The sequence below is a fragment of the Bos grunniens genome, chromosome 2 (assembly GCF_055505025.1).
Source record: "Bos grunniens cultivar Pamir isolate PY7600 chromosome 2, Bosgru_T2T1.0, whole genome shotgun sequence".
NCBI lineage: Eukaryota > Metazoa > Chordata > Mammalia > Artiodactyla > Bovidae > Bos > Bos grunniens.
Genome location: NC_141166.1, coordinates 8,061,402 through 8,133,137, shown reverse-complemented (window position 1 = coordinate 8,133,137; position 71,736 = coordinate 8,061,402). Strand labels below are relative to the sequence as shown.

The 71,736-nt window shown below is 41.7% G+C and overlaps 2 protein-coding genes and 2 long non-coding RNA genes across 7 annotated transcripts in view; 2 read left to right on the top strand and 2 right to left on the bottom strand.

Annotated features, from left to right (window-relative positions):
* The window catches only part of LOC147377391 (uncharacterized), a 17,017-nt gene extending 13,621 nt beyond the window's left edge, over positions 1-3,396 (bottom strand). The window contains exon 1 of the long non-coding RNA XR_015137553.1: positions 3,202-3,396. This is a non-coding gene — a long non-coding RNA (uncharacterized LOC147377391). The remainder of the gene's footprint in view (positions 1-3,201) is intronic.
* A 25,479-nt stretch (positions 3,397-28,875) lies between these two features.
* SRSF10 (serine and arginine rich splicing factor 10) lies at positions 28,876-40,954 on the top strand. Of its 4 annotated transcripts, none has more exons than XM_086328401.1 (7): positions 28,876-29,021; positions 30,450-30,554; positions 34,137-34,240; positions 35,740-35,902; positions 36,122-36,175; positions 36,307-36,408; positions 39,644-40,954. In XM_086328401.1, exons 1-7 carry the CDS (start codon positions 28,957-28,959, stop codon positions 39,702-39,704), a joined length of 654 nt encoding a protein of 217 aa, XP_086184527.1. In that variant the 5' UTR covers positions 28,876-28,956; the 3' UTR covers positions 39,705-40,954. The 4 variants fall into 4 exon arrangements, with proteins under 4 accessions (XP_086184527.1, XP_086184525.1, XP_086184526.1 ...); XM_086328399.1 differs by adding an exon at positions 31,022-31,385 and having other exon boundaries at positions 30,450-30,621; positions 34,144-34,240; positions 36,125-36,175; positions 36,307-40,954; XM_086328400.1 differs by lacking the exon at positions 36,307-36,408 and adding an exon at positions 31,022-31,385 and having other exon boundaries at positions 30,450-30,621; positions 34,144-34,240; positions 39,414-40,954.
* Positions 40,955-43,143: 2,189 nt separating this feature from the next.
* Positions 43,144-47,200, bottom strand: PNRC2 (proline rich nuclear receptor coactivator 2). The gene is made up of 3 exons (XM_086328402.1): positions 47,031-47,200; positions 46,076-46,281; positions 43,144-45,206 (listed from the first exon to the last, which is right to left on the bottom strand). The coding sequence occupies exon 3, from the start codon at positions 45,186-45,188 to the stop codon at positions 44,769-44,771; it is 420 nt and encodes a 139-aa protein (XP_086184528.1). The 5' UTR covers positions 45,189-45,206; positions 46,076-46,281; positions 47,031-47,200; the 3' UTR covers positions 43,144-44,768.
* An 8,069-nt stretch (positions 47,201-55,269) lies between these two features.
* Positions 55,270-56,870, top strand: LOC147377388 (uncharacterized). Its single transcript, XR_015137505.1, has 2 exons — positions 55,270-55,977; positions 56,723-56,870. It is a non-coding gene; the product is annotated as an uncharacterized LOC147377388 (long non-coding RNA).
* The last annotated feature ends 14,866 nt before the right edge of the window (positions 56,871-71,736 follow it).

Sequence of the window (71,736 nt, the reverse complement as noted above, 5' to 3'; positions counted from 1 at the left end):
ATTGGAAAAGACTCTGATGCTGGGAAAGATTGAAGGCGGGAGGAGAAGGGGACGACAGAGGATGAGATGGCTGGATGGCATCACTGACTCAGTGGACATGAGTTTGAGCAAGCTCTGAGAGTTGGTGATGGACAGGGAGGCCTGGCATGCTGCAGTTCATGGGGTTGCAAAGAGTCAGACACAACTGAGCAACTAAAATGAACTGAACAGGAACTGAAGAACCAACAAAGAGAGATGGATAATACACTAACGGGAATCCATAGCAGAATAACTGAGGCAGAAGCATGGGTAAATGACATGGAGGACAGAATGGTGGAAATCACTGCCTTGGAACAGAATATAGGATAAAGAATGAAAAGAAATGAAGACAACTGAAGAGACCTCTGGGACAACATTAAAAGCATGAACATTCACATTATAGGGATAAAAGAGAGAGAGAAAGGACCTGAGGAAATATTTGAAGAGATAATAGTTGAAAACTTCCCTAACATGGGAAAGGGAATAGTCAGCCAAGTCCAACAAGCACAGAAAGTCCCAGGCAGGATAAACCCAAGGAGGAACACACCAAGACACATAGTAACGAAACAAACAAAAATTAAAGACAGAGATAAAATATTAAAAGCAACAAGGGAAAAACAGCAAAGGACATATAAGGGACCTCGCATCAGGTTATCTGCTGATTTCTCAACAGAAACTCTACAAGCCAGAAGGGAATGGTATGACATATTTAAAGTGATGAAAGGGAAGAATCTGCAGCCAAGAATACTCTACCCAGCAAGACTCTCCTGCAGATTTGGTGAAGAAATTAAAAGCTTTCCAGACAAGCAAAAGTTAAGAGAATTTAGCACTGCCAAACCAGCTTTACAACAAATGCTAAAGGAACTTCTCTGGGGAGAAAACAAGAGAAGGAAAAGCCCTACCTACAGAAAATAAACCCAAGACATTTAAGAAAATAGCAATAGGATCATACATATTAACAATTATCTTAAATGTAAATGGATTAAATGTACCAGCCAAAATGCATAGACTGGCTGAGCAGATGAAACCATGTGCGTGTACGCACTTCCACTTAACCACATCACTCTGCTTGACCCCCCAAATTGTATGTAATTATTTTATATTGTTAACCATGTTCTCATTATGGCTTGTCATTGTAATTATCTTTTGTTTTTTGTCTAGCTATTGATTGTGAAAATTGACAAACATCTTTCGCTATTGTGATTATTTAAATATTACTCACTTAATACCGTTGGATCATGATTGGTCAACAGAAAAATTATAAAATTATATATCACCAAAACTACCTTTTAATAGAAAAATCTGTAATAATTTTTTAAAATCCAGATACATATCAGAATTACTTAGAATTTTTTGAAAAATACAAATGCCCAGGTATTGCTTGGTTGTTTTTTTTTTTTTTTTTCCTGCCAGAGGTCCGGATACATTTCTAATGAGCAGCCATGTTTAAAAACGACTGGACTATATGAGGATGTTTTACTTTTATCTAGTTTGTTTCACTTTTTCTATTTCATATTCAGTGCTCCCATTTCATTTGGTTTACATTTTCCAATTCCTCCATCTCTTTTTCTTCTTGCTGTTCTTTCTCAAGCCTTTATCACGCACAGTAGAAAAGCTTTTGTAAACATACATATAAATAATATGTATAATATATATTAGAAAATTTATGAATTTTTGCCTAACTAAAAAATCTATGACATTTTGATTCTACTTGTTTGACTTAGTATGAATAGAATGCTAGATTTCTAATTTTAAAAAATAGATATACAACTAGCAAAAAAGATTTACTATAAACACAGGTAACTACAGGGAATACCTTGTAATAACCTGTAATGGAAAATAATGTCAAAAATAACATATGTGTATATGTAACTGAATCTCATAAACAAAAAAGAATTCTGCTTTTTGAAATTTAGTAGTGTGTAACTTTTTAGCAGTTTTTCTAAATGTCCTATGGTCCTATGGACATCTAATAACAATGTGTGAGATATAACATTTTAAATATATTTGTGTAGGATATAATTAATATAAATTAATTAAATATAAATCTATTATATTTAAACTATTAATGACATCATTCAAGACACTCCTATTATTTTTTTCTGCACTTTGATAAAATACTCTCAAAAAAATGTTTATATGTCTCATATGATCATATATTATTTCTTTTCCCTTATGTTTCTTCTGATTTTTGCTTTATGTATCTTTATTCTTTGTTGTTAAGGTGTCTAATGGTTTATGATGTCTAACTTCTTTGTTTCATTTAAAATAAATAAATAAATTCAAAAGGTAAAAAAATAGGTAAGGGAGGGCTGCAGTGGGCAAGAAAATGTCCAGTGCCCTCTTTGCTAATAGACTTTCTCCCTTGAACTGGCAGATAATTCTTATGGAAAACCTGTTTGGCGGACTTTGCCAAAGGGGCAGGAAATCACCAGTACAACAACATCAACATTCTAAATTTTTTCCACCACTTCCTCTAGCCCTGATTGGCATGACTATGACTCCGTCCCATTGTGTAGCGAAAACACAGTTTGACTGCATGCCACCCCATAACAAAGCGCACCAGCTTTCCAGCCTGAAGCGGCTGGGGCCTCATTAACCCCTATTCTCCTCCTCACAGTTAATTCTACAGCTTAGGGCCTGTGACTTCTAGAAACCACCTTAAAATACTAAATTCTACAGGCATCAGCGTTCCTAATTGTAGGCAACAGAAGCTGATCCTGGCTGGTTACACAGAAAATAAGAGTATTAAAATTATCTCAATAGCCCACAGAGTCTGTGGAACTGAAGAAACTGGCTCGAGATTAAGCTTCCAAGTAAAGTAACTAAAACCAAAAGTCTGGCCTGATGAAGAAACTACTGCTTCTGCTCCTGTGGCCGCCACCAGGATGCACCAAGGCCACCATTTGCAATTCAATCAGACTCTCTGTTTGTCTCCAACCACTGCTGACCAGAAATGGGCTTCCCAGATGGTGCAGTGGTAAGGAATCTGCCTGCCAATGCAGCTGATGCAAGAGATTCGGTCCAATCCCTGGGTCAGGAAAATCTCCTGAAGCAGGAAATGGCAACCCCCTCTAGTATTCTTGCCTGGAAAATTCCATGGACAGAGGAGCCTGGCGGGCTACAGCCCACGGAGTGACAAGGAGTTGGACATGACTGAGCACGCACATGCACGAATATTACTTGGGAATCCAGAGCTCCACTTGACTTGCAACTGCCGTATCCCTGAAAGCCTCTGCCACTGCTGGGGAAACCGTCTCCACTCCAAGCCTCCTCCTTTCTCAAACTGCTCCTTCTGAATCAGCGTTTCATAGGGCAAGTCCTCTTGGTGGAGAATAGCTCGCAGGCCTGAGCCTGACCACAAAAGAGGCTGGAAAACACCTGTGGGGTGGAAACGAGATTCAAGTGGCTGGAAACTCCCCAAACAGAGCAAAAAGTGCGTAGAAGCCAGAAAACATGAAGGGTTACGTGGGGCATTCAAGTGGAGCAATCTGGCCAATGATGACGAGGCATCTCTATAGTTTAGGAGAGTTACATGGGCTCAGAAGCACAGAGGTGGTGCTATGGGCTGAACTGTGTCTCCCCCCAATTTACATCCTCACCTCCCAGGTGAGGCTTCCCAGGTGGTGGCAGTGGTAAAGAACCCACCTGCTGATGCGGCAGACACAAGAGAATCGCGTGTTCCTGGCTGGAGAATCCCATGGACAGAGGAACCTGTCACAAGAGAGTTGGACAGGACTCAGCACGCTCGCCCACGTGCTCACCTCCAGTATCTCAGGACGTGTCCTCAATTTGGAGACAGGGTCTTTGCAGAGGTGATTGAGTTAAAATGAGATGAGAATTGGCCCTAATCCAACATGACTGGGAAATTTGAATGCACAGATTGCCATGGAAAGATAAAGGCAGCAAGCCAACAGACATCAGAAATTACCAGCAAAATGCTAGAAGCTAGGAGAGAGGGGATGGAACAGATTCTTCGTTGCTCACAGACCTCAGAAGGAACCAACGCCACCACACCTTGATCTTGGACTTCTAGTCTCCAGAGCTGTGAGACCATAAATTTCTGTTGCTTAAGCCACCCAGTCTGCAGTGTTTTCTCACAGAAGCCTTAGGAAACTAACACAGATGATAAATTCAGCCAGGGAATTAGGTAAATTTGCCTAGGAAGGATGTGTTGGTGCAAAGGGAAGTGATCTCAGAGAGACAGGAGCGAGCAGTCCAAAGACAGACCTTAGTTCCCTGCCCAGGAACTCACCCTGGGCAGCCTGGATGAAACTAAGATCATGGCATCTGATCCCATCACTCCATGGCAAATAGAAGCGGGGAAAGTGGAAGCAGTGACAGATTTTATTTTCTTGGACTCCAAAATCACTGCAGATGGTGAAATTAAAAGACCCTTGCTCCTTGGAAGGAAAGCTATGACAAACCTAGGCAGCATATTCAAAAGCAGAGGCATCACTCTGCCAACAAATATCAGTATAAAAAAAGCTATGGTTTTTCCAGTAGTCATGTATGGATGTGAGAGATGGACCATAAAGAAGGCTGAGAGACAAAGAATTGATGCTTTCAAATTGTGGTGCTGAGAGTCCCTTGGAGAGTCCCAAGGAGATCAAACCAGTCCATCCTAAATGAAATTAACACTGAATATTCATTGGAAGGACTGATGCTGAAACTGAAGCTCCAATACTTTGGCTACCTGCTGTGAAGAGCCAACTCATTAGAAAAGACCCTAATGCTGGGAAAGATTGAAGGCAAAAGGAGAAGGGAGCAGCCGAGGATAAGATGGTTAAATAGCATCACCAACTCAATGGGCATGAGATCAGAGATCAGATGAGTCGCTCAGTTGTGTCCGACTCTTTACGACCCCATGAATCGCAGCACGCCAGGCCTCCCTGTCCATCACCAACTCCCGGAGTTCACTGAGACTCATGTCCATCGAGTCAGTGATGCCATCCAACCATCTCATCCTCTGTCGTCCCCTTCTCCTCCTGTCCCCAATCCCTCCCAGCATCAGAGTCTTTTCCAATGAGTCAACTCTTCACATGAGGTGGCCGAAGTACTGGAGTTTCAGCTTTAGCATCATTCCTTCCAAAGAAATCCCAGGGCTGATCTCCTTCAGAATGGACTGGTTGGATCTCCTTGCAGTCCAAGGGACTCTCAAGAGTCTTGTCCAACACCACAGTTCAAAAGCATCAAATCTTCGGCGCTCAGCCTTCTTCACAGTCCAACTCTCACATCCATACATGACCACAGGAAAAACCATAGCCTTGACCAGCTGGACCTTTGTTGGCAAAGTAATGTCTCTGCTTTTGAATATGCTATCTAGGTTGGTCATAACTTTCCTTCCAAGGAGTAAGTGTCTTTTAATTTCATGGCTGCATTCACCATCTGCAGTGATTTTGGAGCCCAGAAAAATAGTCTGACACTGTTTCCACTGTTTCCCCATCTATTTCCCATGAAGTGGTGGGACCAGATGCCATGATCTTCGTTTTCTGAATGTTGAGCTTTAAGCCAACTTTTTCACTCTCCCCTTTCACTTTCATCAAGAGGCTTTTGAGTTCCTCTTCACTTTCTGCCATAAGGGTGGCATCATCTGCATATCTGAGGTTATTGATATTTCTCCCGGCAATCTTGATTCCAGTTTGTGTTTCTTCCAGTCCAGCAGGGAGATAGAGGAGGACAGAGGAGACTGGTATACTACAATTACTTTGCCAACAAAGGTTCATCTAGTCAAGGCTATGGTTTTTCCTGTGGTCATGTATGGATGTGAGAGTTGGACTGTGAAGAAGGCTGAGCACCGAAGATTTGATGCTTTTGAACTGTGGTGTTGGACAAGACTCTTGAGAGTCCCTTGGACTGCAAGGAGATCCAACCAGTCCATTCTGAAGGAGATCAGCCCTGGGATTTCCTTGGAATGAATGATGCTAAAGCTGAAACTCCAGTACTTTGGCCACCTCATGTGAAGAGTTGACTCATTGGAAAAGACTCTGATGCTGGGAGGGATTGGGGGCAGGAGGAGAAGCAGACGACAGAGGATGAGATGGCTGGATGGCATCACTGACTCGATGGACGTGAGTCTGGGTGAACTCTGGGAGTTGGTGATGGACAGGGAGGCCTGTTGTGCTGCGATTCATGGGGTCGCAAAGAGTTGGACACGACTGAGCGACTGATCTGATCTGATCTGATCTGATGGGGTTGCAAAGAGTCTGATACGACTTAGAGACTGAGCAACAACAGCCTGGATGAAAAACAGGGAAACCTAACTGCTAGACCACCCAGGGTTAGAGATCAGAACTAAAGTGGCCCTGGCTCTTGCCGCCTTCCCACCCCATTTGAAAGCAAGAATGTTTTAGGAAGGCACCAACTGTAACAACAGGTGCCAAGTTTATTATCAGAGATGCAGCACAAGTGGGAGAGCACACAAGGAAACAAATTGTTTAAGACTGAAGCTAGGCAGAGATCCACACCCAGAGAGATATGCTGTGAGCACCGTTCCTGAGGAGGAGGAGCACAGTGCAGAGGTGAGGTAAGTCGCTCATGCAGGGCGGTCCTTCCAGGTCTTGGTTTCCCTGTGGTCAATTACTTCTTTTTCCACATCTGACCCATCCTAGGACCCTCCCCAACACGTGTGGCGCAGAGTTTTACCAAGACGGATTCCACCATACAGGCCCGTGGGGTGTTGCCCCCTCCTACATGACCCCCAGGAAGCCTTCCTGTGCATGTGCAGATGGGAAAGTTTTCCTTGACCTCAGGAGCGGGCACTGTATCTCTGCCATTAGCTTTGTCCTTGGTGCGTCTGGGGAAAAACAGAGCTTCAGTTTTATTCCACTTGACAAATACCAGCTGTCCAGCCCGGAGGCCCATCCACCTCCTACCCGCCTCAGGGAAGAAGAAGAAGGGTGAATACTTGGGGTTATATTAAGGAAGGAGGCACTTTTTCTCCATGAGAGAAAGAAGGCAAAACCAGATGCAGGTGAGATGAGGATTCCTGGGCAGTGACCTTTCAGGAAGCAGGACTATTCTCAGGAATAACCTGAAGGGAGGAAGGAAGAGAGAGCAGGAGAGGAAGATGGCCATGATAGCAAGGTACCACGAAGGGCACCCTGACTTGGGCTGTCCGCCTGCCCAGGAAGCTCTCCCACCTCAGAGTCACTCCAGTCATGGGGCAAGGTTGCTGGGCTGCTGGGCTATTTGTACTCCCAAACCCATCAGTCAGAGGTTAAGAGCCGCCCTTGGTGAGTGGAGGTGGGGAGGGCGGAAATTCCTGGCCACCTGCGCTTCTCCGTGCAGGGAGAGGGACTCAGGCAGTCTGAGGGCAAAGCTCAGACCAGGGTCAGAGGGGCTGGCTGTGGGCAGTGAAGGCACATGGCGGGGGTGGGGGTGGGGGGGCTGGTGTGCCCCCAGACAATGAAAAGAATCAAGATGACATGGGCAGAGCTCCAGCAGCCTCTGCAATACAGCTGTGGGTTGGCAGGCATCTCTTAATGTCTGTGAACAGGAAAGCGGGTAGAAAGGGAGACAGCGGAGAGGCCAGGATCTTGGCAGTTTTAACCAGTTTGAAGAACGGATGTCGTGGGAGCAACTGCGTAAAAATAAAGAAAGAAAGAAATAATTGTGAAGGATGAGAGGGTGTGGTGATGATGCAAGGTCCAGGGTATGCCCGTGGCAGTGGGTACTTAGGTGGAACAGAAGTAAGGTCATGGGAGTTGCGAAGCCAAAGAGCCACCAGGCTGCTCTCACCATGTTGCTGGTGCCTGCATCACCCAGTCCTCCTCTCCTCTCCCGTCCTGGCCGAAGCCTGGGGGGCCAGGACCACTGCAACTCTGCCAGCTACAGTGCAAAGATGAAATAGAATTAGAAACCATGGTTTGGCTTGAAGACCAGAAAATCAGATACCAGCAGATAAGACTGAAGACAGAAAGACTTTATGAAACATTCACAGCAGTGACTCGATAAGTTCTTGAGAGATATCTCACAGACAGGAACTGTTTTTTCCAGATTCAAGATCTCCAGGTAACAATTGCCTGGCTTCTTGGTTCAGCTATGAGACTTGATTATGCAGATAATGCTGAAAACGATAAGGACTTGGGACCTGATAATGCAAAACATGTAGAAAGAAAGAAAGTGAAGTCACTCAGTCTCGTCTGACTCTTTGCGACCTCATGGACTGTAGCCTACCAGGCTCCTCTGTCCATGGGATTCTCCAGGCAAGAATACCGGAGTGGGTTGCCATTGCCTTCTCCAGTGAATCTTCCCGACCGAGGGATCGAACCCAGGTCTCCGGCATTGCAGGCAGACACTTTACCCTCTGAGCCACCAGGGAAACCCAAACATGTAGACAGTGCAACTAAAACTGCAGAGCCTGGATCAGTTTGGATGTAAATAACCCTGCTTGGAAGGCTGGGGTAGAGGCTTGCTACCCTTCTTCAGATTCAGTGTCATGGTGACTACCTGATAATGATTAAAGTTCAGGTGATGGTTAAGGCAATTCTCACCGTGGTCCAGGAGCTCCTGACACAGGATGTACTTGCTGGGGCAAACCAAACAGAAGGAGGCTTGCCTGATGCTTCAGACGAGCATATTCTTGGTTTTGACACAGGAAATGCAGTTCTCTGTGAAGCTGCTCAAGTTCTGCTGCAAATAGAAGAACTCAAAGAGCTGCAGACAAAAATGAAGGCAGCCCGAGTGGCTGTTCAGGCAATTCTTGCTGATCCAAGACAGACCCTGAAACCAGAGGATTGTGGGGAATACCAGGTTCAACTGGTCACATATTTGGAAAGAATCATTCTTAACAGACTTATATGATGGATATAGGAGGAACTCAGAACATTCTAGAAGAAGTCAGTCTTGTCCTAAATTTGTGGGGCTTTAGAAGACAGTGTCACCCAGGTACACCGACCGGTGAAAGTTCTATTTAGCCCCCAGGACTCTATCAGCAGTTGAACACAGCAGAGGGAGTGGACATGATTCAGGTCTCCAGGAATGTGTCAGCGATGGCCTGTGCCGATTTGCTTCTAACAGAATCAGCCAGCACCACAGGGTAAGCCTGCAAGTTCCTGGACAAAATTGTTTACTCAGCTCTGTAACTCCCGAACCTAACAGATGCCCACCATGCATACCAGAAAGAAGCCCTCTAAACCCTTGTTGATTGAGGGCAGGAGGAGAAGGGAACAACAGAGGATGAGATGGTTGGAGGGCATCACCGACTCAATGGACGTGAGTTTGAGTAAACTCTGGGAGCTGGTGATGGACAGGGAGGCCTGGCGTGCTGCAGTTCATGAGGTCCCAACATGACTGAGCGACTGAACTGAACTGAAACCCTTGTTGATTGAATGATTACTGGTTTATACTATTTGTGATGGAATTTAGCACGGCCATCTAATAACAGGAAGTATTATCAAGACATTTAAGTTCAAGATTACATTTGAGTAAAGATTGAATTAGTGACTCCCCCACAAAATCCTTGAAATAGAGTAAAATGGAGGCTACTTTTTTGTGTGCAGTAAAAAAACCTAACAGAAGATTTTCTAAGTGTACAGTTTAGTCATGTTAAGTATGTTCACATTGCTGTGAAACAGATTTCCAGAACTTTTTCAGCTTGTAAATCTGTAACCCTATACTCATTTAACAAAGCTCTCACCTTTTGCCCTGCTCACCAGCCCCTGGTACCCCATGAAGCTACTTCACATGTGAAATCATACAGTATTTATCTTTTTGTGATTGGTTTATTTGATTTAGCATAACATCCTCAACTTTCACCCATGTTGTAGCATGTGACAAGATTTCTTTTTAAAGCTAAATAATATTCCATTGTATGTATATACTATATTTTCTTTATCCTTTATTTCTTCCTGCTATATCTTACTCATCTGTTGACAGACATTTGGGGTGCTTTACCTCTTGGCAATTGTGAATAATGCTGCTATAAATATGGTTGTATGCATGTATTTCTTTGAGACTCTGCTTGCAATTATCTAAGATATACACACTCAGTTCCATTTTTAATTTTTTTAGGATCTTCCATACTGTTTTCCATAGTGGCTGCACCATTGCGTAATCTTGACAACAGTACCCAAGGGTTCCTATTTCACCATATCCTCACCAAACTGTCTTATTTTCTGGGTTTTAGTAGCCTTCCTAATGAACGTGAGGTGATATGTCATTGTGGTTTTGATTTGCATTTCTCTGCAACAATTATAGGATTCCCTGTTTTCATTTGGGTGATCATATTTCCAAGCCTTCTATTCTCAAAATCTAACTGATTAATCAATAATCACATAATTTCTATTCAACAATGACTAATCCAACTTATATCAAAACAAATAATATCCATAATTATAAAGGACAAACCTGGTGATTAGTGATGTTGAGTGTCTTTTCATGTGCTTGCTGGTCACCTTCAGTGAAATGTTTAGTGAAGTTTTTTGTCTATTTATTATCAGGTATTTAGGGGCTTTGTTTGTTTTAAGAATTATTTATTTATTCTAGATATTAATCTTTTATCAGACATATGATTTTTAAATAATTTCTCCCATTCCATAGGTTGTTTTTTCTCTTTGTTCACGGTGTTATTTGATGCACAAAATTTTTAAGTTTGAGGTGATCAAAATATAGACAAAATTTTAACCACAATGAAGTAGCTAAGAGATTGTGAACCTAATATACCTAATGTTAGCAAGACAATCTTGCTTATATGATTAGGAAGGTATTCAAGGTAAACTGAAATTTTCACTAAGATCTCTCTCTATTTGGAGTGGGCTTTGCAACTGACCCTGCAGTTACTCTAAGCTATATTCCTCAAAGGACTCTGTGCAACCCTGGACCTGCTTAAGACAATAACACAATAAAGCTGATGTTATAAGACATGGTTCAGTAAGACCAAACAAACAAACAAAGAAAAACAAAAAATAAAACATGGTATAGAAATTATCACTAAGGAAATGTTTTGAGCTGTGTAGTGTCCTAGAAGCCAAGTAAATAAAGTATGCTGCTGCTGCTAAGTCGCTTCAGTCGTGTCTGACTCTGTGCGACCCCATAGATGGCAGCCCACCAGGCTCCCCCGTCCCTGGGATTCTCTAGGCAAGAACACTGGAGTGGGTTGCCATTTCCTTCTCCAATGCAGGAAAGTGAAAAGTGAAAGTGAAGTCGCTCAGTCATGTCCAACTCTTAGCGACCCCATGGACTGCAGCCCACCAGGCTCCTCCGCCCATGGGATTTTCCAGGCAAGAGGACTGGAGTGGGGTGCCATTGCCTTCTCCAAATAAAGTATACTAGGTGCTATATGTTGTTGTTCAGTCTCTCAATCATGTCCAACTCTTTGCAACCCCATGGACTGCAGCACACCAGACCTCCCTATCCATCAGTATCTCCCAGAGCTTGCTCAAACTCATGTCCATTGAGTCGGTGATGCCATCCAACCATCTTGTCCTCTGTCATCCCCTTCTCTTCCTGCCTTCAATCTTTCCCAGAATCAGGGTCTTTTCTAATGAATCAGTTCTTCACATCAGGTGGCCAAAGTATTGGAGTTTCAGCTTCAGCATCAGTTCTTCTGATGAATATTCAGGACTGATTTCCTTTAGGATGGACTGGTTGGATCTCCTTGCAGTCCAAGGGACTCTCAAGAATCTTCTCCAACACCACAGTTCAAAAGCACCAATTCTTCGGCACTCAGCTTTCTTCACAGTCCAACTCTCACATCCATACATGACCACTGGAAAAACCATAGCCTTGACTAGACAGACATTTGTTGACAAAGTAATGTCTCTGTTTTTTAATATGTTGTCTCAGTTGGTCATAACTTTTCTTCCAAGGAGTAAGCGTCTTTTAATTTCATGGCTGCAGTCACCATCTGCAGTGATATTGGAGCCCAAGAAAATAAAATCTGCTTCCACTTTTTCCCCTTCCATTTGCCATGAAGTGAAGGGACCATATGCCATGATCTTAGTTTTCTGAATGTTGAGTTTTAAGCCAGATTTTTCAATCTCCTCTTTCACCTTCAAGAGGCTCTTTAGTTCCTCTTTGCTTTCTGCCATAAGGGTGGTGTCATCTGCATATCTGAGGTTATTGATATTTCCCCTGGCAATCTTGATTCCAGCTTGTGCTTCATTCAGCCTGGCATTTTACATGATATACTCTGCATTGAAGTTAAATACGCAAGGTGACAATACAGAGTGTCATTACAGCCTTCACGTACTGCTTTCCCAATTTTGAACCAGTCTGTTGTTTCATGTCCATTTCTAACTGTTGCTTCCTGACCTGCATAACGTTTCTCTGCATATAGGTTTCTCCATACAGGAGGCAGGTAAGGTGGTCTGGTATTGCCATCTCTTTAAGAATTTTCCAGTTTGTTGTGATCCACACGGTCAAAGGTTTTAGCATAGTCAATGAAACAGAAGTAAATGTTTTTCTGGAATTCTCTTACTTTTTCTATGATCCGACGGATGTTGGCAATATGATCTCTGGATCCTCTGCCTTTTCTAAATCCAGCTTGAACATCAGGAAGTTCTTGGTTCCAGATCTAATTAAAGGAAAGAAAACCAGTTTTAAGCATTTCAAACAGAAGTAATTAATAAAGGAAATGGCTACAAGAGTATTAGAAGAGATGGAGGGGCAGAAGAGGAAAAGGGTGATTTCTCAAAGATTATTAACTTCACCACTCTGGGCTACAGGAGCAAAAGTGTTACCTAAAACCCAGGGACACAGTATCCCTACGGCGCCTGTTGGCTGTTGGAGCCCAGTGGTCTGAGCAGGAGTCCGGGAGCCTACCCTTCCAGCCTGTTGGAGCCCAGTGGGCTGAGCAGGAGTCCGGGAGCCTACACTTCCAGCATGTTGGAGCCCAGTGGGCTGAGCAGGAGTCCGGGAGCCTACACTTTCCAGCCTGTTGGAGCCCAGTGGGCTGAGCAGGAGTCCGGGAGCCTACACTTCCAGCCTGTTGTTGCTTTCTTGTCCGCAGCCACCACCTGATTCACTGCTGCCGCTGTCACCAGAGCCAACGCTGTCGCCACCACCAACACTGTCTCCTCAGCTGTTCTGCTCTCGCTGATGCCACAAGAAACCAGAGTCAGAAAGGTAGTCAGTTCTCTCTTCCTTTCATCTTGCAGTGCCTTACGTTTGACAAAACCTAAACAGAAACCAGCTAGCTTGCGAATCTGGAAAATATAATTTCTCTCTCACTGATATATAGCAGAGCACAGAAGGGCAGATAAGGACGGAAAGCAGTAGGCAAATGACCAGCACAGGCTACCCTCTTGGTCACTGAGCATCCCTTCTCATTCTTCTACCTCTATTTAGGCAAAAGACTCAATACTTACCAGTGCTGCCTACATCTCAGAAACCTTTCACATGTGCTGTGTGCTCAGTCATGTCTGACTCTTTGTGACCTCATGGACTGTAGCCTGGCAGGCTCCTCTGCCCATGGGATTTCCCAGGCAAGAATAATGGAGTGGGTTGTCATGCCCTCCTCCAGGAGATCTTCCCAAAACAGTGATCAAAACTGTGTCTCCTGTGTCCTCTGCAATGCACACAGAATCTTTACCCACCAAGCCAGCCTTTCATAGGTCTCCATTATCTTCAGTGTAAAGTTATTTTGGGGGGCTCCAAAATCACTGCAGATGGTGACTGCAGCCATGAAATTAAAAGATGCTTGCTCCTTGGAATAAAAACATATTAAAAAGCAGAGACATTACTTTGCCAACAAAGGTCCACCTAGTCAAGGCTATGGTTTTTCCAGTAGTCATGTATGGATATGAGAGTTGGACTATAAAGAAAGCTGAGCACTGAAGAATTTATGCTTTTGAACTGTGGTGTTGGAGAAGACTCTTGAGAGTCCCTTGGACTGCAAGGAGATTCAACCAGTCCATCCTAAAGGAGATCAGTCCTGAATGTTCATTGGAAGGACTGATGCTGAAGTTGAAACTCCAATACTTTGGCCACCTGATGCAAAGAACTGACTCATTGGAAAAGACCCTAATGCTGTGAAAGACTGAGGGCGGGAGGAGAAGGGGATGACAGAAGATGAGATGGGTGGATGGCATCACCGACTCAATGGACATGAGTTTGAGTAAACTCTGGGAGTTGGTGATGGACAGGGAGGCCTGGCGTGCTGCAGTCTATGGGGTCTCAAAGAGTCGGGCTCAACTGAGCAACTGAACTGAAGTGAAAGCTAAAGCCCCATAGTTTGGAGGTTAACAACCTACCAAGCTAGACCAAGCTTCCTTTCCCAACTTCTCACTATCCCAGTTAGATCGATCCATATTTCATTTCCTAAACACATCTTGTGTGTTTCTTCCTCTAAGCCTTTGAGCTTGTCACTTCCCCCAACCCAGAACGCATTCCCCATCTCACCTTTTCTACCTCCTCGGCTTCAAGCCTACCCAGTGTTCTCAGCGTGGCTCAGGTTCAGTTCCCGCACACAGGTCCCCTCCCCAGGGTGCCAGTCCTCAGGACTTTTTCTGCCCTCCGAATTCCTCATGTCAATCCCACTGATAGCGACCAATTAGCCTTGCTGGCACCCCTATGGCACCTAGTGGCATATTGTTTCCAGCCTATCCACTTACCAACTGATTTCTGGCAGTGGAGGATAGAGAAAATGAATTGGCAATGCATAGCCAGCTATTAATTTGAAGCCCAAGCATTGACTGCCTGCCTAATATCAGCTTTCCTGCAGCCTCCCGTAGGCCCCACTAGGCTCCGCCTGTTTGATTCTGAATTGTAATTTGCAGCAGTTTGTTAGCTCTCCACAGCAAACTTCAAAGGAGTTCAGCTGGCCTTCAGAGATACTGTTCTCAGATTACTACCAAGCTAGCAACCTGATTGAGGGTATTACTAAACCACACAGCTTGCCAGCTAGTATCAAGTCAAAGCAGAAGCAAACAAAGTGTTTTTGAGGGTGTTGCTCAACAGGAATTGTGAAAAAACTTGCAAAGACTCAGAACTGAACAAATTTCTGCATAGCCATCCTTAGTCTGCTCCTGAAAAAGATTAAAAGGAGCTATAAACCCTCCTTCTCTATGGAAGTTTAAGATCAGCTCTTACCAACAAAAAAAATTCTTCATCAACAGGAAGGGCAATCAGCAAAGAACCAAAGATGAGATTCTTGTCCCAGTTCTGTCTGGGATGAGGCATGTCTCTTTCTCTCTCTGGATTTCAGTTTCCTTATCTGAAAAATGAGGAATTTGAACTAGATAATCCCCGAAGGCCCTTGCAATCATAAAATCGGAAGACATCTTTAATTGCTTTCTGGTCTCCTTTTATAAAATATCCAATTGATTCATTGAATTAATAGGTTATTAATTACCTATTATACTGAGAGCTACCACACATGATGGTTCAGTTTGTACACTGAACAAATCCAGAGGCCACCGTCCACATTATAGTCTGTGTAAACTATACCCCTGTGTTGAGTGATATACTGAACATCCAAACACAGCAGCCTTGACTATGCCCTTCAATTTTGTAAATATTTAAGTTTTCACCTTTTATTTTCCATTTTGTTTTTTGTTGTTGTCGTTTTATTTTCAAATGTAGGGTATACTTTTTTCTTCTTTTGACTGCACTGTGCAGCACATGGGATCTCAGTTCCCCAACCAGGTATGGAACCCATGTCCCCTGCAGTAGAAGCACAGAGTCTTAACCACCGAACCACCAGGGAAGTCCCTCATCTTTAATTTTTTTAATACCCATTGTTTCTTGACCTTGGGTCCCTCCCAGCAGAAATAAAACCACATTAATATCTGGTATTGAACTAAGTACTCTTCTATTTTTCTTTTTTAATATCTATCTATTTATTTATTTAGTTGTGTTGAGTCTTAGTTTCAGCATGTGGGATCTAGTTCCCTGACCATAGATCAAACCCAGACCCCCTGCATTGGGAACACAGAGCCCCAAGCCACTGGACCTCTAGAAAAGTCCCAGTACTCTCTTATTGATTAACTTTTAATCGTGGATAAGAAATGAAACTATTAACATTAATATACCATTTATTGATCACCTATGTGCAAGACACTTTACATTATTACTACATCTAATCTTTATGAAATCCTATCAGGGATAAAAGTTTCATTCTTTTCTTTGGATGAGAAAGTTGAGGTTCAGGGGAACTAAGTAAACTACCCCAAGGGTTCCTAACCAGAGCTAGAAAGTGACTGAGATAAGGATTCAAAGCCACCTCTGACTCCAAAGTTCACTCCATCTTCCATGACACTTACTCTTGGGTTGACCAAAAAGTTCGTTTGGGTTTTTCTGTAAAATGTTATATAAGCTCCATAATCTCCCAACAAGCTGATGCTCTTGTGATATTAGTGAACAAGGACAAGTAATTAGGACGTTCAGTTAACCAGAAACAGCAGTAATATTGCATAATCACTCTGGAAAGAAGTCAACATTCCCATTTCCATGCTGATGTTGTCACTAACTGGAAATGGGCTTACCTCTCGAAGGGCCTGTGTTCTCCTCTGTCAGATAGTGGTAATGTCTTGGGACATTTTTAGGATAGTTAAGTACTAGCAATTCCTACGGCAATGAGCACTTAATTATTTGCGTTCTCCGGGTTTTTGTTAGTTTTTTCGGCTCCAACTAAACTCTTGCGCCACTCTTGTGATCACTTCAGACACCAAGGAGAGTTCTTTCGTGGTTCTTGTTTCTCTGTGGCTCCCACAGGGCATTCCTGTACTTCTCCCTCATCCTCGAGATCTCAGGTCTGAGAGCTTATTCCATATAGATCTGTAGGCTTTGAGACATGTGCTTATTATCAGCAGCCCTGCCCTTCCCTCTCATGTCCCCAGCTCTTTCTGGATTTCCCAGTGAACCGTCCATTGCATTGCTAAAGTGGGCTGGTGTCAGAGATGCGGTCAAGCTTGGTTGGGATGAAGTGGAAGGATGGATGCTATCTGCCTCCTTCATAGACCCTGTCTTTCAGCTCAGTATCTCTCGATAGAATTAGAGGATGTCCTAATGAGCAGCCATAGAAGTTTCAGATCCAGACCAGGTATTCCTTCTCAATATGAAAAATCATTCATTATGACTATGATTATGAGGGTAGGAGAAAATAGAGATCTAAATACAATTAAAACATGTGAATTATTTCCCATATACAGCTAATGTTTTCTTCTCCATACCACTTGGATACAAGATATGACGTTTTATTTATCTGTGTATGTGCTTAGTCACTCAGTCGTGTTCGACTCTGCGACCCCAGGGACCGTAGCCCACCAGGCTCCTCTGTCCATGGGGATTCTCCAGGCAAGACTATTGGAGTGGGTAGCATGCCCTCCTTCGGGGGATCTTTCCAGCCTAGGGATCGAACGCAGGTCTCCTACGTTGCAGGTGGATTCTTTATCTGGCTCTGAATTCTTGTGTATGTGGATGGAAAAAAATATAACCTTCACTATATGTAGAGGCCCACCTCCTTCCCCTTTGCCCAGAATTGTATTTGCATATTGGGGCACTTAGGTAATCCCAAAAATTGGGGGCAAAAGTACTCTGATTCTCAATCTGTTGAGGTTGACACTAAAAGGCTCATTACCCAAAATTTTGTGGCCCATTGAAAGATAACAGTTCAGGGCCTTCCCTGAAGGCCCTGAACTGTTAGGTCCACTGGCTAAGACTCCACACTCCCAATGCAGATGGCCCTGGTTTGATCCCTGATCAGGGTATCAGATCCCACATGCCGCAACTAAGAGTTCACGTGCCACAGCTAAAGATTCTGCATGCGGTGGGTAAGACCTGGCACAGTCCAATAAGTAAATAAATAAAAACAAAAATAAATATTTAAAAAGAGATGACAGTTCATAGCCCAGCCCTGAGGACCTCAGTCACTTCCAAGACTCCCATGATGCTGAGGGGTTAAACCCCAGGTTCCAGGCATCACTTCCAACAGAGGAGCCACTCCTTTTGGAATGCTGCATGATGGCTGGGCACTGGTCCGTGCCACTCTTGTGACCACCACTGCCACCAGGGAGAGTTCTCTGTGGTCCCTGCTCCTGTGTAGTTCCAGCCTGCTGTCTAACCCTGGAAAAGGGGCGTGTGATTGGTGAAGCTTAGGTCACAGGTCCTCACCTTCACTACAAGGGAGACTGGGAAAGCAAGCATCTAGCAAGTATCTATACTGTGAGACAGGCTCTGCCTCTAACCAAGACATGGAAAACGGGATTTCCCAAACAGGGCATACGCAAGAACAAAAGACAATGTCTGCCCTGCTTTAACCTGTGGGTCTTGGTGAAATCCCTTGAATTCTCTTTTTTTTTTCCCTTTCGGTCACATTGTGTGGCATGTGGGGTCTTAATTTCCTGCTCAGGATGGAATCTGCGCCCGCTGCAGGGGAAGTGTGGAGTTTTAAAGCACTAGACCGCCAGGGAAGTTCCTCCCCCGCCCCACCTTGTCTCCTCTTAGCTTCCTCAACTGAAAAAAGAGATAATGATACTGACTTCACAGAGTGAAAGACCAGGAAGCAAAAGCAGACCTGGGTAACCCAGCCTCCCTGCCTCAGTGGTGTGGCAGGATGGGGCAAAGAAGGACGAAGGGAGAGGAGGAGATGGAGAGGAAGGATGAGATGTAAAGCGCAGGCCTGGAGGTGATTATGGTCTGATCTTCAAGGCCAGGACTTGCGCTGAAATGCCCTCCAAAAGCGGGAATCATCCAGAAGTCATTCCTCTCCAACAGTTATCACAAAGCCCAGAGGATTCTAGAGTCAGACTGCAAGAACGGAAAAAGAGAACGGGAAAGGTGCTTTAAAATAGGACACTGGGTGCACAGGAGAGGGAGGCAAGTCAAAACACAGGCAGTGCTGAAACAGAGGTCATCTTGCCCTAAATCAGAATGGGGTAACCGCGGCAACTTCTCACCCAGGGCTCCAAGTCACCTGATCCTCCCACATGCCTGTGGGCTGCCTGTTAACCAAGTCAGAGTTAGAGCACAGCAGCCATGAAGCTAAACAATTAAACCTCTGCGTTTTTGCTTTTCATGCCTAAGGTCTCTACAAGTGAAAAAAATCTAATGCGATTTTTTTTCCTCATAGCTATGTGTCTCCTCTCATGTTCCAGACAGGAAAATAAATAACAATGGATTATGAAATATGGTTCCAGAAAGAATGTTGAAGTTTTTTTTTTCTGGTATTTTTCATCTCTACAATAGTTTGAGCTCAAAAATAATAACAAAAACACTGTGACTGTATAAATGAAAGATATATACATATTTTTAAAACATCCTGCACAATTCTATAGTTACTATATATTTTATGCCCTATATATATATATATATAGAGAGAGAGAGAGAGAGAGAGAGAGAGAGGGCCGGGGGGGGAGGGGGGCAGAGGTGCTTCCCTGGTGGCTCAGACGGTAAAGTGTCTGCCTACAATGTGGGAGACCCGAGTTCGATCCCTGGGTTGGGAAGATCCTCTGGAGAAGGAAATGGCAACCCACTCCAGTACTCTTGCCTGGAAAATCCTACAGGCAGAGGAGCTTGGTAGGCTACAGTCCATGGGGTCGCAAAGAGTCAGACACGACTGAGCGACTTCACTTCTTTCACTTCTATATATACAGAGAGAGAGACAGAGAGAGAGAGAAGTCGTGTCTGAGTCTTTGCAACCCCATGGACTGTAGCCTGTCAGGCTCCTCTGTCCATGGGATTCTCCGTGCAAGAATACTGGAATGGATAGCCATTCCCTTCTCCTGGGGATCTTCCTGACCCAGGGATCAAACTAGGGTCTCCTGCATTGCAGACAGATTCCTTACCAGATGAGTCACCAGTAAAACCCAATGTATATACATAAAAATAATTAAATTGTACATTTTAAATTTTATTAAAAATTGTTGAATTGTACATTTACTATGGGGGTATTTTATGGTATGTAAATTGTACCTCAATAAAGCTATCTTTAAAAACTAACCTACACAATGTTTGAAGACACATTTCAAAGTAGCAGAATATATTTGCCATGAAAATAACTAGAATAGCGGTGTCCTTACTACATAAAGAACTCTCCAAACTTCTGAGAAAAATGTTTACACACGAATGGAAAAAAATGGGCTAGAGAATAAATAGAAATGGTCAATAAACATGGGGAAAACCTTCATCTTCACTAGAAATCAAATATATATACGGTTAAAGAAGTAAAAAGCTTAATCTAGAAAAATCTAGAAAATTACAACTTCTTTTTTAAAATAATGTTCAGAATTGGTGACAGTGGCTGACTCAGACTGAGAAAACCCCTAGATCTGCCAAATATCACCTCCCTTCCAAACCAAGAGTGAATTAAGCCCCCCTTTGTTTCAGTGTCACCCTAAACTTCCATCTCTTATCCCTTATTGTTACTGGTTACTAACATACCGTGTCACCCAGTTAAATTTTAACCCCCTGAGAACTGTGGCTTATTCTTCAGTGTACTCCCAGTTTTAGCAGAGTATCAATTCTGCACATGTTTCGTATTGAATGAATCAGAAGAGTGTAATCGGTACAGCTTTCCAAAGGCCATTTTGATCATGTCTATCAACCAAAGGGCATTTTGATCGTGTCTTTCAAGTCCTTAAAGTTTTTCTTATTTTTTGACTCAGTGATTCAAAACAAATTAAGAATTTGTACAATTCTTGTACAAAACTCAGTGATTCAAAACAAATTAAGAATTTGTACAAAATGTACAAAGATATTCATCTCAGGGTTAGTTTTCATAATGAAAATTTGGAAACCATGCAGATGTCCCAACATTCAGCAATACATTACATTTTTTTCCCTGCTTTTATGACCTCCTTTTATTGTGGTAAAATGTACGTAACATACTTTCACCATTGTAGCCGTTTTACGGTGTGCCACTCGGGGACACTTAATACATTCCCAGTGTTGTTGTTGTGCAGCCATCACTACGACCTCTTTCCTTTTTGTGTTCCTCTTTCCAACACATTTTCTTCACCCCAAAAGAGAACCTCATACCCATTGAGCAGGCCTTCCCCAGCAGCCCCTGGTGACCACAATCTCCTTTCTGTCCCTGTAGAGTTACCTATTTAGATATTTCATATTAATGAAATCATGTGGTCTTTTATGTCTGGCTTGTTTCACTTAGTATGATGTTTTCAAGATTCATCCGTGTGGTAGTACTTCATTCCTTTTTATGGCTGAATAGTATTCAGCTGTATGAATAATATCATATTTTATTTACCCAGCAATCAGTTAATGAATATCTGGGTTGTTCCACCTTTATCTATTGTGAATAGTGTTGCTGTAAACATTCATGTCCAAATTTTTCTTTGAACACTGTTTTCAATTCTTTGGGGTATCTACACCAGGAATAGAATTGCTGGGCATTTCTTTATGTCCTATATAATTTTATGTTAAGTTTATTGAGGAAGGGTTGAATTGTTTTCCACAGTGGCTGCACCATTTTACACTCTCACCAGCAATGCACAAAGGTTCCATAGATTCACATTTTATTATATGCTTTTGCGATGTGAGACTGTCCCGGCATGAATAAAATAGACAAGTCCATGCTTTTAAGAAACAGACATTCAGCAGAGGGAGTTGGGTAATACACAAATAAATATTAATCTTTTGATTTTTTTCAACCATTTAAAAACGTAAGACTCAATATGAAACTGAAACTGTTAGTTGCTCATTCATGTCTGACTCTTTACGATCCCACAAACTGTAGCCCGCCAGGCTCCTCTGTCCTTGGGATTTCCCAGGCAAGAATACTTGAGTGGGTTGCCATTTCCTTCTCTAGGGGATCTTCCCAACCCAAGGATCAAACCCAGGTCTTCTGCATAGTAGGCAGATTTTTTATCATCGGAGCCACCAGGGTATGAGTATCATACAAAAACAAGCTACAAGCCAGACTTGGCCCAAGGGCTGTTGTTTTCAACCCCTGGCATATATTTCCACTTGTCAAGACTGACCTAGCTGCTGCCAGCCTGCCAGAAACAAAGATCAATGCTTAGTCCTGGGTACGATGTCTCACAACTAGCAGATCAACCCCTTTGGCAATAAGAGGAAGGGTTACTGTGATACCACTGACACTGGGAGGAATGCATGTGGAACCCAGGTGACCTAGTCAGGTCTCTCTTGATGTCCCCTGACAACTGTACTGTGAGTGGACAAGTGCAGCAACCCTGACCTGAGGAGGACATGGTGACGAGGGGCTCAGACCACCACCAGGCAAGCCATCAAGATTGGAAGAAGTGACTTGAGTGTGAAGACAGAGGAGGAGGGAGAGGAAAAATGCCAGATGTGGCCCAAGACCAACTGCAGCTATGGGATCCCAAGAGCCTCCCTCTTCCAAGTTTTCCCCTTAGTAAGAGAGTCATGGGACCCATGAAGGAGATGCTTCCCAATAATGTAAGAAAAAGGGAATCTGCGTGGATCGAGGCGTGGACTTTAGCCACCAGGGATGTGAAACCATGCAAGACTCTATGGGGCCTTCCTGGGACAGACCTCTCCCCATATCCTCTGCTGTAGGTAGCCCTCTTTGAAGGACCAGATAATAGTATCTCAAACATATTTCCTGAGTTTTTCAGATGCTAAAAGCCTCCACCAAATGGAAAAAATTAACCATTTGATGATCATGAGCATGTAGCCCCAGAACTTCTGGCACCTAAAGATTGATCACCATCAACCAATGAGAGACATGCACACAAGGTGATCACACACCCTGGGACCCTCATCCCTCATCTGACCTTTAAACAGGATTTATTGAAACCCTTCAGGGAGTTCAGGATCTGGCGCCATGAGCCACCTGTTCTCCTTGCATGGCCTCACAATAAACCTTTCTCTGCTTAAAACTCCAATGTTTCAGTTTATTTGACCTCACTGTGCATCTGACACGTGATCTTGGAACTTGCATTCGGTAACAGAAATGTGCTGTCTGGGTCTCCCTTTTAGAGTGACCCTCCTGCCTCCCCCCACCCAATGTGTAGTTAGCTAACAGCCTCAGTCACAGCACCTTTAGGATCCAGTCCAAGAGCAGAAGACCAATGTCCCAGTTCAATCAATTAAGCAGGTGAAGTTCTCTCTTACCCAAGCTGTTTCAGACCTTCTATTCAGGCCTTCCATTGATTGGATGAAGCCCACCCACATTAGGGAGGGCAACCTCCTTTACTCAGTCTACCTGATCAAATGTTAATCTCGTCCCAAAATAGACACACAGACACACACAACATAATGTTTGACCAAGAATCTGGCCGCAAAATTTGGTCACATTGCCTGTGTTTGTCTACTCATGTGTTGTCCTTCAGATAGTCTCTGACTTAGGCTCACTGACACTCAAAAAACATGTAGATACGTTAAGCTTTTTTAACTTGGCCTATTGTTACTCTGGGATTGGATAGTAGTTGACTGGTATCTTGGACAATATAAAACTAATCTGATTAAAATTAAAACAAGCCAATTATGAACCCTGTAAAACTAACCTGAAACTCAATTTTATAAATATTGTGTACCTCACCAGCTTAAGAACTCCTTGAAAACATGGGAACTATCTTAAATTGTCTTTTATCCCCTTAGCCTTATATATCGTCAGGAAGCCTCATAGTGTCTCAAAGTTTCAGTCTCTTTATCTGTAGAATGGGGATTAAATGATCAAATTAGATAATGCAGATAAAATGATAAACAGTATATGGCATGTAGTTAGTTCTTGTCCAGTGTTCACTTTTATTGTCATCGTCACCATTTCTACATAAATCAATTATGCTACAACTATGTAACAAAATGTATTCTTTTAATGTATCCACTTATTCCTTACAAACAAAACTGAGTGTGGGGGCGTAGGTGATGATTCAAGGAGGATATGCCTTTTGAACTTTGTCCTACTCTTTTTTTTTCTTGGGATGTAGACATGATGCCGGAAGCTCCAGCAGCAATTTTGTGACTATGAGGCAATTTGAGTATAGAAGCCAGCCCTGGGGATAGTGGAAAAGAAAGGAGGAGCCTGGATAGCCTGAAGCTGCCATACCACTCCTGAACCCCCTATTCCTCACTTCTCAACATACAAAAAGCAAATAAGTGAAACTCTAATTTGTTTAGACCATACTGTATATGTGTTTCTTCATCTATAAAATGGAGAGAATAATAGTAACTTAGTGTATAGGTTTGGTGTGAGGATTAAATAGTTAATATACATGACTTAAAATAATTGAAAACTATGAGCAGACCGACCTCTAAAAGTTGTAACAATCTGCTACTTCCTTCTCTTTTGTGAGAAAAATGTCTGGCATTTAAGTGCTCAATAATGTGTAAGCTATCATGAGCAACACTATTAATATTTCAAGTTTTTGTTACAGGTAATTTAATGCAGTTCATAATTAATACTTCAATGATTAAAAACTCTATTAAAACTATCTAATGGTCAGAGAAGATATTCTTCATAAAATGTTGAGTGAGGGAAAAAACACATTATTAAACTGTATATATAGTATGACCCCAACTTAAACCATTTTGGAATAGCTCAGAAATTTGGAAAAGTTTTAGAATTAGTTCTGAGTGATATGATCACAGGTGATGTTTGTTGTCTTTAAAGTTTCTCTATTTCCAAAATGTTAACAACAAACACAGAACATTTATAACTGGGAAAGATGTTATTCTGAGACAGTAAAAGGAGGCTAAGATATAACAAGTGATTTTTATCTTAAGCAGATTCAAAGTAGCAATCCATGTGCTAGCACAAATCATCTAAGGAATAAGATAAATAAGTTGAATTAGTGGTGAATTCACTCACACAGCAGAGCTGTGGGAGCTGGACTTCAAAAGAAGGGCCCGTACATAGATAAATTGATACTATGTTTGTGAGTGTCCTAAAGTTTCTGACCCACAGGTAAGGAATGTCTAAAAGGGAACACCGAGTCCTTAGTGTGGGGAACTTGGCTTGCTGCCTACTCATTAGAGTGGGAGGGAAACACCAGGCATGACTTATTAAACACATTTAAAGAGCATGCTTCTAACTGACTGTTTGTTCATGGAGACAGGCAGTACCGAGCACCATGCAGGGCAATTGTCTGAATTAAACAACTGTAGCAATAAACTTAAGCTTGATATACTGACTCAAGATTCTGGTTTTGTTTATGGAGACAGGCTCATAACATCATTCCAAGGCTTTAATAAAAACACAGAATTGATCCCCGAGTCTCCTTCCAACAAGCAGCACAGCCCTCTTAGGTGTATATCTGTACCCTCACCCACAAATCAGGAGAGAGTTGTTTCAGCACCAAGGAAGTTCATAGGTATGTATTTTACACTTGGATTTTATCTGTGCAATTCTAAGAACAGAACGCAAGGAGCGTGGTTTTCTGATGCAAATCCCAATGAAACATAATTTCTTCAAGAAGTGAAGCAGTGCCAGCAGATGGTTTTCAGAGGTTAACATTTGGCTTTCAAAAAAATCAGCAACTCTGGCATTGTGCTCGCAAAGAAATACGATGCTCTTCACCACACGTTGAAGCACTTTCGGGAGGAAGTGTTGCGCTTCCAAAGTTCTCAGACGTCGCTCGTCCCCCACCTGCCTCCGGCACTCCCACCACCACCTGCCGCAGATTGCTAGTTTGGTTAAGTGCCCAGCTCAAGCCCCAGCTGAAAGGGGCTTACTTTCTCTACTTTTCCCAATACCATCTCTTCTAGACTCTGGGATTCTAATGCACAAAAGGTAAAGGGCACTGGCATGAGAGGCAGAAAGTGATGCTAGTCAGTAAATATTTGCTCCTATTATTATATTAACTGGCTCCTATTATTTCTCAAGGCATTAGGAGTAACAATAGTAATTGCTAACATTCAGGGCAGGCTTCAGTGGCCATGGCACCTGGGCAGTTGCACGGGAGCCCACATTCGGAACCACCTTGCCCTTGGCTTAGAGGGCTGCCATTGTCATGTTAATTTTTGAACATTTTCAATCTTCCCTGAGTCCCACAAATTATGTAGCCATCCCATTAACATTTATAGAGCCCTCACTATGCATCAGACTGTTCTAAACATTTATCCACATGTGTTAATGTCCTCGTTGTTGTTTAGTGGCTAAGTTGTATCCCACTCTCTGCAACCTCGTGGATGGTAACCCACCAGGCTCCTCTGTCCATGGGATTTCCCAGGCAAGAATATTGGAGTGGGTTGCCATGTCCTTCTCCAGGGAATCTTCCTGACCCAGGGATGGAAACTTGGCAAGTGGGTTTTTTTTTTTTTTTTAATCCCTGAGCCACCAGGAAAGTCCAGTTCCCTCATTATTGAAGGTAATTTACTGGAGTCTGTTTTCTAGCCACTAAAAAGTGCTTAGCTTTGGAAGTGGGGAGTGGGAAGACACTTGTTCAGCAACTCTTTTTTTTTTAAAAGGGCTTTTCTTCTTTTAACTCACATTACTATCTCTTTTATATCACAGATCTGCCATTATTTGTTGACTAGCTTGTTTTTTTGGAGAAGGCAATGGCAACCCACTCCAGTACTCTTGCCTGGAAAATCCCATGGACAGAGGAGCCTGGTAGGCTGCAGTCCTTGGAGTCACTGGGAGTCAGACACGACTGAGCAACTTCATTCTCACTTTTCACTTTCCTGCATTGGAGAAGGAAATGGCAACCCACCCCAGTGTTCTTGCCTGGAGAATCCCAGGGACGGGGGAGCCTCGTGGGCTGACGTCTATGGGGTCACACAGAGTTGGACACGACTGAAGTGACGCAGCAGCAGCAGCAGCTTGTTTTTTATGGAAACATAAGCTCCCTGATTTTTACCACTAAATTTACAGTATCTAATACAATGTCTGACATATAATACATAATAATTACATGTTTCAGTAAAGTAAGTGTCCAAAGCTTTTTAGAAAACATAAAAGTAGCAAAACAATGTTTCTGAAACAGAGACCAACAGACTATCACCATTCATGTCAAATCAATTGCTATGGATGCTGATGCTGACTGATGTAAAAATGGTTTTTTTGCCTTTTGTAAAATAAAAGCTCATTTAATTAAATAGTTCTCAAGTCACTGCGATCTGCTTGGCAATGTGCTACATGCCAGAAGCATTCTAATAGATGGCCCCTCATCTCTAAACGTTGAGTGTATCAGGGCAAGGAATGATTCTCAAAGTGTGGTCTGGGAAGTGTCCCCAGAATCCTTTCCAAGGAGTTTCCAAGGTCAAAACTATACTAAACATCATTTGCCTTTTTCCTGTCTGTGGCCCACATGCTCAGTCGCCTCCAACTATTTGCAACCCCAGGGACTGTAGCCTGTCAGATTCCTCTGTCTATGGGACTTTTCCAGGCAAGAACAGGGCAATGGGCTGCCATTTCCTTCTTCAGGGGATCTTCCATACCCAAGGATGGAACCCTCATCTCTTGCATCACCTGCACTGGCAGGCAGATTCTTTACTGCTGGTCCACCTAGGAATACATACGTTGGTAACAAGTAGATGTGAAAGTCGCTCAGTTGTGTCCAACTCTTTGTGAGCCCATGGACTGTAGCCCGCCAGGCTCCTCTCTATGGGTTTCTTCAGGCAAGAATACTGGAGTGGGCTGCCATTCCCTTCTCCAGGGGATCTTCCCAACCCAGGGATGGAACCCAGGTCTCCCGCATTGCAGGCGCATTCTTTACCATTTGAGCCACCAGGGAAGCCCTTTCATGTCCAGTCTCTCACAATTGCAGTTCCCCAGAGGCTACAAGATATGTGATGAAGGATGGTGGGATATGTGCTCGTGTGTTGTGTCAAAACTTTCTCCATTTTAAGTTCTAAGTTCAGTAAATATTAATAGCTATAACCCACATGTCTTCCCTGAGAGTTCAGTTGGTAAAGAATCTGCCTGCAATGCAGGAGACGCCGGTTCCATTTCCTGCGTCGGGAAGATCCGCCAGAGAAGGGATAGGCTACCCACTCCAATATTCTTGGGCTTCCCTTTGTGGCTCAGCTTGTAAAGAATCCACCTGCAATATGGAAGACCTGGGTTCCATCCCTGGGTTGGGAAGATCCCCTGGAGAAGGGAAAGGCTACCCACTCCAGTATTTTGGCCTGGAAAATTCAGGGTCGCAAAGAGTCAGACACGACTGAGCAACTTTCACTTTCACGACCCACATAAACAAACCTCTTTGGAGTCTTCCCATAATGTTAAAGAGCGTGAAGTTCTGAGACCAAAAAGTTGCAGAAACACTGCAATACAGGAACAAAGCACACTCAGGAAGCTGTTAGCAACAGAGATGGTGTAGATGACAATGGCAACTAAGATGTGAGGCTTGCGTCCCATTCTGGTAGGAACAGCCTTTCATGGGGAGGAAACCGTGTGGATAAGAGGAGGGAAAACGACCAAGAATGGTGGTGGCTAGGGGCCACCTGGGCAAAGGCGCTCAGGGAGTGAGCCGGCCGAAAGCACTGGAGAGGCAGGCCGATCTCTCTGCAAGGACACACACCTCCTTCCCTCTCACACTAATACCAGGGAGGCCGTAAGTTCTTCTCTTGCAGGTCAGCGATCTAATGAAAGCCAGGAGGACATAACGTGGACCAGACAGGAAAAAAAGGCCTGTCTCTCCGAATTATAACATTTAAAATTCTGTCCAGTTTGTAACGACTGTACAGTACGGCGCACAAGTTAAAACATCTGCTTCCTGACTTACGGGGCGGCTGAAGGAGAGGGGAAAGCGACGCAAGGCAGGAAAAGGCGGGAAAATAAAGCCTTAAAGAAAGAAAGAGCGGGCTGCGGGCAAAGGGGGAGGTAGCTCAAGAAGCCAATGAATGAGACCGAGGCTGCGGCACGTACTCCGGCCGCCCGTGTGCGCAGGCGCACGCCTAGTGATCTCGCGGGAAAGAACCGTTGCAGGTCCCGGCGTGGAGCCCAGGTAGGAGGGGAGGGGGTGGGGGGACGGGAGTGAAGTCTCGCGAGAAGAGGCGGTCGCTGTAGCGGAGCCCTCTGGCTGTGTGTGTGTCTGTGGAGGATCCGGCGCCGAAGCTGCGGACGGTTTGCTGAGCCCGTTAGTGTCCCTGCGGAGACTCAACGCCGGCGTCATGTCCCGGTACCTGCGCCCCCCCAACACGTCTCTCTTCGTGAGGAACGTGGCCGACGATACCAGGTATGTACAGGGGAGGCCGCAGGCGGTCGGGGAAGACCGGTGCGGCGACGCATGGGGCCTGGGTCGGGGGGAGGGGAAGGGGTGAAGATGGCGCGTACAGCGCGGGCTTTCGGGCCCGAACTAGGCCGCGCCGCGGGCTCAACCGCCGCGTGGGAGCGAGGGCGGCGGCCGCTGATCCTCCCAGGCGGACGCGGGAGCGCGGCCCGCGTGGCGCGGGTTTCGGCCCCCTCCCCCTCCGCAGATCGGGGGGAGCCTTCCTCCCCGCTTCCTCTCTTCGGTTCCAGTCTCGGGTCTCCGCCGATCATCAGCTCCCCATTGATTTGAAGTTAACGTTCTTTGGGGTGCACGCCCCCTCGGCCCACAAGTTTTTTTTTTTTTTTTTAGTTAAAATTTCTTTGCAGTAGAATAACGGGATCGGGGCGAGGGGGAGTGTGGCGTAGCATTTGCTACCCTTTTTGCTGTGTTATATTTGTCCCTTTTTTATTTTTTTCTTTTGGTGTTGGAGATGTTTGGAGAAAAGGGATGTTGAGATTAGAGATAAAAAAAAAATTCTCCCAGCGAGACGGTACGAAATAGTCCTTCCCCTTTTCCGGGAAATGCCCATCACCCTTTGAAAACAGAGGTTTAGGAAGCTTCTACCATTAGGGCGTTGATAGCTAAATTGGATTAATCTGGACCGCCCCTTTGTTCTCGCCAATTCCCTTAATTGCATGGAGTTGCGGTCAGAATTTTTTGGAAGAAATGTTACCAGATTTACGGTTTCACAAGTAACCACTCTACACACACACCATTTTGGTAGCCTTGTGTGATTTTTCTGTCTTAACTTTTAAGTAGGGAAAGTAAGCAATAGTAATTTACTCTAGCTTCTAGGAAATTTTCCCCTTTATGTCATATTGACATTTATTGAGAAATTTTATATATTTGTCTTTTAATTTTCAGACCGTATTTACCTGTTATTAAGTGTGTAACCCTTTCGCTAAAATTTGGGGCTAAAAAAAGTGCTTGATATTTTTCAGAATACTGGAGTTGCTTTAAAACTTTTTTTTTTAATTAACAATACTTATATACAATTTAATGTTAACTATACTTTTTATGAAAAGTTATGAAGGCTGTGGATAAAAGCAGTGAAGATTAAGTTGTAATCAGGTTTCCTTAAATGTCTTGTTTTCTTATTGATGTAAAACACTAGTAGGTTTTATTACCAGCTCGTTTATTATGTTCCAAAATCATGGATTCTGGCTGTCCTTTCTCAAAAAGATACATGTTGTGTATTTTTACAGTTGGCTCTCCCTGTTTGTTTCAGGTCACCCAGGAACATAGCACATCCCTTTCATTATTTAAAATAGTACAGAAAGAAACCTATTTCTTACAAAGAAACTATTAAAAGAGTGAACATAAAAATTTGGCGTCTTTTTATGATGTTTTTAGGTCTGAAGATTTACGTCGGGAATTTGGTCGTTATGGTCCTATAGTTGATGTGTATGTTCCACTTGATTTCTACACTCGCCGTCCAAGAGGATTTGCATATGTTCAATATCCTTTCTTCAGATGGCTGATTAGTGAGGGGTGTTGAAGTTTGAAATTCAAGTTTTTGTAAGAGGTAACATCTAAAAAGTAGTTTTTTTGGTGGGGTTGTGTTTTTTTTTTTTTTTTTTTTTTTGGGCCTCTAATGTTTTGTCTTCAATTTTTTTCTAAATTAATTCTGACTCACATTGTTCTTACTATTTCTTAAAGTTAATCCAAAAAGAGTAAAATATTTAAATTCCCATTCATGCTGCTGAAACTCAAATCAATTATAATGTGATTTAAATTTGAATACACTCTACCACCTCTAATGTAACTCAAATTAAAGGTTAATATGTTCTTGTGCTTAGCAATTAAAGTTTGGTATTCTTGTTTGTTAATTTGAATCACTTGATCAAAAACAAATTGTATAATAACAATGAGGTAAGCTTCTTTAATATTGTCCCCTAATTTGCTGTCCTCTGTTGTTACCTCAGAGAATGTAAAGCTGTACAGTTAATGGCGACCCCAAAGAGAAAGCATGAAAGAACCTTTAGAGTAGAGTTCAACACTTAAGGCAAGTAGACAAGCCAAAGACCTCTTAAGGATCAGGCTTGAAGAGAAGGGAGAGTTTGGGAAAAGAAAATATAAAGAAAAGCTGGAAGAAGGACAAGCCTAATGGGAGACAAAGCCTCGCTTTATCTACAAAAGGGGGAAAAGGTTGTTTTTCAAAGTTAAAGATAAAGCCATCTGTCATATTTGGCCAAGCATCTCATGACAAGTCCTTCTGACAAGCACTTAAAGAGTTAAAGGTCAAGATGAAGTTGAATGATGGCCAAGATTAAAGGAGTCATACCTGATGTATCCTACAGAATAACTATTTTCCTTGTTTTTTGTGTTTTTTTTTTTCTGTTTTTTTCTTTTTTTTTTTTTCCCTAATGTTTTGTAAGCAGTTAATTTTCAAATTTTTCCGGTTTGGTCTAGGGACAAAACCTGTAACTTGATTTTGTGGGCTTTTGATGTTGTGATGTGGTCTTGTATAAATGCACTCTCTCTCAGCTTGTCAAGTTAAAGTGTACCAGGATGTAATGTTGTTAAGCTTAAATTCAGCATATTTCTGTTTTGGACCAGGTGGTAAGGTGCCATAGGGTGGCAGGCAGAGCTCTTGGAGTAGCATGAGGTTCTGGAGTCAAACGGACTCCACAGAGGCATGCTGAAAGGAGACACAGGTGCATGGACTGGGGATTACTTAGAAACTGCTCTGGTGGTCTTAGAAGGTCATGTCCACTAGGGATACTATCTATTTATAGATTTTTAAAGGGAATGCTAGTGGCACACACGTTCTTCTAATATCTAAAGCTTAGTTCTGTGAGACCTAGTGGCCCTGAATGCTTTTTAGCACATATGATCAGTTGTCCCAGAATGGCTGCAGAAAGCCTTATCCTTGCTATAAGCACTAATCAGGATCTATGGGAAATTGTTCCCTGGCCCAGAGTCTCTAGTGACATTATTTCCTTCTGTGAGATCATCTTGTGACAGCAAAAGTTTGGGCTGTGTACTTAAATTCTTACTGCTTACATTCAGCGATTCTCTGGAAACTTAGAGTTCTAGAGTGGCTTAGGGGAAATGCCCAAAGCTGCGACTCCTACAGGGCCTCTGCTCAAGGACAGTTGTGAGAATTGGTTGCAAAGCTCTGTTACAGACAGGATAAGAGCTATATCTGGCTTGTTTTTTTTGTTTGTTTGTTTTAAGTAGCAGTGCATTCTGGCTTAGAGTGTTGACCTGATTTTATCTGGTTTGGGGGTGGCCTGGGAACCAGGATCAGCAGTTTGACTCAGGAGTATGTGATACTTGAGCCAGAGGAGTAGTTATTCAAAGGAACCTCAAGGCAAATTATAGCTTTTTATATATATATAAAATCTTTCTATGGTCTTAAAATAGTTAAAAATGGGTATCATGATTTTGCAAAGACCTTGGACCTTGAGTATAAATTTCTCCATAACTGGCATCAGAATATTTGCCTTTGCTGTCGTTTTCTTTTTTATCTGACCCCATTCCCAACTAACCATCTCTTAACCGGTAAGGTAGAGCCTTACCGTGGTTCATCCAACCCAGGGTTCTGTTTTTGAGGGTAGCCTCAGATGGTGATTGGCTCTCATTAATAATTTTTATGCTTCATGGTCTAAATCCTTTATTTTGTCTCAAAGTAGTATACCATTAAATGGACTTGTTCTTTTCAATTACTTTAGAGCCCAACTGCATTAACTTGGAGGAGTATTTGGTTATAGTATTCCAGGCTGTAAACTTCCTTGAACCTTTGTCTTTTCATGATGAAAGCCTCATGATTTAAGACTTGAGAAAATCTCTCCTTCACTACACATAATAGCCTCAGGAAAAGAGAACTGGGACCCTGCTGTGGTCCTTAAGTCCTTTCAGAATAAAAAATAGCAAATAAAGTGAGACAAACCTTTTAGTCTCTGGAGTAAGAGAATATTAATATCAGTCTTGAAGGGACTATATCACTTTGGGATGTTTTTAATCAGCACTTAAGATCTGCGCTGCTCTCAAATTTAAGAAATAGAAATGGACAAGTTAGAACAGTGAATTTTAGTACAGAATGAAAATCCACACACAGACCTAGCCTAGGTCCACTTGAGAAGCTTTCCTTTAAACACTGCTCTCAATATGTGCTTGGCTTCTATTAGAATGGTGGTTTTAGGAAAGGAACTACATTTGGCCAGAAGAATTTTGTAAAGCTTACATTGACTGGGGAGAACAAGCAACTTGGCCTCTCAGATCAAAAGCTGGGTACCAGCAATTCCTGCTTTGGGCTTGTAAGTATTATCTTGAAATTCTCAAATTGAAAACCAGTCCCAAACCCATTTCCTCATGGGAAGCTTTATGTTTAGTGTCATGGTAAGGGCTTTCTAGTCCAGGAATCTTTAGAAATGGTCTATAATTTCTTGACAGCATACTTTTATAGTCTGCATGGATGTAATGTGCTTCTGGTATAGTGATGTCTTTAGTATTGCTTGATTCTGTCTTGATAACTGCAAGTGGCTAGTATATCAGTCTTCTCAGTGTGGTATATGGTAAGACAGCTACGTGAAATAATCGGTTAGATATGTCTGAAAAAATAGCAAGATTAATTTGAGGTTAATGCTTTCATTTCTTGTATATTCCGCTTGCTTCCACAAGAACTATTGGCATTTTTTTTTTTTTCATTTGAAACAAAAATACGAAAAACAGTTTTGGTTTTAAGAAATTTTTGTTTTGGCATACAACATAAAATTGGCATTTGTTTTTCTATTTTGTATTTTTCTGTAAAATTCTTAAAACAGGAAAATCCTGATGGGATTACTTGGTAGTTCAGCTATAACAGACTTTATATCAATTATAACTTTATAATATGTATTCATTCACATGCGTTTTCAAACTTAGCACAAGTGCTTTAATACGATGAAGTGTTTATAGCTGAATCAACCAACTAGTTAGTGGGGTCTTGATTTTCTAGAATAATGTTGAGAGATTGCAAATTGTTCCAGACTTACCAACTGAACTCATTCATTATCAAAGTTTGCAAAACTTCCCAAGCCCCTTAACATTTAGCACATTTGAGGATGTTCGTGATGCTGAAGATGCTTTACATAATTTGGACAGAAAGTGGATTTGTGGACGCCAAATTGAAATACAGTTTGCACAGGGGGATCGAAAGAGTAAGTATCAGGACTCTTATGTCTAATACATGTAAAACACATCATACTTAGACACTGTTTTGAGAATGCTTCTTGGAAATACTTGTGCAATATGTCTTATCTGTTCAAACCGAAAACGATAGTTTGGGGGAATTTTTGAATACTTTGCAGAATTTCAAGGTAGAGATAAGGATTTAGAATGCATTGATCAGAATCCCTGAAGTATGTTTGGACTCTTAAGAAAGTGGATCATTATTATCAGTTAGGGCATGTTTAATATATTGATTGTGTAATCGAAAGGAATAAAATTTGTAAAGTTCTGGTTCTTTTGAGCCATTTCCCTTCATCATGGTATACTGATTAATTATGTAGGTGGCTGTAGAAGTTGACAGACTGGGAAAGAGTATCTAGATTAAACCTAGAATAGATGCTGTTATTAGTACTTGATTTTTGTTAATGCAGGCATTACACCAGGTGTTGGCCGCATGCCAGTAAGGCAGAAGTACAGGCTTTGCAGTCAGATGGACCTGGGTTTAAATTCTGTCTTAACCTTTACGTTACCTTAAGCAAGATAGTAAAAGATAGAGATTAAAATAGTTACTCAAGAGAGGATCACTTAGGTAGATACAAGCTATTGGTAATTCTCTAGTTCTTGGGTCGGATGATAGGTTCCTGGGTAGTCACTGTATTATTTATACCTTCATACACACATACGTAAAGTACACGTAAATCTGCTTCATAGGATCAAATGAGGCTAATGAACGGATTGAGGCCTGTCCAAGGATATGGGTATGTCTAAGGCGTTCAGCTTCCCTCATAGCTCAGTTGGTAAAGAATCTGCCTGCAGTGCAGGAGACCCGGGTTCGATTCCTGGGTCAGGAAGATCCCCTGGAGAAGGAAATGGCAACCTACTCCAGTATTCTTGCCTGGAGAATCCCATGGACAGAGGAGCCTGGGGGGCCACAGTCCATGGGGTCGCAAGAGTCGGACACAACTTAGTGACTAAACCACCACCAAGGCATTCAGCAAGTGTTAGTTTTCTTTGTCATGGTTTCTCAGAACTATGTAACTAAATGTATGTTGTTGCATTTTGACACTGCATATTGTTCATAGGCCACCATTAAGTATTTTGTCATTGTTAATTGTGTTCCAGATGAATGGAAACTATGGTGAGATTGTTCCAAATTAGCATGTGGTTCAAAAGTCATTTGTGTTTTAATTTGGAATTTTAAAAATATTTTCCTGATGTTGAAGTAGTTGGCTTATTTTGGACAACAAACTAGATGTGAGAGGTCTTTGGGGGAAAAAAAATTGAGATATTTGAGAGTATCATTTTTAACATAAAACCATCTCCTAATAGCCTTGCTTGAAAATAAATACCTTTTCCAGGATATTCACAGTTAGCCTTGACAAAGATTTGGGGGCAAAAGGGAAAGTGATACAGGAAATTATCCTATAATTTGAAGGCTTAAATACTACATTTTTAATGTTTGTAAATATTTCCCTTCTCTGTTTCATAGCTCCAAATCAGATGAAAGCCAAGGAAGGGAGGAATGTGTATAGTTCTTCGCGCTATGATGATTATGACAGATACAGACGTTCTAGAAGCCGAAGTTATGACAGAAGAAGATCCAGGAGTCGGTCCTTCGATTACAACTATAGAAGATCTTATAGTCCTAGAAAGTAAGTGATGTGTACCACAGTGATCTGTTAGAAAACCTTTGTTAGTCTTTTGTTTTTTTTATCTTTTTGTATACTTTTTAATTATGTATATTGTATGCTGCATTGAGACTTAAAATATTTTTACTACTTTATTTTTAAAAGTTTTATGGTTCACTTTTTGAATTAGAAACTTATAAATAGACATGTGTCACTGTTTGCTTTTTCTGATGTACTTTTTAGCAGTAGACCGACTGGAAGACCACGGCGTAGCAGAAGCCATTCCGACAATGATAGGTAAATAACTTTGCTTTGAAAAAGACTTTATACATTTTTCAATTTCAGAGTGAACTTTTGCTCTAAAAACAAATTTGATTAATATAGAATCTAATTTTTACTCTAATTGTATTTCTCCTCTGTTTTGAAAGATTCAAACACCGAAATCGATCTTTTTCAAGATCTAAATCCAATTCAAGATCACGGTCCAAGTCCCAGCCCAAGAAAGAAATGAAGGCTAAATCACGTTCTAGGTCTGCATCTCACACCAAAACTAGAGGCACCTCTAAAACAGATTCCAAAACACATTATAAGTCTGGCTCAAGATATGAAAAGGAATCAAGGAAAAAAGAACCACCTAGATCCAAATCTCAGTCAAGATCACAGTCTAGGTCTAGGTCAAAATCTAGGTCAAGGTCTTGGACTAGTCCTAAGTCCAGTGGCCACTGATAGTATAAACCATGATATTTTTAGGCATGTATCATTCATTTACTCATAGTTTGGTTTACTTAAATTATCAGGAATACAATGTTGCAATGATGCTTAAAAAACACTTGTCAGTTTTCCCTGTACCAGGCAATGGTTATAATTAAAATGATATGCTGTTGAGAAGCCACTCTTAAGAGTCCAGTTTGTTTAATGTTATGGGCAGCTACCAATTCGTGGTGTCTCTGTATATTTTTGTAAAGATTCTCATTTTTTATGCTTGAAGTATTGGTGAAAAGATGTTGGTTGACCATAATTTGCAACATTGTCTTATTAAAAATAAACTTTCATATCCATATTTGGTAGAACTGTTAACCTAGAAATGTAGCTTGCTAATAAGATAGAATGAAAAAAAGTGAAGTTGTAGCCACAGTAAACACTGACGACCAGACACATTTAGGTTCAGGGTGGACCTTTTTGTCTTGTCCAGATGTCTAGGCCCGTGATGATAGTTTATGGCACAGTGTGGAGTAGTTCTTCTGTTAACCCCCACTGTCTTGGAACATGACAAGTGGGTTAAGTAGCATTTTCAGGCAGATTGTTTGAAACAAGGAGCCTTCACTTTCCTGGTTTCTATGAAGATTTGGAACCATACAAACGTCGGAAAAACTCACCTTAAAATTTGGGCAGGTTGATGGTGGCAGAAATAATTTTAAGGGGAAAAGAAAGCTCTTATGTAGTTACTTTAAGGAGCGTTGTTGACCATAATATTGCATAGTTTTCTTACTGCTGTTAAAAGCAAGTAAAGTGTTTCAAAGGAGGATTTGTTTGTGAGTGTGCATAGTGTAAGAGGACTGAATTTTGATGCTTAAAGCACTTGGTGTGTGCATTTGTATCAAAATGTGCCCATCTCTTTATGAAGGAAGCTTGTTCTTCACACCTCAGTTTAACGTGAGGCAAGTTAAAAAACAACACTCCCATTCTAAGTGATTCTCTGGTGCCATGAGATTTAAAATAACTTTGGAAAAAATTAATTTCAAGAAAGTCACATCTCTTTGAGTTTATGATTGATTATCAGTATAGTACCTGATAAAAACAAGAGAATAATACCCTACTCTTTATAAAAATTTCTAACATCTCTCTGTGATATCATGTGGGGGCAATAAAAAGTGACTTGATATGTCCAGTCTCATTTCAGAGTAAAAGCTAGCATCTTTAAAATTTTAGATTGCTTGCTTACAGGCATAAGTAAGAAATGTTGTGGGGAAACTATCCCTTTTAGAGGATTACTTTTTTCAGTTTCGGTTTTAGAGATCTAGGCCTTGCCTGTAAAGAACAAAAGGTGGTTTTTAAATACTGTTTGTGGAATGTGTTTCAAGGATTGATTCTAGAACCTTTGTATATTTGATAGTATTTCTAACTCATTTCTTTACTGTTTGCAGTTAATGTTCATGTTCTGCTATGCAATCATTTATATGCACGTTTCTTTAATTTTTTTAGATTTTCCTGGATGTATAGTTTAAACAAAAAGTCTATTTAAAACTGTAGCAGTAGTTCGCAGTTCTAGCAAAGAGGAAAGTTGTGGGGTTAAACTTTGTATTTTCTTTCTTATAGAAGCTTCTAAAAAGGTATTTTTATATGTTCTTTTTAACAAATATTGTGTACAACCTTTAAAACATCAATGTTTGGATCAAAACAAGACCCAGCTTATTTTCTGCTTGCTGTAAATTAAGCAAACATGCTATAATAAAAACAAAATGAAGGAAATAATGATTAACTGGAATTATTATAGTTTTGAATGAGATTCTAAAATAACAGTGGAAACAGCTCTTTGTAGATTTAGGAGCATTTTAAATCAGCGTTGCACTAGGCACAGCTCTTACTTTGGAAATGATAGAACTTGCCAGAAAGGTACGTCTTTTACATAGTGCTTAACATTTCCTGTGTAAGTTCAAAGTTGTTTCATGATTGCATATTAAACCCCTCGGGTTAAATAACTTAGGTTACTTGTTTTAAGATATGCATTAAAATGAAATTTGAGTCAGATTTTTAAGTTTATATTTTCTTTATTAGATGGACCAATAATCCTACTCTTCCCCATCCTGAACAAGATGGATTGGGCCTTATGTTTATGGCATGATTTAATATATTTTTGCGTTCAGTGTTGGTGAGCACTTAATGTTAAGTGATAATCACTGTGGGGAACTGGTTTAGGTGTTTTGTGGTCTGAGTTCTAGCTTTATAATGAAAACAAGTATAGCTGATATTTATTATGATGTGCCAGACACTGTTCTAAAGTTTTATGTATTAATTCATTTACTTATCATGAACCCTGTAAGAAAGATACTTTTATTTTCTCCATGTCACAGATGATAAACTGAGGCACAAAGGAAAAGCTATAAAAGGCAGATCCAGGATTTGAGCTCAGGCCTGATCCTTAGATGATTTTTTTTTTTTTTAGTGGACTATAAATAGAGTAGATTGAGGAAATAACCCATGGAAATTGTTCTCAGTCCATACAGAATTAGAAGGCCTGATGTGTCACTTATTTTTAGACTTTCTTGAGAACTTTATGTTATTTCTAAAGTGACATGTTTAACATGGCTTCAAAGGGACTATTTTATAGTTGAACCCATGATAGGGATCCTCCTGATACTGGAGGATCCTTATAGAGGGCTTTAATGTTGGGTTACATAGGTGCATAATTACTGAGTATGTACTGTGTCTGGCACAACCCAGCATTGGAGTAGAACATATCAAGACTCAAGTGAGAGCTGACAGTTCACCTCTCTTTTTACTTAAGATCTCTCTGCCTTTTTTTTTTTTTTTGAAGCCAAGTAAACAAGAAGAATAATGACAGATAATGCTTAAGAAAGGAAAGGTGCTACATAGAGTGTGAGCTCTTAAGTTACAACCCAGGAAAAAGGCCTGGGAACTATTATACTATTCTCTTGAGAATTTGGCCCTGTAAGCTGCTACATCCAGTTCAACTAACAAAATCCTGTATACCACAGAGAAGAATAAAGAAAAACCAAACTGACAAACATCCTTCTTTTATTTAAGACCAAACTGCAGCTGGAATACCCAGTACAGTTCTGCTTACTACACTTCAAGAAAGATCTGAGAAAGCGGAAAAAGAACCAAAGAAGGGCAGTTCAAGCGACCAAAGGGTGGGTGGAAGGTGCTGCAGTATGAATACTGTACGAATATTTTGACTCTGGTCTGAAAAGATAAAAGAATGTTATGGAAACTACATGGAATATTTGAAGTCCCTTCAAGTTTGAAAGTAAGCATTTTAGGACAAATAAAAGGAAATTCAACTTTGTACTTGTGGAAACTAATCCCTAAATCTGAATAGGTTTATACTGATTCGTGGGTAACAGGTCCATGTTAAATTATTGGAAACCAGGATGTCTGAATATCAAGGAAGACAGCCATAGTCTCTTACAGTGCCTCTATTGGTCTGTCTCAAAGTGAATTGGGTGAGAAAAGGTATGGTCCAATATAAACTTGGTTATCTCTTAAAAAAGTCAGTTCTATTTTTGCTATTGGGAAATCTTGCCTTTGTTTATTATTCCAGTGCCAGTGTTTTCTGCTAATGCTTTGCTTTGTTGGCATCTGAGTTTCCTTGTATGCCATATGTGGTTTACATCTTCCTTAAACACGCTCCCTCGTAAATTCCAATTATGATACTTGACATCCAGCTAAGAGGGTCCATCTCTTCTCACCTCCTTCCTAGTCAGTATATACAGCAAACATTTACTGAGCCCTTAGTATGCCCCAAAATTGTACTGGGTAATTGGGGAGAAAAACAGGTAAAACTCACTTATTCAATAAATGTCTACTGAGCACAATCTAGTGAATCATAACAGTGTGGCCTCATTGTCTTGTTTGAGGTGTATTATAACAATATTTTACACCATTTATATCCTATGTAATTATAAAATCCAATATACTATCAAGAAGCAATTTTGTGGTTATTTGCCATTTAAAAGTATCCAGTATTTGTTTGCATCCCATTAATACAGATAATGAAAAAATGATTTGTTTTAATCTGTAATAAACTGATTTATTGTGCAGTGACTGTAATATACTAGAGTTATATTTAATTGTTAACTCTGCCTCCTCAAACACATTAGGCAACAATCCCCAAAATAAGTATTTAACTTTGCATCAGATGTAAAGGAGACTCTGGGTGCTATAATTAAAGATTATTTTGAGGCAGACAGAGAGCTGTTAATTCCCAACTGATTTAGTATGTTCTGTAATTGAGAAAATGTTCACCAAATTATACTTTTTAGTGATTTACATGTACATTTTATAGGGGACATGTTCTGTGTATAGTGAATAAATAACTTTTGTAGTATCACAAAATGTTTTGGATTCCTTAGTTCCTCATTAGGATGTGCAGTTTACCTATACATTGATTTCATCACTTGCATATTATATTTTTGTCTTATTTCTGCGGCATTTAAAACTTTTTATCTAAAGTTATTCACCTAAAAATACAGAAGTGTTTAAGCCTTTATAAAGATTTTGAAAATATAGCAGAATACATCTAAGGGAGATGTGAAATGGAGGTATTTTTACCCCTGCTTCATTTTTTAATATTTCAAACTTGCACAAGACCACACAGCAAGTAAGTGGCAGATACTAGTTAAGTGTCCATGGTTTTTCATTTGGTTCATCTTTTTAAATCAAATAGGTAAATTTAATAACTTAATACAATGGAATCTAGAATTCACTTGCAAGATTTAATAGATTTATGAACATAATTGAATTACAAAGTTTTTTGGAACTTTCTTGGATGAAAAAGAGGTTAAATGTAATCCAGGATCAGCTGTTGACAGCAGCTGTCACTCGCTTTCCAATCTAGCTTTCCAGATTTCAATCACATTGTATTGCATTTTGAACATTCTTGTTTACAAGATCCTGAGATATTTTGAAGTGGGGAGGCTGTGAACTTGAAGAGCACAGTGGTAGCTCAGGAGTCACAGTGTTCAACTAAGGTCTGTCAGCTTTTCACACCTGGAGTCCGAGGTGTAACTGTCCTCATTGATAAATGAAGTCAGCAACCTGTCCCAACCACTGTTCCCTGTCTGTAAAACATAGCTGGCTGCCATGGAAAAGGCTCCTTGTGGGTTCCCCTTTGTCCCTCCCTTAGCAGTGCTGGTTATGTTCATTGTGTTGTTCCTCTGTATTCCTAACAGCTGTTTCACCCTTATGTTAAAGGTGGGATTCTTTTAATATTTGGCCTAAAAAGCAAGGTGTGTAAATTGATTTTATTGATAATTGACAGAGTAGTTTGTAAAGAAGTAAAAGGCCTTTTTGTGTCTAGTTTTTTGTAGAGCACATCTCTGAATGCTAGATAATGAAATAAAACTGGTCAAGGATCCAAAAAATCTTGAATTTTTTTTTATTTTTATTTTTTTAGGTTTAGCTCTGCCTGACAGATTTGTGACTGGGTAGGCTTTCCTCATTTGTATAAGAAGTTGGAGATGTACTTTATCCCACTTATTTTACAAAGTAATTGCCTATGAGAATAGTTAAAGAAACGCTAGAAAACTTACCCAAAACCCTTTGGTTTTTTCCATCTTGTGCTTGCTTCTGGGATGAAGAGAACTTAAGTGTAAAGATAGGTTATAGACTGAAGATTCTGTCGAACTGTATATGCTGCCATCAGAAAGATGACAAATGTAAATTATGACACTGACAAGGCTCATGCTTTTGCTGACCACAGCCCTACAAGATAGATGAGTGCTAAACTTTTTGGTTCTTAGAACAATTTGGGAAATTGATGTCAACATACTTGTTGTAGGCGAACCATAACTGTATCTAAGGTGTAAGTTACCCTTAGCTATTAAAATTTTTGTAGTGAAGAACATTTTTTACCACTTGAGTCAATTCCAAGCCAAAAAATCTAGAAGATATATGTATACATCAAACCTAACTTAATGCCTGGGATAAGGACTGTTCAGTCCAGTGGATTCCAGCACAGCACAAAGGGCACTTGGCAGTTGTTGGCATTATTGCTCACAGAAATTATACTGGGACACAGGAGAAAGGTGACGACTCAGATGTTAGCGTTTGCGTGAGAAAATACAGCCTGGCCCTGGCATCACAGCCTGCTTAGTGTGGAACTTAAAACTACTTTAAGCTGTCCTATCTTTTGGAATGTGTTAGAAAGCCGGTTATAGTTCTTTTTTCCCCCAAGGTCCTCTTGTGAAAACTATATGTTAACAAATAGGTAACACAAATGTTCCTGTCAATTTGAGTAATTCTATTTTTTTTTCTATAAACCTAAGCCATCTTAGGCAATTAAACGTGCTTTACTGAGTAAAATAAATTCAAAAGCTTTATGCACGTTCCTGAAATATTCTATGGCCTTTTCCTGTTAGCCCTGCTGTAAAGAGCAAGTCAGTTCCCTTTTTAATGTATAGCTGCTAATCCAAGACTTTGTCAGCAAATGGGTTGCTTCTTAAAAACCAATGGTTCTATTGTATTTCAGTGGGGTTAATTATGCAAATAGTCATAACAACTTCTATACAATAAAAACAAGCCAGTGGGGAAGAAACAATTTTATTTTTTAATTTCATGCTTCGAATTCATGTATGTACATTAAGTACTATATAAAACTTGTTTTTAGGATATCATCATTTGACTTGGACATCTCACCTCAATTTATTTGGAGAAACAATTTAGCCATTCTGCTTAAAAGTATAAAAAAAAGCTGCCAAATTAGAAAATAGACACCCCCCCCACCCCATACACACACTTTTACTACTGGAATGGCTGTTGTAATTAGCATGTTTAAAGTAAGCAAAACATGTTATCAAGGTATTATGCAAGAAATTACATCTTTTGCAGTAAGTTGGTCCCCTGGGTTGCACCTGTTGACAAGAAAAAAAAATACACTGACGTTCTATCCTATACTCATAGGTTACACAAGCTGTCGAAAGCCAAAAGGAGTCTTTAAGGTTGGAGGGACTGCTTAATAGTTAATCTTTGGGTTTAAGGAAAAAAAATAACCCCATACTGCATTTCACATCTCAAAAATAGCAAGTGTTTTAGCAGCTTAAAACCTTTTCAGTTATATAAAACTTCTTACACTAGGATTTACTTTGAAATATAGTTTACAGCAAGATCAATTATAACATACATACACTGGCACTTCAGCACAAGGGCAAAATTTAAAAACAGGTTGGTTTGTGGGGGTTTTTTTGACCTTTAAAATTAGGCCATAGTATTAAGAGTCCATGTCTTACATTCAGCAAATTTGTACTAAAATATTCTATTTGTATAGGATAAATGCCAACAAAACTTTACATATGCTACAATTTTATTACATATATTTACATGGCTCTTTCCTAGGTATGCAGAACTTTCACATTATACAGCTCCCAACTTTAAAAAAAACTTTGCAGGGATGATTTAAAGCCGTATCACTGTCAGAATAGCTTGTGCAGTGCCATCATACAAAAATGTTATTTTGAAAGCTACTCTGAACACCAAATACTGTTTCTATAAAAATTGGTTTTGGTGCATTTGTTGGCAGACACCTATCCACTGCACACAAGAGGGCCAATGGCTTGTTTCATTCTAAATAGCCCCTAGTGCCCTTCACACATTCACCACCATACAGTTCATTAAAATACTATTCTCTTAAAAAAAAAAATTCACATTTTCTTTAGGCAGTGCATCAGGTTGTTGTCATACTACTGGTTTAGGTGTACTGATTTAGCTGTCTCTAGGACAATAACATCTCAAAGATTCAAATAGTTTTCAACCCCTGTATGTCTTTAACTGGATGCTTATGATCTGATTTACCATCTTAACAAGTCAATCTGCTGACCCATGAAATGATAATCTTCAGTATTTTCCCCCAACAAGCAATATAAAAAGTTGATTCCTTTACTATTCCCCAAATCTAAATTTGAATGGTTTCACTTGTATGGTCACTCAATTGAGAATACTAGTGAAGAGATCAAATACAATTATCCATAATTCAGTTATCTTAAACTGTACTGATTCTACCATCACAGTGCACATAAAACAATTAAGATGAAGTCTAATTATATTTTCTACATTAATCAGTTTTACAGATTAATTCCCTAGTGAATTTGGTCTGAAACAATTGGCAGTTATCCTTAAATATGACTAAGTTTAAATGTTAGTACTTTACCTCATTTTATACCTGTACTTTAAGTAAGGTTTTAAGTTGAAATGTCATTATTTCTTTATCAGAAGGATTAAAGGAAACAGGAACCCAGTGGCTTGGTGGTTTAGGAAGAACACTTGGTGATGGTGGCTCACTAAATTTGGCCCCGGCATAGTTCTGATTAGTTTGAGACTTAAAAAGTAAGGTGGGACTTGATAAGCTAGAGTTCCAGTTTTGATTGTTTGGAAAATTTTTGTTCTTCCCCCCATTTTGCATGGCCTGCCATGCAGCTGATGATGAATTATAAGTATGTCCTCTTTCCTTTTTCTTGTGAACAATCTTCATCTGGGAATTCTGATCCTTGGTCTTCTGTCTACTAAGCTGTTGTTGGTTCTTACTAACATTTCTAGTTTGAGGGGCTGGAATGTTATACCTCTCTCCACCACCCATCTTCAGCTTCTTTGTCACCTGTGAGTGGAAACAAAATACTGAGTGAAATCCCACAAAGTAGTACAAAACTTCAGTGGCCCCAATTTGCAACTCCAAATATCTTGAAGAAGACTCATGTGCTGTTCAGCTTCTTTAGCTTCACTATACTGTTCACAATTACATGTACAGCCTTTATTACCTTCCTAAGAAATTAATGAGTTTACCAACAAATCTAAATAATACTGCATTAAAAAGTTTGTTTAGGATGTGCCCGTGTGCCTGCTCAATCACATCCAACCTTTTGCAATCCCATGGGCTGTAGCCCGCCAGGCTCGTCTGTCCATAGAATTCTCCAGCAAAGAACACGAGTGGGTTTCCGTTTCCTCCACCAGGCGATCTTCCCGACCCAGGGATCTAACCCGGGTCTCGTGCATTGGCGGGTGGATTCTTTATCATGGAGTCCACCTGGGAAGCTCTAGAATGAGTGAGTGAAGTCGCTCAGTCGTGTCCGACTCTCTGCGACCCCATGGACTGTAGCCTAACCAGGTTCCTCAGTCCATGGGATTTTCCAGGCAACAAAACTGGAGTGGGTTGCCATTTCCTTCTCCAGGAGATCTTCCCCACCCAGGGATTGAACCCAGGTCTCCCGCATCGTAGGCAGACGCTTTACCATCTGAGCCACCAGGGAAGATCCTGGTTTGAAATGAGAAGGGGACGACAGAGGATGAGATGGCTGGATGGCATCACTGACTCGATGGACGCGTGAGTCTCAGTGAACTCCAGGAGCTGGTGATGGACAGGGAGGCCTGGCGTGCTGCGATTCATGGGGTCGCAAAGAGTCGGACTCGACTGAGCGACTCATCTGATCATAAAATGTCTGCCCCATTACAACCGTGAGTTTTTGATACCTTTCAGTCTGCTTTTCCGATTGCAGGATTTCCACTACCTGTCCTCTTCCTTGCTGCCACGCCCAGGATAATAGATGTTGCTTTCTGACAGATCCTTTCCTTTGTCTCAATACAGAAGTTTTCATGGGCCGATCTGCTGAGTTCAGCCTAGGAGCTGAGGCCAACATCTGAGTCTCCTCAGCACACAAGTTTGAGAGAAGTCTTAGCTAGAAAAGCAACGATTTCTTCATTATTTCAATTAAAAAACAGAGAAAGTGATCGTTTATATTTACTCCAGAAAAAATTTAAATGGCTACTTACTAAACAATGTCTCACATAGATTTAGTGACCAAAATGTTGTCAAACCATGGAAACGTTAACCTCTACAGCCATGCCAAGAAATGGGCTTAAAATGTGTTTCCTAAAGAGACCGTGTTTTTAAAGTCCCACTAGAATTTCCCAATCTTTAGACACATCACGTATCTGTTTTAGCAGAGCCTCCTCTCCCAACATGTTTACGTCACGCAGCGCTTCCTTTGGTTATGAACTCTTGACTCCTCCCCGTTTTAAAATAAGTTTCACAAGCCGTAACAAGCAGTCAGTTTCCCATCTTAAATATATAAAAACAATCACTATTATAAACATTAAACATTTGCGATTCCACTTGATAGTCCAAGAAACCAAGTTACCAAGCAAGAAGCTCTTATCGAAAGGGTGAGAGGCCCCTCCAGACTGTTTTAACGCCCTAAGGAAATTCGTTTCCAGACCCTGAATCATTCCCAAAGCGAGCCCGGAAAGTTCGGGTCTTCCGCAACGGGGCTGGGCTTCCACGTCGCTCAGCGTTCCTCGAGCCCGGCCCGGGAACCCGCTCCTCCGGACCGCCCGCGCCCCCCAGCCTCGGATCTCGCCTCCTTCCCCCAACAATAGGGAGCGCCGCCACCAACATGGCCGCACCCGTCGCGCCGCCGCCACTCACCGACTTCAAGCCCGGGACTACGGCGGCGGCGGCTTCTGCTCGGCTTCGAAGCCCCCCTCCCCTTCCAGGGAGAGACGAGGCACGGAACGGGCGAAGCCCACGAGCACCGACGAGCTAGTTGCTGGCCACCCCAACGTCTCCACCGACCTCCTCCTCCTGTCTCTACCGACAAAATGGAGGCGGCGGCGAGCGCTGAAGCGGGGCCGGGAGGCGCGGCGGCCAATCAAAACACGCTTTCGCGCGACCCGGCCAATGATACGCGGGCCACCGCCTGTTGCTGGGGCCCGACGGGGCCGAGGGAGGGGAGTTGGCTGTGGCCGAAGGTTTGAAATCCTCCCTGAGAGGAGCATGTCGGGAATAACCGCCGCGGTCCCGGTGGCCGACCCTCTGCAGGGCCCCGGGTGACACTGTCCTCTCCCGGGAGGCGCCCGCCTGGCCAGGCTCGGCACCCAAGGACGCAGTCAGCGCCAACCCGTCACGGCGACTCCGAGCCGTGCGCGCGTCCGGCGCCGGGGAAGGGACGTGAGCGGCTCACCCGGATCGCGGCTTATACCGGGGCTGCCCGGTTCGCGGATCCCGCGGCCCTTGGCACCCGATGGTTCCCCGCCGTGGGGCGTCACTGAAGGCGGCTTTGAGTTCCCGAGTTAAGTTCACCTAACCGTGTAACCAGTCTCTTACGATGCAAGATACTCCACCAAGTTGCTTCCCGAGGCCGACCCTTGGCCACTTAGTCCTGACACTTCGACCGTGTTCCCCTGTCAAGGGAATTACTTTGCAGCTCCCCCAGCTTGTGGTTCCCTCCCGCCCTCCCTGCCCGCAGCCTCGAAATTCTTGAGAAGTTGCCTCCTCTGTGAAGAGGTTTCCGACACTTGTGCGGATCAAGTTAATCAGTTCCTCTTTTGTCCTAAACTTGAGTCACACCGTACTGTAGCTACTTGTCGACCCAGTCACTCACGCACACACTCGTTTGAGCCCAGAGCACATGCTAAGTGCACGAGAAAAGTTTGAGAGAATGGGGCTCTCTCATTTCCCCCTTTCGGCTCCGTTTGTAAGTGAAAGGGGGAAGAAAAGAGTTCAGTTGACTGTGCCACCAAGGTGCCAGGAAGAGGAAAGGGGCAACTTCTTTGGAGTAAATGGATAAGCAACCCAAAGCTGGCGTTTTAAAGGAGAACACCAGTTTCTACAAACATACATTTTTGTTACAAGATTTATGTGTACTTTGTTTAAGTCCCACGATTCGTTTTTTAATCTTGAGTTTTTCTGCTACCATCATCCCCCACCCCAATGTTCTTCTACCCATGGACCTTAAGTTTCTTAAGAAAACCATTTTAAAAGAGGAGTTTGTTAATCAAATTAATTTGGTGAAATGTGTAGAGTAGAAGAGATATTTCTGAGCATGGGACTTTCAGCTGCTAAGCATTATAGTCAAATAAGATGTACATAACAAGGAACTACTACCTCACTGAAAGTGTAATCTGTTTCCTAAAAATTTAAGAAGCTGACTTTAGACATGCAGCTAGATGACAGCTAAGTGGTATTTAATGGATTCAAGACTTTGACTTTTAAAAAGACCATTGCAATGTATTTTTTAATATAGTGGTTTGGGCTTCCCTGGGGGTTCAGTTGGTAAAGAATCCACCTGCAGTGCGGGAGACCTGTGTTCAATCCCTGGGTTGAGAAGGACCGCTGGAGAAGGAACAGGCTACCCACTCCAGGATTCTGGCCTGGAGAATTCCATGGACTGTATAGTCCATGGGGTCCTGAATAGTAGGACAGGACTGAGCGACTTTGACTTTTTGTAAAATGAACAGTCTTGTTTTAGTCTGAACACTTTCTTTTTCTAATTCTTTTTTTATTATCATCATCCAAATATCTTTTAAATTCATCCCTGCTACAATCCTTCTTCTCCCTCCATTCTGCCCTCATGGATCTGATTGTGTTACTTTAAAAAAAAAAAACAAACCTGTATTGGCCCCAAGTTGTATTACAAAATTAAATCAGCCTCCAGACCTTATCTGTATAAACACACCTGTAATGTATTTGAGAGACTTTATTTTTGGAGGTTCCAAAGTCCTGCAGATGGTGACTGCAGCCATGAAATTTCAAAGAAGCTTGTTGCTTAGAAGAAAAGCTATGACTAACCTAGACAGCATGTTAAAAAGCAGAGACATTACCTTGCCAACAAAGGTCCATCTAGTCAAAGCTATGGTTTTTTCAGTAGTCATGTATGAAAGTGAGAGTTCGACTATAAAGAAAGCTGAGTGCCGAAGACCTGATACTTTTGAACTATGGTGTTGGAGAAGACTCTTGGGAGTCCCTTGGACAGCAAGGAGATCAAACCAGTCAATCCTAAAAGAAATCAGTCCTGAATATTCACTGGAAGGACTGATGCTGAAGCTGAAACTCCAATACTTTGGCCACCTGATTCGAAGAACTGACTCAATGGAAGAGACTCTGATGCTGGGAAAGATTGAAGGCAGGAAGAGAGGGGATGACAGAGCATCAGATGGTTGGATGGCATCACTGACTTGATGGACATGAGTTTAAGCAAGCTCCGGGAGTTGGTGATGGACAGGGAAGCCTAGCATATTGCAGTCAATGGGGTCACAAAGAGTCAGACGTGACTGAGCAACTGAACTCTACTGAAGGTATCTGATGCTTGGGTACACACGCATGATGTATTGGATACTTATTCTGCCTCCCTCTGCCCTGTGCTAAGTTGTTTTGTTGACAAGACATTAATATAGAGTAGGTGATATTTTTATCGCCACTGTACAGATAAAGAATCTGAGGCTTAGAACAGTTTAAAGCTGAAAGCCACAAACTAAGGCTTCAAAGCCCACTCCATGTTCCCTGCAGCATCTGTCTCTGACTCACCTCTGTGTCCTCCCCAGGGCCCTCCAAAGAGCACTGTTAAAGCCTACACCATGTCCCAGGCTCCCAGGAGTCTCACAATACAGCTCCAGCCTCATCCTTCATTAATCATTTACCAAGTACTCACAACAGCCCAGAACTGGAAGCAGGAGTGGAAAACACATTCTCTTCAGGACATCCAATATTGTTGTAATTCAGTTGTGTCCAACTCTTTGTGACCCCATGAACTGCAGCCCATGCAGGACCCCAACCTCCCATGGACAGGTTTCCCTGTCCTTTACTATCTTCTGGAGTTTTCTCAAATTCAAGTCCATTCAGTCCATGATGCTATCTAACCACCTTGTCCTCTGTCGTCCTCTTCTCTTTTTGCCTTCAATCTTTCCCAGCATTAGGGTCTTTTCCATTGAGTCAGTTCTTCACATCAGGTGACCAAAGTATTGGAGTTTCAGCTCCAGCATCAGTCCTTCCAATGAATATTCAAGACTGATTTCCTTTAGGATGGACTGGTTGGATCTCCTTGCTGTCCAAGGGACTCTAAAGAGTCTTCTCCAACACCACAGTTCAAAAGCACCAATTCTTCAGCACTCAGCTTTCTTTATGGGCCAACTCGCACACCCATACATGAAAAAATCGTAGCTTTGACTATACAGACCTTTGTCAGCAATGTGATGTCTCCGCTTTTTAATATGCTGTCTAGGTTTGTCATAGCTTTTCTACCAAGGAGCAAGTGTCTTTTAACTTCATGGCAGTCACCATCCACAGTGATTTTGGAACCAAAGAAAATAAAATCTATCACTGTTTCCACTTTTTCCCCATCTATTTGCCATGAAGTGATGGGACTGGATGCCATGATCTTAGTTTTTTGAATGTTGAGTTTTAAGCCAGTTATTTCACTCCCCTCATTCACCCTCATCAAGAGTCTCTTTAGTTCCTCTTCACCTTCTGTCCTTAGAGTTGTGTCATCTGCAAATCTAAGGTTGTTGATATTGCTCCTGACAGTCTTGAGTTCAGCTTGGGATTCCTCCAACATGGCATTTCATGTGATATACTCTACATATAAATTAAATAAGCAGGTGACAATGTACAGCCTTGACGTACTCCTTTTCCAATTTTGAACCAGTCCATTGTTCCAAATAAGGTTCTAACTTTGCTTCTTTACTTGCATACAGGTTTCTCAGGAGGCAGGTAAGGTGGTCTGGTATTCCCATCTCTTTAAGAATTTTCCACAGTTTCTTATGATCCACACAGTCAAAGGTTTTACATTAGTCAATGAAGCAGGAGTAGAAGTTTCTCTGGAATTCTCTTGCTTTTTTTGTGATCCAACAAATGTTGGCACTTTGATCTCTGGTTCCTCTGTCTTTTCTAAACCCAGCTTGTACATCTGGAAGTTCACATACTACTGAAGCCTAGCTTGAAGGATTTTGAGCGTAACCTTGCTAGCTTGTGAAATGAGGGCAACTGTATGGTAATTTGAACATTCTTTGGCATTGCCCTGCTTTGTGGTTGGAATGAAAACTGACCTTTTTAATCCTGTGGCCTCTGCTGAGTTTTACAAATTTGCTGACATATTGACTGCAGCACTTTAACAGCATCATCTTTTAGGATCTTAAATAGCTCAGCTGGAATTCTATTACCTCCACTAGGTTTGTTTGTAGTAGTGCTTCCTAAGGCCCACTTGACTTCATGCTCTAGGATGTCTGGCTCTAGGTGAGTGACCACACCACCATGGTTATCTGGGTCATTAAGACTTTTTTTGGTATAGTTTTTCTGTGTATTCTTGCTACCTCTTCTTAATCTCTTCTGTTTCTGTTAGGTCTTTACCATTTCTGTCCTTTAATGTGCCCGTCCTTGTGTGAAATATCCCCTTGGTATCTCCAGTTTTCTTGAAGAGACTTCTAATCTTTCCCATTCTGTTGTTTTCCTCTGTTTCTTTGCATTGTTCACTTAAGACGGCTTTCTTATCTCTCCTTGCTGTTCTCTGGAACTCTGTGTTCAGTTGGGTATATCTTTCCCTTTCTCCCTTGCCTTTCTCTTCTCTTCATTTCTCAGCTATTGGAAAAGCCCCCTCAGACAACCACTTTGCCTTCTTGCATTTCTTTTTCTTTGGGACGATTTTGGTCACTGTCTCCTGTACAGTGTCACAAACCCCTGTCCATATTTCTCCAGGCACTCTGTCTACTAGATCTAATCCCTTGAATCTATTTGTCCTTCCACTGTACAGTCATAAGGGGTTTGATTCAGGTCATACCTGAGTGGCCTACTGGTTTTCCCAACTTTCTTCAGTTTGAGTCTGAATTTTGGTGTAAGGAACTCATGATCTGAGGCACAGTCAGCTCCCGGTCTTGTTTTTGCTGACTGTATAGAGCCTCTCCATCTTGGGCTGCATAGAATATAATCAATCTGGTTTCAGTATTGAGCATCTGGTGATGTCCATGTGTAGAGTTGTCTCTTGTGTTGTTGGAAAAGGGTGTTTACTATGACCAGTGTGTTCTCTTGACAGAACTCTGTTAACCTTTAACTTGCTTCATTTTGTACTCCAAAGCCAAACTTGCCTGTTATTCCAGGTATCTCTTGACTTCATACTTTTGCATTCCAATCCCCTGTGATGAAAAGGACATCTTTTTTGGGTGTTAGTTCTAGAAGGTCTTGTAGGTCTTCACAGAACTGGTGGTCACTTTTAGCTTCTTTGGCATTAGTGGTTGGAGCATAGACTTGGATTACTGTGATATTGAATGGTTTGCCTTGGAAATGAACCAAGATCATTCTGTCATTTTTCAGATTACACCGAATTACTACATTTTGAATTTTTTGTTGACTATGAAGGCTACTCCCTTTCTTCTAAGGGATTCTTGCCCACAGTAGTAGATATAATGGTCATCTGAATCAAATTCATCCTGTCCTGTCCATTTTAGTTCACTGATTCCTAAGATTCTGATGTTCATCTCTTGCTTCACCATGTCCAATTTACATTGATTCATGGACCTAACATTTCAGGTTTCTATGAAGTATTGTTCATTACAGGATTGGACTTTGCTTTCACCACCAGACACATCCACAACTGAGCGTCATTTCTGCTTTGGCCCAGCCTCTGCATGTCCTAGGCTAGGCTTTAAAGTCAGTTCCACCAACACTATCTAAGTAATGGTTCTCAGTTCAAATAGGAAATTATTGATATAAACAAATAGCTCTCAGGATGTAGAGGAGTTACCAATGCTGGGCACCAAATGCATAATAAATACGTGAGTGCTTCATACCATGCATTTGTTTAACAAAGATTTAGCTGGTGGCTTCTTTGAGACAGGCACTCCATCAAGCCCTGGGAATACAACAGTGAATGAGGCTCCATTCAAGCACTAAACAACTCAAAACCTTTCCCCTTTACTGTATATCAGAGAGGGAAGTTGGTGTCTGGGACATTTGTTTTCTCAGTTCTTCCCCTGAGAATCAAGGACAGGTAGTGCCAATTATATATAAACACAAAAATTAACCTGCTAACATTGGAAAGGAATGCAGATTACGGACATTGTGCTCAGACCCTGTAGAATGGGAGGAAAATGAGAGGATTTCCACATTCATTGACATTCTTTCCCCCTGGGAATCTGTTTTGAATTAGTATCTGTAGGAGCTAAAATCAACAAAACCTACCTAATCTATAAGTAGAAATGAGGCAAAAAAGCATTTCTTTCTTTTTTAAAAATTATTTATTTTTTGGCTGCACTGCATGGCATGCGGGATCTCAGTTCTCCAAACAGGGTTCAAACCCGTGTCCCCTGCATCCCTGCAAGGCATCGTAACCGCTGGACCACCAAGGAAGTCCCCAAAAGGCATTTCTGAAAGTCCAGCTTTGAAAGACTGGTGAGTGGCAGACTGATGCTTATTGTTCAATATTTAGACCCCACAAAGGTCAGGGCTGGTGAGACAAAACACACGCGTTTGCCAAACATTGGGAACAAGTCTCCCATTGAACTGCCTGGCTTTCAGGCTGGATCCCTTACACCCCTGTATGTCAAACAAGCTGGTTTGGTTCTTTTTCTTCTTCAAGCTCATCTATGAATTTGGGGCACAGCTTTGAATACTTGCAGCTCTGTCAGCTGATGGTTTATTTCATTTAGGGGAAGCAAGTTTCCTGGGACCTGCCAAGAGGAAAGTGAACCTCCTGCCTGAAGTTATGTATCTTGGGGGTCTTATCTTGTTGCCAAACTGGTATCAACACACACCCCTCCCCACACAGTGGTTTTGTTTCCTGGGGAAACAGCTGCTGTGGACTTCCCAGTTGCTCACATGCTCCAGAGCAATTGCAAATCAGTCCTCAGCCATTAGAGCGATTTTGGTTTAATTACTAAATGGGGCACAGGAAGTCACTGCAAAACTCCCACACTTTCTGTGATTCTGACCCAAATGTTCTCAATTTCCAGGACCTTTCAAGGCTTCAGATGCCAGGACCCCCAGTCCAGGATCAGAATCTTTAAGGATGGGTGCTGGGGTATTCCAGATCCAGCTGAGGGCTGGCAGAATACACCATTCCCAAATATGCCACTTGGCCACAATGATTATTTTGAGCTAAAGACACTTGAAAAACAATAGGTACAAGAAGGATGCTCTGACCCGCCTTGCCTTTTCTTCCTGAGAACAGGAGAAAATTCTCTTGTGAAAGATATCCCTTTGATATTAGGAGGAAAGAAACAGTCTTATCATCAGCGATGGGGGATCAAGGCCAAGAGAATTCTTACAAACAGAACTTGTCAGAAGTAACTCCAAAATGAAGCAGAACCCTGAGGCCACACCCCCTTCTCCAAGTACAAGTCAGTTCAGTTCAGTTGCTCAGTCATGTCTGACTCTTTGTGACCCCATGGACTGCAGCATGCCAGGCCTCCCTGTCCATCATCAACTCCCGGAGTTTACTCAGACTCATGTCCACTGAGTCGGTGATGCCACCCAACCGTCTCATCCTCTGTTGTCTCCTTCTCCTCCCACATTCAATCTTTTCCAGCATCAGGAAAGTCAGTTCCTGATGAGTCAGTTCTTTGCATCAGGTGGCCAAAGTATTGGAGCTTCAGCTTCAGCATCAGTCCTTCCAGTGAATATTTAGGACTGATTTCCTTTAGGATCGACTGGTTGGATCTCCTTGCTATCTAGGGGACTCTCAAGAGTCTTCTCCAACACCACAGTTCAAAAGCATCAATTCTTTGGAGCAGCTTTCTTTATGCTCCAACTCTCACGTCCATACATGACTCCTGGAAAAACCATAGCTTTGACTAGACAGACCTTTGTCGGCAGCATGATATCTCTGCTTTTTAATATGCTGTCTAGGTTGGTCATACCTTTTCTTGCAAGGAGCAAACATCTTTTAATTTCATGGCTGCAGTCACCACCCACAGTGTTTTTGGAGCCCAAGAAAATAAAGTCTCTCACTATTTCCATCATTTCCCCATCTATTTGCCATGAAGTGATGGGACCAGATGCCATGATCTTAGTTTTTTGAATGTTGAGTTTTAAGCCAGTTGTTTCACGCTCCTCTTTCACTTTCATCAAGAAGCTCCTCAGTTCCTCTTGCTTTCTGCCATAAGGGTGGTGTCACCTGAATATCTGAGGTTATTGATATTTCTCCCAGCAATCTTGATTCCAGCTTGTGCTTCATCCAGCCTGGCATTTCACATGATGTACTCTGCATAGAAGTTACATAAGCAGGATGATAATATACGGCCTTGATGTACTCTTTTCCGAATTTGGAACCAGTCCATTGTTCCATGTCTGGTTCTAACTGTTGCTTCTTGGCCTGCATATAGATTTCTCAGAAGGCAGGTAAGGTGGTCTGGTATTCCCATCTCTTTCAGAATTTTCCACAGTTTGTTGTGATCCACATAGTCAAAGGCTTTGGCCTAGTCAATAAAGCAGAAGTAGATGTTTTTCTGGAACTCTCTTGCTTTTTTGATGATCCAATGGATATTGGCAATTTGATCTCTGGTTCCTCTGCTTTTTCTAAATCCAGCTTGAACATTTGGAATTTCTCGGTTCAGGAAACTGTTGAAGCCTGGCATGGCAAATTTTGAGCATTACTTTGCTAGCATGTGAGGTGAGTGCAATTGGACAGTAGTTTGAACATTCAAGTACAAAGGCCCCTTCATATCTCCTGCCTCTTGTTTAGAGAAAAGTTGAAATCTCCCAGGCCTCCCTGAATCACAAAAGAGCAGGCTCAAGTTAATGATTAGGACAATGGAGTCACAGATTCAGTGTCTGATGCACATTCCTGGGTTGTTTTACAGACACTGTAAGAACTGCCACAATGTAGGGAAAAAGCTAACTGATGACCAGATTGCAACCATGACATAAGCTGCTCCATCTTGAGCAGTACTGAGTCTATGGCTCACACATTTCCCAGAACTGGCTGTAAGAGAATGGGATTAACATTATTGCTCATAATAATCTATATATTTGTTGGCATCAGAATAACTGTAGCTTGTTCTGCCCACATGTGTGAATAGGTGAGTACAACTGTCAGCAAAGAGATTCTACATACCCATGTAGATATTTTCCACTCTAAAGATATGGTGCTCTATATCAGCACGAAGAAGCTACAGAAGATGAACTTTCACCCATGATGCCGTAGAAATGGAATGATGTTCAGACAAGTAGGGATTTCTAAGCAGCTTTTGGCAGAAAAAAAAATCCCTTTGCAGGAAAGAACTCTCTGAAAGAGGCACCCCTTTTTCTTGACACTAATCTTAAACAAGGCACCCCCATGCTGTACTCATCTTCAGCTCTAGCACTCCTTTCAAATCTTTTGATCACACAATATAACTTGTTCGTTCTTTCCGTAGATCGATGAAGTAGAAATGAAGAAATCAACAGATGATCAAATCTCTTCCGTAGCTTCCCCTTCAGCAATCTTTCAAACAAACTGTGTGAACAAGATAACATCTAAATAAAGATCAGGAGTCCTCAAGGACTTACTTTACTTAAAATTCATTTTGCCTTTGGCTTTTTTTCTAATTGAGACAAAATTTAAGTGAAGATCATGAGGCGTCAACAAGCTGGCACACAAGCCTGCACAGTGGGGGATGGTGACAACTCTGACCCCTCATCTCAATGATGAATGGAGATTGCTTCCCTGTTCCCTTTAAAAGTTATCATGGCTGAGCAGAAACTTCAGAGATGGTTTTGGAAGACACTGAGTCCATCTGCCCAGATTTCTGGCATTCTGATTAAAGGCAGCTTTTGTATCAACACTGATAGAGTATGTATTGATTTTATAAGCAGCAAGGAATGGGACCCAATTCGATAACGACTCATCTTCCTTTGCACGTGCATGGTCAGACATGTCTGACTCTTTGTGACTGTATGGACTGTAGCCTGTCAGGGTCCTCTGTCCATGGAATTTTCCAGGCAAGAATATTGGAGTGGGTCTCCATTTCCTCCTCCAGGGGATCTTCCCAACCCAGGGATTGAACCCGAGTCGCCTATGTCTCCTGCATTGCAGGTGGATTCTTTCCTGCTGAGCCATCAGGGAAGCCCCCATCTTCGTTTAGGCTCCCCACATATTTAAGTATTTTTCCGCAATTGCCTCTCTTTGTTCAATCTAATAAAGAAGTATGTAGGGAACTTCTCTGGTGGTCCAGTGGCTAAGAATCCTCCTTGAAATGAAACCTCTGGTCCAGGAGGTTCCCAAATGCCAAAGGGCAACTAAGCCCATGTGCCACAACTACTGAGCCCCTGCTTTAGAGCCCAGGGACTGTAGCTACTGAAACCTGTGTGCCTAGATCCTGTCCTCTGCAACGAGAAACCACTGCAATGAGAAATCGGCTAGAGAGTAGCCCCTGCCCCCAGAAAGTAGAGAAAGCCCAAACACAGCAACAAAGACCCAACACAACCAGAAATAAAATAAAAATAAATAAATTTTAAACAAATGAAAAGCATTTAGGCTTTGCCACTTCTTAGGGTCTTCATTTCCTTATGTAGGCTCCTATGTCACACAAAACTTTTATTAAATAGACTTGAATGTGTCTATCTTGCTCGTTTGCTTTGTGTCAGTTTCATTCTTAGGTCCAGCTGAAGATCTTACCAAGATGAAGATACAGTTTTGCCCACCATACACCTGATTGCAGTGTCTCACTCTGGTTGACAATTTCTGCTTTCGGTTTTCCGAAGGGCAGCCCCTCTACATAGGGATGCATGTGTGAAGGGGACCCCCTTTGTCCTCCATAATCCTCAAAGGTGGTGATCATACCAAACAACCGGAAAAAGTGAGAAACTAGCTCCTGAATACCCAGAGGAACATAGGTTATGATGTGTGTATCTCACAAGCAGACTCCAGGTCTATCAGCAAGCTCCCTGCTAGTCCATTAAGCCAAGCTGTCCATCCCTTTGCCCACTGCAGGGAGAACTCCCAGTCCTTCAGGCCAGAAGCTGTGTGAACAGTGAGATGGGCAGCAACATTCAGAACAACCATAACAGCCTCCGACTGGCAAGTGGATTGATAATAAGAGGAAATCTGGGAGACCAATACTCAATGAAAAAAAATAGTAATGGGCTATGAGAGCCATTTACTTATATATAAGACCATGACAATACCTGTCTCCCAACAAGTCATGCCTAGGGCATGAGGAAGAGGCATATAATCCTCAGCTCAGAAGTCATGGGAGGCTCGGGACTTCCCTGGCGGCCCAGTGCTAAGAGGCTAAGATTCTCTCAGCACAGGGGGCCCAGGTTTGACCCCTGGTCCAGGAACCGGATCCCGCATGCCACAACTAAAATATCCTGCCTGCTGCAGTGAAGATGGAAGATCTGCATGCCACAACTGAGACCTGGTACAGCCAAATAAATAAATGGTGCCAAAAAAGAAGTCATGGAAGGCTCTAAAGAGAATCAGAAGAGCGATGAAGCCCTTTGAGCTCCCACGAGTTTGCTCAACTTGACAGTCTCTGAATTCCTGCAGACACCTTGCCTCATTGCATTCTACTTTCTATTGCTTTGTACTGTAGCACCCGGCACTTTTTCAGTTCAGTTCAGTCGCTCAGTCGTGTCCTACTCTTTGCGACCCCATGGACTGCAGCACACCAGGCCTCCCTGTCCATCACAAACTCCTGGAGTCCACCCAAACCCATGTCCATCGAGTCAGTGATGCCATCCAACCATCTCATCCTCTGTCGTCCCCTTCTCCTCTTGCCTACAATCTTTCCCAGCATCAGGGTCTTTTCCAATGAGTCAGCTCTTCACATCAGGTGGCCAAAGTATTGGACTTTCAGCTTCAACATCAGTCCTACCAATGAACACGCAGGACTGATCTCCTTTAGGATGGACTGGTTGGATCTCCTTGCAGTCCAAGGGACTCTCAAGAGTCTTCTCCAACACCACAGTTCAAAAGCATCAATTCTTCGAGCTCAGCTTTCTTTATAGTCCAACTGGCACTTTTTAACACATCCCAAATCCACATTATCAGAGTGCTTTCACAGCATTGCTTTAATATTGGCATTAGTTCTGTGGGAAAGATGTTATTACTCTCTATTTGTACTATTAAATAGAGTAAAGAATTTGTAGTGTTCTTCTACAAATGAGGAAATTGAGGCTTAGAGAGACTGGTTCAAATCTGCAAAAAGATCTCCTTAAACATTTTCATTGGCGTTTGTCTTGCTACATAAGGGTAATGTGTGTTAACTGTAGAGAAGGCAGATAAACAAAGTAACATAACAAAACATATTACCTCCCAGAGATAAGCACAGAGATAAGGTTTTCTGAGGACATCCTTCCAGCCTTTTTTCCTATACTGAGAAGCAATATGAGCACAGACTCCACAGCCTGTCCAGAGTCAAATCTCAGAACTGTGACTTACTGGCATATGACCGTGGCAGGCTCTTTAACCCCTCTGTGTTTTAGTTTCCTTTTCCATAAAATGGTGATAATAATAGTACCTAATAGTTAGTGTAAGGAATTAAATAAGTCAACACCTTTGAAGTACTTGGAACAATGCCTGACACATAGAAAGACCCTAGTTATTGAGCTTTTTCCCTCTTGTTATAAAAATGGTAATAGATGGTATACATTCTTTTGTTACCTGACTTTTTCTTTTCACTTCTTAGACTCAGTGTATTGTGAATGTGTTTCTGTGCGTATATACACACCTATTTACGGCTGTTACCAGTGTGCTATGCTGTGACCCTCTGTCACTAACTTCACCAACCTCCCTACTGTTGTTTGCAATCTTTACTATTACATGCTGAGCTGAATATCCTTATGGATAAAACTTCACTTCCTTAAATACATTTCCTTTAAATAAACTCCTAGAGGTGAAATTACTAAAGTAAATATATAGGTCAGACTTTTAATGCATGCCCCCACCATCAAGGTAGGGCTTCCCTTGTAGCTCCGTCGGTAAAGAATCTGCCTGCAATGCGGGAGACCCGGGTTCGATTCCTGGGTCAAGAAGATCCCTTGGAGAAGGAAATGGCAACCCACTCCAGGATTCTCGCCTGGAGAATCCCTGGACAGAGGAGCCTGGCAGGCCACAGTCCATGAGGTCACAAAGAGTCAGACATGACTTAACGGCTGCTGCTGCTGCTAATTCACTTCAATCGTGTCCGACTCTGTGTGACCCCACAGACGTCAGCCCACCAGGCTCCCCCGCCCCTGGGATTCTCCAGGCAAGAACACTGGAGTGGGTTGCCATTTTCTTCTCCAATGCAGGAAACTGAAAAGTGAAAGTGAAGTCGCTCCGTCGTGTCTCTTAGCGACCCCATGGACTGCAGCCTACCAGGTTCCTCCATCCATGGGATTCTCCAGGCAAGAGTACTGGAGTGGGATGCCATTGCCTTCTCTGACTTAACGGCTAAACCACCACAAACATCAAGGTAAAAGTGAAGTCTCCAGCTTTGAGGACACTTTTCTCCCTCCTTGTTATTTATGGCTGCTTCTCTGACACTGGGTCTGTAAGTGGAGTTAGTGAATTTACACAGAAAAGAAATAGCCTAGAAAATTTGAAAAGGTTTTTAAAGATGACATATTTTATGTGGCCCTTATAAGGAATATGCCTATGGGACAGTTCTTTCTTCAGGGGACCATGGTGGTAATAGGCTCTACCTACTCATCACAGTTGATGGCCTCCCTAGTCATCGATTTGGCAGCGAATGAGCAACAAACATCTGGAATTTTCCACTGACTCAGGCAGGCTGATGTTTGTTCTGAGGCTGATTGCATAGGCTTGGGAAGAGACTGTGAGTCAAACTCCCATGGCCGGAGAGCTTGTGTTCGCCACAGCACAAAAACACGTGGTGACACAGCTTTAGTAAATGATTAAACACTTGGGCCTAGTTGACACCGTGGTGTGACTACACGGGCACCAAGCAGCCTCCTTTAAATTCACGGCTTCTAAGGCATGGGGGTGTGAAATATCTTACCCAAGGATAGTCTGATTTCTTGACTCCAGTTCACCATTGCTGAATTTTTATACCATCTCCTTGCCTTTAATGGATAGATCTTTATTTTATCTTGTTATAACTAATACCTTGTGCAATTCAAAGCTATGCTCTTTTGCATATTCCAAATGAACCCCCTATTAGATAATAAGGAATGAGTACTGAGCACTTTACAATGAGCAAGACAGTGTACCAAGCAATTTACATGCATTATCTTATTTAATTCTCAACGCACTCCTCCTAAGGTATGTAATATTATTATCTCCACTTAACAGATGAGAAAATTGAAGTTCAGAGAGGCAGGTTGAGTGATATTCTCAGAGTCATATACAGAGAACTCTCACCTGGGTTAAGCAGATACCAAAACCTCTGCTTTTAGTCTCTCTGCTACACTGGCATAGTCTGCAGGGTTTGTATTTCTAGGAAATAGAATACAGCTTGCTCTGGAACGGGAGGTCGCTACCCTTCTGAGTCCAAGCTATTTTCAGCCCAGTAAATTTGTGCATATATCCTTAATGCCAATTAGAAAGGAAGCAAAGAGAGGCTAGACTATAAATATGTGGGGTTATTTTCAAAGGGATCCTGCCCACAAAGGTGGTTCCTGCAGTGAAAGTATACTGCTAAGAGACAGAAGCTGAGAGAACTTCTGCAGCCGCCAGCTTAAGGAGGAGCATGACCAATGCAAAGAAATCACAGTCAGGTAAACTCACGAAGAGGAGTTCCTGAAGAACTCCCAAAAGTGCCCATGAGAAAAAGAGGCAGCTTTCGATGTCCATCTAGCTAGGAAAACATGAAGCCATCTGAAAAGAGCTCTATCTAGTACAGAAGGAACTTTCCTGTTCTCCTTTGCCTTTCCTCCTCTGTGACTGAAATCTCAGTGGTGTCAAAAGCTATATAGTTAGCAAGCTGCAGAAGAAGAATAAGGAAGAAAGGAGCATCAACTCTCAACCAAGTTCAAAGTTCTGATTATTACCTGGACAGGCCAACTTTAATTACTGGGTTAAAATGGGTTTAAAATTTAAAGTAATCAAAGATTTCTATTACCCACCCATCCACCCCCAAAATGATGATAATGTAAAAGAACTATTGGTGTAGCACAGACAACATCAGACATTTGACTAATCAAAATTAGACAGCTCTCGCCTGAAGAATCCCATGGACGGAGAAGCCTGGTGGGCTGTAGTCCATGGGGTCGCTAAGAGTCGGAGACGACTGAGCGACTTGACTTTCTCTTTTCACTTTCATGCATTGGAGAAAGAAATGGAAACCCACTCCAGTGTTCTTGCCTGGAGAATCCCAGGGGGGAGCCTGATAGGCTGCCATCTATGGAGTCGCACAGAGTCGGACACGACTGAAGTGACTTAGCAGCAGCAGCAGCAGAAGCAGGACCATTGGGAGCATACTGGATAAATGTCATCCCTGCCTAGGAGTAATCAAAAAGGTCATCTGCCCATAAAAATGGGTGTGTCACCCATTGACTGAAAAAGACAATCAACTTGCACAGATTTAAAAGAATAAGTTTATGTACATAATAACAGATCATCAAATGTATTAAGCAAAAATTGATAGAACTGAGGGAGAAATAGAGATTTCTACAATGATGGTTGGAGACTTCAACATGCCATTCTCATTAAAAAATAGAATAATCAGGTAGAAGACAAGTTAAAAAAAAAATAGAGAGGACTTGTCTAACAACACAATAAACGAACCAGATCTAACAGACATATAGAGGACACTCTACCTAACAACAACAACATATGCTTTCTTCTCAAGTGTCATGGGGCATTTTCCAGTGTAGACCATATTTTATGTCTTAAATTAAGTCTCAATATATTAAAAAATATGGATATCATTTAAAGTATCTTCTCTGACCACAAAGGTCCATCTAGTCGAAGCTATGGATTTTCCAATAGTCATGTATGGATGTGAGAGCCAGACTATAAAGAAAGCTGAGTGCCGAGGAATTGATGCTTTTGAGCTGTGGTGTTGGAAAAGACTCTTTAGAGTCCCTTGGACTGCAAGGAGATCCAACCAGTCCATCTGAAAGGAAATCAGTCCTGAATATTCATTGGCAGGACTGATGCTGAAGCTGAAACTCCAATACTTTGGCCACCTGATGTGAAGAACTGACTCATTTGAAAAGATCCTGATGCTGGGAAAGATTGAAAGCAAGAGGAGAAGGGGACGACAGAGGATGAGATGGTTGGATGACATCACCGACTCAATGGACATGAGTTTGAGTAAGCTCCAGGAGTTGTTGATGGACAGGGAGGCCTGGCGTGCTGCAGTCCATGGGATCACAGAGTCAGACATGACTGAGGGGCTGAACTGAATGAACTGAACTCTGACTACAACAGGATGAAGTCAGAAGTCAGTAACAGAAGGAAAACTGGAAAAGTCACAGAGTTGTGGAAATTAAACAAGACACTCTTAAACAATGGATGGATCAAATATATCATAAGAGAAATTAGGAAGCACTTACAACCAAATGAAATTGAGAGCACAACATATCAAAACTTTTGCAACCCAGAAGAAACAGGGCTAAGGAAGAAACGGGTATGTATAAACACAATGAAAAACAAGAAATATCTCAAATGAACAGTCTAGCTTTCCAGCTTAAAGGACTAGAAAAGAAAAGCAAACTAAGCACAAAGATAGCAGAAGAAAGGAAATAATGAAGATTTGAACAGAGATAAGTAAAATAGAGAATAGAAAACCAACAAAACCAAAAGCTAGTTCTTTGAAAAAAAATGCAACAGAATTGACAAATTAGCTTTATTGACTAAGAAAAAAGAGAGGACTCAATTTACTCAGAATCTAGAGTGAAAGTAGAAACATTACTACCAGTTCTACACACACACACACACACACACACGATTATAAGAGAGTACTATGAACAACTGTACTCCAACAAATGGGATAATCTAGATGAAAGGTAAGCATTTCTAGAAACACATAACCTACCAAGACTGAGTCATAAAGTAATAAAAAATCTTTTTGGACCTATAACTAGCAAGGAGATTAAATCAGTTATCAAAATCTTCTGACAAAGGAAAAGCTTTGACCTAATGGCTTCACTGGTGAATTCTACCAACATTTGTGCTGTGCTTAGTCACTCAGTCGTGTCCGACTCTTTCCAACCCTATGCACTGTAGCCGGCCAGGCTCCTCTGTCCATGGGGATTCTCCAGGCAAAAATACTGGAGTGGGTTGCCATGCCCTCCTCCAGGGGATCTTCCCAACCCAGGGATCAAACCCAGGTCTCCCACATTGCAGGTGGATTCTTTACCATCTGAGCCACCAGGGAAGCCAAAATTTGAGAAGAACTAATACCAATCCTTCTCAAAATTGTCCCAAAAGTTAAAGAGGAGGGAACACTTCCTAACTCATTTTATAATACCCTGATACCAAAGCCAGATAAGACACTACAAGAAAAGAAAACCACACACCAATATCTCTTATCAACATTAATACAAAAACCCTTAACAAAATACTATCAAATTGCATTCAGCAGCATAGTAAAATGTATCATAGTAATACACCATGATCAAGTGGAATTTATTCCTAAAATGCAAGGATGGTTTAACACAGAAAATTTATCAATTTTTTCCTGAAGTTGATCAGCACTGAAACAGAATGAAGGGAAAAACCACATGATCATCTCAACTGATGCAGAAGAAGAATTTGACAACATAAAACATTCAGTAGACTAGGAATAGAAAGAAACTATTTCAACATAATAAAAGTCATATATGAAAAACCCACAGCAAACATCATAATCAATGGTGAAAGACTGAAAGATTTTCCTCTAAGAGCAGGAAGAAGGCAAGGATGCTTGCTTTTGCCATTTCTATTAGACATAGACCTGGAGTCCTAAACAGAGCAATTTAAGCAAGAAAAAGAAGTAAAATTATCTCTGTTTGCAGATATGACTTTTTATGTATCAGATCAGATCAGTCGCTCAGTCGTGTCCGACTCTTTGCGACCCCTTGAATCACAGCACGCCAGGCCTCCCTGTCCATCACCAACTCCCGGAGTTCACTCAGACTCACGTCCATCGAGTCAGTGATGCCATCCAGCCATCTCATCCTCTGTCGTCCCCTTCTCCTCCTGCCCCCAATCCCTCCCAGCATCAGAGTCTTTTCCAATGAGTCAACTCTTTGCATGAGGTGGCCAAAGTACTGGAGTTTCAGCTTTAGCATCATTCCTTCCAAAGAAATCCCAGGGCTGATCTTCAGAATGGACTGGTTGCATCTCCTTGCAGTCCAAGGGACTCTCAAGAGTCTTCTCCAACACCACAGTTCAAAAGCATCAATTCTTCGGTGTTCAGCCTTCTTCACAGTCCAACTCTCACATCCATACATGACCACAGGAAAAACCATAGCCTTGACTAGACGAACCTAATGTCTCTGCTTTTGAATATGCTATCTAGGTTGGTCATAACTTTCCTTCCAAGGAGTAAGCGTCTTTTAATTTCATGGCTGCAGTCACCATCTGCACTGATTTTGGAGCCCAGAAAAATAAAGTCTGACACTGTTTCCACTGGTTCCCCATCTATTTCCCATGAAGTGGTGGGACCGGATGCCATGATCTTCGTTTTCTGAATGTTGAGGTTTAAGCCAACTTTTTCACTCTCCACTTTCACTTTCATCAAGAGGCTTTTGAGTTCCTCTTCACTTTCTGCCATAAGGGTGGTGTCATCTGCCTAAAATTCCACCAAAATCCATTAGAAACAATAAAAAAAAATTTGACAAAGTAGCAGAATAAAAAGTCAGGGCCTCAAAATCAGTTGCATTTCTATATAGTAACAATGTAAAATCTGAAAAGGAAATTAAGAAAACAACACAGTTTACAACAGTATCGAAAAGGATAAAATAGTAATTAATTTAACCAAGGAGGTGAGTCTTAGTCAAGGGAAAAATAAAAACATTTTTCTAATGTTAGAAGAAACTAAAGAAGACATAAACAAGTAGAAAGACACCAGTGTTCATGGATTGAAAGACTTAATATTGTTCAGATGTCAACACTGCATAGTGATCTATACATTTAATGAAATCCCTATCGATATGCAATGACATTTTGTCAGACAGGAAAATCTGTCCTAAAATTCATATGCAATCTCGGGGCACCCTGAATAGCCAAAACAATCTTGAAAACAGAAGAACAAAATGGAATGTCTCAAACTTTCTGATTTCAATACTTACTACAAAGCTATAGTAATCAAAAAAAAGTGAAAAACTGGCATAACCATAGACATAGAGATCAATGGAAAGGAATAGAGACCCTAGAAATAAACCCTCACATATATGGTCACATGATTTCCAACAAGGGTACCGAGACCATTCAATGGGAGAAAGTATAGTCTTTTCAACAAATGTGCTAGGGAAACTGGATATCCACATTCACAAGAGTGAAGCTGGGCTCTCGTTTTATACCATATACAAAAAGTAACCACAAATGGACCAGAGACCTAAACATTAGAGCTAAAACTCTTAAGAAAACAGGGAACAAGATTTAGATTGGCCAGTGTAGCGTTGGATCATGACACCAAAGGCACAGACGAAAAAAGGAAAAAGAAGCAAATTGGATTCCATGAAAAACTTTTGCGCATCAAAAAAGTGAAGTCGCTCAGTGGTTTCCGACTCTTTGTGACCACATGGATTGTAGCCCACCTGGTTTCTCTGTCCATGGGATCTTCCAGGCAAGTGTATGGGAGTGGGTTGCCATTTCCTTCTCCAGGGGATCTTCCCGACCCAGGGATCGAACCCAGGTGTCCCACATTGTAGGCAGACACTTTTACCATCTGAGCCACGAGGGAAGTCTTGTGCATCAAAAGACACTATCAACAGAGTGAAAAGACAACCTAGGAAATGGGAGAAAATATTTGTACATACTATGTCTCATAAGGGATTAATATCCAGAACATATAAAGAACTCCTATAAAAAACAACAGCAACAAAATGACCCAATCCAAAAATTGGCAAAGAACATGAATAGATTTTCTCCAAAGAAGATATACAGATGACCAATAAGTATTCTAAAGATAGTCCACATCACTAATCATTAGTGAAGTACAAAGTTGAACCACAGTGAGATGCCACTTCACAATCATTAGGATGACTCTTATAAAAACAAAAATAAAAAAGCAAAAACTAGCAAATGTTGGTGAGGATTTAGAGATATTGCAATCCTTGTGCATTGCTTCTGTTTTTCAGTCTCTCAGTCATGTCCGATTCTTTGCAACCTCATGGACTGCAGCACCCCAGGCTTCCCTGTCCTTCACCATCTCCCAGAGCTTGCTCAAACTCATGTCCATTGAGTTGGTGATGCCATCCAACCATCTCATCCTCCGTCGTCCCCTCCTCCTCCTGCCTTCAATCTTTCCCAGCATCATTTTCCAATGAATTGGCTCCTCATATCAGGTGGCCAAATTACTGGAGCTTCAGCTTCAGCATCAGTCCTTCCAATGAATATTCAGGATTGATTTCCTTTAGGATTGACTGGTTGGATCTCCTTGCAGTCCAAGGGACTCTCAAGAGTCTTCCCCAACACCATAGTTCAAAGCATCAGTTCTGCACTCAGGAATGTAAACTGGAATGGCCACTGTGGAAAACAGTATGCTGGCTCCTGAAATAATTAAAACATATAATTACCATAATTATCATTTGGTTCATCACTTCCACTTCTGGGTACATATCCAAAAGAATTTAAAGTGGAGGTCTCAGATATTTGTTAAGTCCATGTTCCCATCAACATTATTCACAACAACTAAAACACGGAAGCAATTCACGTGTCTATTGATGAGTGGATGGATAAGCAAAATGTAGCATATGCATAAAATATAATACTATTTCATTTTAAAAGGACAGGAACTTTTAACAGTTGCCACAGGATGGGTGGAACTTGAAGATATTTTGCTAAGTGAAATAAGCTAATCACCAAAAGATAATGCTGTATGATTCCACTTATATGAATGGAAGTTCCTTGAGTAGTCAAACTCATAAAGACAGAAAATATAATGGGGCTTACCATGGGCTGGAAAGAGGGAGAAGGGGGAGTTATTGTTTAATAAGTATAGAGTTTCACATGATATTGTAAATTAACTACACTTCAATAAAAACAAATAAACAACAACAACAAAAAAACAAAACATGAATATAGAGTTTCAGTTTTGCAAGATGAAAAAGTTTGGGAGATGGGTGATGCTGATGGTTACCCAACAATATGAATATACACCTAAAAATTGTTAAATTAGTAAATTTTATGTTCCATTAATTTACCACAGTAAGAAGCAGAGGAGGGGGAGGGGAAGACAGGGAGGGGGCAGGATAAGAGAAATAAAAATACTTCTTTATACCATGGAGCTTCTTTTTCAACATACCATGTTACTGAGGGCTTCCCAGGTGGCGCGGTGGTAAAGAATCTGCCTGCCGATGTGGGAGACACAGGTTCAATCCCCAGGTTGGGAAGATCCCCTGGAGAGGGAAATGGCAACCCACTCCAGTATTCTTGCCTGGAAATTCCATATGCAGAAGAGCCTGGTGGGCTACAGTCCACGGGGTTGCACAGAGTTGGGCACGACTGAGCAACTGATCATCCAAGATGATATTGAGACCCATTGTTGCAGCAAAAATAAAGATGAGATTTTTCTTACATAAAAGTGAGACTTTTCTGATAAGGAAAAAAAGGAACAAGGAACAGGCTGGGGAAACAACATAAACAGGCCTGAAAGAGTTAAAAAATCTTGGTTATTCTTGGTTAATACGAACAAACACTTGTAGCCGGACTTAGCCTTCACAAAGCTACTCTCAGACTCCATATGAATCACATTCTGCTCCTGGTATTCTCCCCCTGCACACCCTAGTAGCATTCTTTGTTTCAGATGGGACTTTAGACAAGACTAACTCCAGTCACCAAGTTACCTGATGCCAACTGTGGCCATTTTGAAATTTTGCAAAAGAAAAAATAAGGCAAGACCTTCATTAGGATATAAAACCTCTCCCTAGTCCCCAGGAAGTGAGCCCCAGTTCTTGAGCCAATAGCCTACTATGTTCCCTCTTTGTCTGGCAAAGAATAAAGCTCTTTTCCTTGTTTCTCCAAAGCTCTGCCTCCATGTCTTTTTTGGCCTTAATGCACAGAGAGCCAGGATTTTGTATCACTGTCCCTGATACATGTGAGGGTCTGGGGCAAGGGTGCAAATGGAGAACCACATATCATTTGTTTAAATATTTAAACGGGACAAACTAAAAAATATTTAAATAAAAGATATCCTAGCTTCCTACCTTGTCAAATTTATATTCACAACAACAAAATCTACCACAAAACTTCATTATCATTTGGATGCAGTTGCTTTTGGTTTCAAAATCATGCAGCAAGATATCTGGAAAGTATTTTCCTGGAGCCAAAACATTGTTAACCGTAAGAGTGGATGTTGGGGGTGGGCTTCCCTAGTAAAGCGTCTGCCTGCAATGTGGAAGACCTGGGTTCGATCCCTGGGTTGGGAAGATCCCCTGGAGAAGGAAATGGCAACCCATTCTAGTATTCTTGCCTGGAAAATCCCATGGACAGAGGAGCCTGTCAGGCTACAGTCCATGGGGTTGCAAAGAGTTGGACACGACTGAGAGACTTCACTTTCTTTCACTTTGGGTACCAGAAGTGCCCTCATGTTCTTGGCATGCAAAACAACCCATGTGGCCAAACAATCCTTCAACTCCCATTGCTGGCAAAATAGGTTTATTTACATATTCCTTTTTTCATTCCTGTGCTCATTCATTTGGAAATAGAATGATAATCACCATTCACATATTTCATTCTTAACAATGTTTTCTGCAATTTAGAGATTTCGTCTTGGTCTCTTGTTCAATCAACAAGAGGCTCAGGCTCTTCCCAAGATAGCAATAAGGAGTCAGCTGGTCATTTCCAGGCTGGAAGTCGGGAAGGATTTGCTTCCAGACTTCCTCAGCTGGCTGTCCACGGGCCTACTTCCTGGCTATTGGCTGAAAAATTAATCTTCTTGTCACAGGGGCTTCTTTGAAGGACAGCACACAGTATGGCAACAGTTTCCCTCAGGGGGATTTCCCTCAGGGGGAGTTAAAGCAGGAGAGCAAGCAAGACAGAAGTCACAGTCTTTTTGCAACTTAACCTCAGAAGTAAAATCCCATCACTACTTTTGTACTGTGGTGAAACATACCTAACACAAAATTTACCATGAACCCCTGTTAGGTGCACAGTTCAGTGGCATTAAAGGTATTCATGCTGTTGTGAAACCATCACCTCTACTCATCTGCAGAACTTTTCATCTTCCTGAAGTGAAACTCGGTCCTCCTTAAACAATAAGTCCCCATTTTCCCCTCCCCCTAGCCAGTGATAACCACCATCCTGTTTTCCGTTTCTATGATTTTGGCTCCTCTAGGCACCTCACTTAAGTGGAATCATACAGTATTTTCTCTGTGTGTCCAGCTTATTTCATTTAGCAGAACATCATCAAGGTTCATCCATGCTGTAATATGGATTAGAATTTTCATTCCTTTTAAGACTGAAAATAAGATTCCACCGGTAAGGACATTTTGTTTATTCGTTCATCTGTAGATGGACGTTTGGGTTATTTCTGTCTTTTGGCCATGGTGAATAACGCTGCTATGAGCACGGGTGTGGCAAATACCTGTTCACGTCCCTGCTTTCAACTCTTCTGTTATGTACCCAAAAGTGGAAAACCATGTGGCAATTATATTTTTCATTTTTTCAGGGACTACTATTCTGTTTTCCACAGCAGCTGTATCATTTTACACTTCCATCAGCACGATACAAAGAGTTGGACACGACTGAGCAATCAGCACTACAGAAGTGTGCTGATTTCTCCACTCATTGGCCAACACTTATTTCCAGGACTTTTGTTTTTGTTTTTATAGTAGCCATTCTAATGGTTGTGACACAACATCTCATTGTGTTTTTGGTCTGCATTTTCCTAATAATTTGTGATGCAGACCATCTTTTTTCATACACTTATTGGCCATGTGTATATCTCTCTAGAGAAATATCTGTTCAAGTACTTTGTCCATTTTTGAATTGGGTCATTTTGTTGTTATGATTTTTAGGAGTTCTTCATATACTCTGGGTATTAATCCCTTATCAGGTACTTGATATGTAAATATTTTCTCCCATTTAAATAAGTTACCTTTTCACTCTGTTCTGAGTATCTTTTGGAAACCATTAGGTGGCACTTCCAGGGGTGGGAGGGGGTTGTTTCTGAGAAACTGTAGTCCTTTATGCCTTGGCACAGAGGGAATTCAGCAAGAGGCAAAGTGATAGATAAGAAGACGGTTTATTAGAGTAGAAAGCTTATGAGGCTCACAGGCAGGTGAACGAGAGGGTGCCACACTGAGAACTTCCTGGGCTAGTTTTCAAATCAAAGGAAGAGTGGCAGGGGGA

Excerpts from the sequence above, each read along its gene's own strand:
- SRSF10 (XM_086328401.1), top strand. The coding sequence starts at position 28,957 with ATGTCCCGGTACCTGCGCCCCCCCAACACGTCTCTCTTCGTGAGGAAC. Across the intron at positions 34,241-35,739 it reads TGCACAGGGGGATCGAAAGA|CTCCAAATCAGATGAAAGCC; the intron begins GTAAGTATCAGG and ends TCTGTTTCATAG. Across the intron at positions 36,176-36,306 it reads AGCCATTCCGACAATGATAG|ATTCAAACACCGAAATCGAT; the intron begins GTAAATAACTTT and ends CTGTTTTGAAAG.
- PNRC2 (XM_086328402.1), bottom strand. The coding sequence starts at position 45,188 with ATGGGTGGTGGAGAGAGGTATAACATTCCAGCCCCTCAAACTAGAAAT.